Source organism: Pogona vitticeps, chromosome 1 (genome assembly GCF_051106095.1).
Source record: "Pogona vitticeps strain Pit_001003342236 chromosome 1, PviZW2.1, whole genome shotgun sequence".
NCBI classification, from domain to species: domain Eukaryota; kingdom Metazoa; phylum Chordata; class Lepidosauria; order Squamata; family Agamidae; genus Pogona; species Pogona vitticeps.
In genome coordinates this window covers 58892676-58964764 of record NC_135783.1, presented here as the reverse complement: position 1 = coordinate 58964764, position 72089 = coordinate 58892676, and the positions used below count along the sequence as shown (strand labels likewise).

Below are 72089 nucleotides of genomic sequence, written 5' to 3'. Positions count from 1 at the left end.
AGAGCTATCCAGGCTCCTTCCACTATTGATGCAATGATAACGGAGCTGATCATTGAACAGCAAACAGTGAGTGGACCGGCCAGTTCTGGGAGAAGGAATGGACCTCTGTGGCACCTGTGATGCTGCTATTCGTATTCGTATCCCTGGGGATACGAATATGAATAACCCATCTCTACTTTCACAGTGTTTAAAAAAACTTGTGAAAGAAAGTTGCTCATGAGAGGGGGCGGGGACTTGAGAATTCTTAACAGTGACATTTCTCCATAGTTAGTGGAGTCATGTAACTATGCATCTGCGATCATCACCTAAACTCAGTTTTGGTCTTTGTTCTGGTTAAACTACCCAGTATTAATCCAGGTCCAATATGATGACATACACTCCTTGGTTGAGGCTAGTTTATCTTTATAAAGGCAGCAGTGAGACATTGGTTCCCTTCTGTTCCCCTAAGCAGTTTTCAAGTCTTTGCAAGAATTAGCAGTCTGATGCAACTCCACAGTCCTTCTTGCCAAGCAGGCAAAACTACAAGGGCTGGCTTTTTGTTTGTGTTTTCTTTCAGCACGTCCAGTTCCAGCTCAATTCACAGCCCTGAAGGTGAAACATGCAAGCAGAACCAAAGAGTTTTGCCCAGTAGTCAAGAGATAGTCTTCTATTAGCCAAGTTGTTCATTTTGAGATATGGTGGCCGCTAAAATAGATTTGCCTCATCATGGTGGATACCCTGCTCAAAATGCTATGGGGAAAATGCTTGGCTTTGAAAACAAACTTTTTTCAACTTGTGTGTAATACAAGGGGTTCCCCAAAGAGGAGCTTCTGGCCTCAAATCCTTAAATGCAATGATTCTGAAAGCCCATGGAGCTCCCTCGACCAATATACAAGACAGCTGGAAAAAAGATTAAAATGTTTCCCAAGAGGACTTTCACACCAGCTCAGAAACCATGTGACCATCACTTGCCATTAAACCAAATTCAAAAACCCTGATCCATCACCCAATTTATTTCATTAATGTAACCTTGCCCTGAGACTTGATCCACTCTCTGGTCACAGGATTGGTTACATATTCAGTGGGTTTGCTAAATTTGGTCACTACTGGCTCTGACATGGTAGTTTAAGTCATTTTGCTTGTTCATGTTTTTTAATCAATAAGTGTGTGTGTGTGTGTGTGTGTGTGTGTGTGTGTGTGTGTGTGTGTGTGTGTGTGTGTGTGTGTGTGTGTGTGTGTGTGTGTGTGAGAGAGAGAGAGAGAGAGAGAGAGAGAGAGAGAGAGATTGTCATATTTTTATAAATAATATTTTACACTTCTATAAAAATCTTGTAAATCTAACTGATGGTTGTTTTTAAATTAGGAGTTCACGAAGAATCTTCTTTCTGTGAAATCTCACATTTGAAACCAAAGGAGGTAGAATTAATCTTGACCAAGCCTGTCCAATATAGCAGCTGCTTTCAGATTAGGTACTGGGAAACTCTGGAGCTCCTTGAAAGCTTATCAGATATTTCTCACTGATACTGGTAAAAAAAAAAAAAAAAAAAAAAAGACAGCTTGCCTAGAACAACTGCCCTGGCTCTGCTTTGAGCTAAAAAGGACTGGGTATGCTCAGGATCCCAAAATGTCAGGGAGAGGCATTCTGTCACATCAGTCATGAGCTGTCCTCATGTATAACTGACACAGGTTTTCTGTAGGGGCACCCCAGCTTTGAAACACCTCCCCCAGTTGTCACCAACACTGCAGTGGTTTCAGGTTTTCACTTGCCTGGACATTTCAACGTGTTTATATTGCCTCTGCCTCTTTCTACATTTGGTTGTCCAACTCCTGTCTTGTTTGTAGGATGGTTGCTGTTTTTATAGTCCTGTGCTATCAGAATTTTTAAGTCTTTGTAGGAATAGACTCCAGATTCTACCTAGACAATGAGGGATGAGTGGCACTGTAGTCTCACTGGGTCTGAAGGGTACCAGTTTGGAGAAGGCTTAATTCTGTTATGTCACTTTCTTTCTCAGTGCTCTAGGATCTTGTAAACTGAAGAGTTAAAAGTAAAGCTATACTGCAGGGTAAGAGGTTTGAACTTACAGATGGGTAATGAACAAAGACAACATTTTTAGGTCGCCCTTCTTATTAAAGCCTTTCAAAATCATTATTTTAAGCCATCCTTGCCATAGAAAACTTGCAAGAGAGTAATCAGAATGGAGGTAAAACTTTTCTTGCTTGCTAACCTTTTGTTCACCAAAAAAGTATTTATGTTTGCTTTGGCATCTTCAGTTTACTGAGGACAGCATTCATTTAGACATATTTAAAACATGTTTTCCTTAATCTCATTACAAAGAGGCAGTCTTTGTAATACTTTCCAGGACTCCCTACTGCTGAGCTATTTCCTCTTGGAACCATCTCCTTGTAGTGATTTGGTGGAATTACTGGGCCCAATTAAGGTCTCATTTATGTCTCTGTAAATCTGGAATAAATATTGCAGGCTTTCCATGGTTCGTCCAGAATTTTATGTCAGATACAGAGTTGTTTCCACAGGGCTAGGTTTTCTCAAACCTATTTCAGGTTGGAAAACATGAGTCCATTTAAACATCTTTAGAACATTTTCATTCATTTTCATTCATTTCAAAAGATTACGAATGGCATGAGAAAAAGCATAGTACTATTGCCCAGCTAGCCATAAATTTACTATCAACTATGACAAACACATTTCCAGTAAATTTAAGGGGAATCTGGGGAAATTGTGTTTTCTGCTTCAACTCCCAGAATCCCCCACCATCCTCAAGGGCTGTCCTGGCTGGCACATTCTGAGAGTAACAGTCCAAAAATGTAAATTTCCCACTCTGATTTAACAATGCAAAAAATGTTTAGGATTGACTATTCTCTAATATTTTCTTGATGTTTCTTATATTTAATATGCAAAAAAACCCAACCCTTTACACTAAAGTGATCCGATACCAAAAACATTTGTGGTTGGGAAAACACAGCCCAATCCATTCAGAGGCAAAAAACAAAACTTGGATTGTCATTATGTTCTTGAGCATCATTACAGCCTTGGATTTTTGTGCTTCTCCTCCTCGCATGCATGGCTGGACAGCTGCTAACCTTCCAGCATGAATTGCTACAATCTATTTCCTGTTTTGTCCAAATATGAAAAACTGTGGCCGTGCAAACCTTTACATCATCTCAAGCTAAGCTATCCAGCCAGGATCTGTGAAGGCGAAGAAAGAAGAAGTTGACCACTCAGTCCCTGAACTCATCACAGTTCAATGTCTATAACAACAAACCATGGTTTCTTGTTATATCTGAGCCAAGCCTCTGTGTAGCTTTGTCAGATGTAATGAAACAGTGTGTGACTTCAGTTTTCTCTTATGTCTGTTCCCAAACATATTCAGCGTTGTGCATCAATCCCATAATTGAAGATAGCCTTCTTCTGCCATGCCGCTCTTCTAATATTGGGGGGGGGGGGGAGGTCACTTTTTTAAAAAAGTCTGGCAAAGGACATTTCACTACTTGAAGCGAAGTACAAGATGGCACCCTCTCTGTTCCATGTACTGAAGCCAGCTGGGCCTATTTCCCCAATTCTCAAGGGTAGCAGGATACTCACATTATGCCAGCAGGACATGTACCACACACAGCTGTGTCCCTTAAGACGGGAACGGCTGGAGGATTTTGTTGGAACATCCAAAGAGGAGCTGCAGCTGCAACTGTTGGAACTGGTCCCCAGTATTTGGTGTCAAAGATACTTGTATCACTTTACTTAATGGTAGGGCTGGCTCTGCTTTTTGCTTCATTGCCATTAGGTATCTCTAGGACTAGACCAATAGGCAAAGGTAATTATATATAATCAAGACTATGGAATGCCCTTGTAGAAGAGCTCTGTCCAGCTCCATTCTGGTTTGTGTTCTGCAAGATAGTATGAAATCTATACCAACAGTTTGTTGATCAAATTAGTGGTGCCTCGCTAGATGATGATAATCCGTTCCACTGAAATCGCTGTTTAGTGAAATCATTGTCTAGCGAAAAGCATTTCCCCATTGGAATGTATTGAAACCTGTTTAATGTGTTCCAATAGGGAAGAATCGTCGTTGTCTAGCGAAGATCGGCCATAGGAAAGCTGCTTTACGAACCGCTGATCAGCTGTTTAAATCGCTGTCTTGCGAAGCTTTGGTCCTGAAAACACCAGTTTGCGACTGCGGGGGGAGCTGTCAAAATCGTCATCTAGCGAAAATCGGTTTGCAAAGCAGGTACCAAACATTGTCCAGCGAAATTCTCCCATAGGAATCACTGTTTTGTGAATCGCTATAGCGATTGCAAAAAGCCAATGTCTAGTGAAAAAACTGTCATGCAGGGTAACTGTTTAGTGAGGCACCACTGTAATTAGATTGCTTCTGAGCAAATTCCATGCTGCTATTTTTAATGCTGCTGATTGTTTATGTATGATGACTTATAACACCATTAATACCAATCCACTAAAAAGCAAGATTTTACCTGGAGATAAATTGCTTGTCAGAAGGAGGTTTGGCTGCAACATCATGGTCAATGTACTGGACACGCTGATTCCAATTCTTAATTTAGAAGAAGACAATACCATGTTACTTAGTCTTTGATTTTGGTCTTAAGTATGAATAGCAAATCTTGATGTAGACTATGAATGCATCATGTTTTAAAGGTCTCACTTATTCCCTGGCCTTCAGTGTGAATGCTGAGAAATAACCAAGGGCCACAAGAATTCACCTAGACCTCCCAGTGTTTGTTGTCATTGAATGGCCCAGATCTGCAAACACTAATTCTGTTGTTGCCAGCTAGTCTTGGTTTAGGATGCCTAGGTCATGGCCTACTTCTGGTCCCGCTTCTCATGGTGGGCGGATGTCCTTTCAAAACAGAAGACCCTTGAGTGCCCTCTGCTGCTCAGCAAAAGAATTTGAGTGACAGCTTCTGCAGATCAGGCACATGTCATGTAGTGATGGTGCAGGTGTTTAAACAAGTTAAGGAAAATAGCTCTTTAATTTCAGCTATTTTTGAAAAGTTTGGGGGAATGGGAAAAGTCACTTGGGAGACACAAGTCAGTAGGGAAATAAATGCTGTTTTCAGCTTTTTGAAAGGGCATTGCTAACACAAAGAGACAGAAGGAGAGAAAAAGCCTCACTCCAGAATTGTTCCTGATTGAGCCCTTTTGAGACGAGATAACGGTGTTTTTCTCTTGCTGTTATGTGAATTTTCACTTCACCTTTGTCCAGCTGGGTTTAGAGATTGAGGTCTGGGTACGCAATTGTATGTTTGTTTCACCAGATATTGAAGTGTTTACTCCGAACAATGTGACTTTGTTCCTTTATTTAAAGAAATTGAGAGAGATTGAGAGAGGGAGAGAGAGAGGCAGAATGCTTGTAGTGTAGTAGCTGGTTGCTTAAGGGTAAAAAATAGAACCAACCTCATTAGGAAATTAATAAAAGTGAAAACCAGTTCTCTTTCACAGAGTGAGAAACATAAAGAGGAAGACAACATGTGTGGCTTGCCTAACATCATTTTAAGAAGAAGCTTAACAACAGAGAGGCACACCAAGTGCAAAAATTCAAGATTACAAACTGCCTGTTTATTTTGTTACAAGCCCACTGTGCCAAAGACAAACTTCATTGTATTACTAAGTGTGCTGTTGCAGTGAAGCTGCACAAGAAGTCTATTTCTGAAAACTTAACCTGGCACAAATATGGTCTAGTGCCATTTTAGACTTTCTTCAGACTACTAATAAACAGTATGTCTGCACAGGCCACGTTTGTGGGATCACATGCAATTCTTTAGCACAACCAGTTCCCATAAGCTACACCAATCATCACTGCATGCTGTTTTTCTGTCCTACTTTCCCAGGTACTTGTGTGCATGTGTCACATGGGGTGCAATCTGTATGTCCAACAGGCAGAACCTAGATACAAATTCTGCCATTATTTACAGAGACCATAATAGGTCTGTCAAGGTAAGTGAGATACAGTGGTGCCTCGACTTACAAACTTAATTGGTTCTAGAACTCCGGTCATAACTCAAAATGGTCGTAAGTTGAAGCACCATTTTCCACAGGAATGCATTGAAATGCAATTAATCTGTTCTGGCCGAAGAACAAAATCACAAAGAAAGAAAGAAAGAAAGAAAGAAAGAAAGAAAGAAAGAAAGAAAGAAAGAAAGAAAGAAAGAAAGAAAGAAAGAAAGAAAGAAAGAAAGAAAAACTACTGCAAGATCCATTGGAAACGTAATTAATCCATTTTGGCTGAAGGGGGGGGGGGAAGCAAACAAACTGTGCAAGACCATTCATAAATGCAAAAAAACCCAAAGCAGAAAGCAAACAAACCATGCAAGACGCATCGGAAATGCAAAAAAGCAAAGCAAAAAGCAAACAAACCTTGCAAGACCCATCAGAAATGGGGGGGGAACCCCCAAAAGCAAACAAAACCCACAAGACCCATTGGAAATGGGGGGGAACCAATAAACAAACCCTGCAAGACCCATCACAGCATAGAAACATAATCCCACCACCCAGCCCAAAACCACACTGCAAAACCCACCCAGAACTGTAAAAAGCAGCACCTTACCTTACCAGGCAGTCCAAAGCCTCATCTGATCGCACTCACTCTAATCGTTGGGACAAAAGAATTACAAAGAAGCAGCCTCTTCACCACCAACGGTTAGCAATTTGAATTCCCCACCTTTTCCCCTGCCTTTTTCTAATCGTAACTGGAAGCTCCAGCCGCAAGTTGAAGCAAAATTTTGCAGCCGGAGCTGGTCGTAACTCAAAATGGTCGTATGTCGGGGCATTCGTACGTCGAGGCACCACTTTATTTAAGGAGTGGTTTTATCAGTGCCAAATCCCCAGTGAATTAACATGGCTGAATGGGACTCTGATAGACATCGGATATTTGTATCCCTTTGGATACGGATTTGAATATCAGCATTACAGGTACCTGAGGAAGTCGGACCCTCTCCCCCAGAACCAGTTGGTCCACTATGCGGCACACATAGCCGTTGGCAGCCACATAGTGCCAATCGTGGAATTAGCCCAGCCAGCACTTCCCCACCTCTCCACATAGCTGACCTCTCAGGTGAGGAGGCCGGTTGAGCAATCTCCCTGCTCAGTTGCTGAGAGGTCAGCTGTGTGGAGAGGTGAGGAAGTGCTGGCCGGGCTAATTCCATGATTGGCACTATGTGGCTGCCAATGGCTGTGTGTGCTGTGTGAAGAGCTGTAAGTGCACCAGCTGGTTCTGGGGGGAGGGTCCGGTTTCCACAGGCACCTGTGGTGCCAATATTCATATTCATATCCTGAGGGATATGAATACAAATATCCCATGTCTCATTAGAAATATTTCAAATAATTAAGTAAATATATAAGTACCTGATCTAATATTCTGCCAACAAAAAAAAATGTTCACACATTACATTCAGACAAATGCAAGTTGTTTTTTTTTGGGGGGGGCAGATATAAACCATGTCTAATACCACACAATTCTGCCTTTCAGAGCAATCATTCTTTGGGATATTCTACATTTGTCCATATCTGTGATTTTGCAGCTGTGGTATCAGAGACCCCATGCACACCTTCTTATGGGACCCCTGCCTGTCCACACAAAAATCAGGGTTGCTCCATTCATCTCTCTGACAGATGCAGTCCTGCATAGTCATTCCTTTGCTGTGTGCTGATTTTTGCCATTCTTTCGAATTTGAAGGGAAGCTTTTGGGCTCCACATTAGAAAGCACAGAGGGCCTTGTGTCAGAAGAACCCCTTTTTTTAAGAGGGAAGAGAGTGCAAAACTTCTGAAAAATTCATTTTTCTCAATGAACTTCACAATCGAAAGTATACAAAAGTAAATCTGTTTGCAAATAAAGCAGGCAGGCTTTTAGAAAGAGGCTATAGGCACGAATCAAAAATACCTGAGGGCTGATGAAGGGAAAGTTTCAAAGATCTCTCTTTCCAAGGTCACTGGATGGTATCACTTTCTACCAGTTCATGGAGTTTGCTCAGTGCCTGTTAAACAGCATTTTTACCCGCACAAGAGATGTTATTGCTGATTTGGCCTCTCCTTCTCTGCAGCTTGCAGGTGGCGTTATCTGTGCTGCTCTGCAAAAGCCTGTGGGCCCGTCTTGCCCTTCAGATATGTGGGAGTCAGGAGGAGCTTCATATAATTATTCAAGGACAGACTCTGGCCCAGTGCCCAGACCCTGAGGCATTTTGTATCCTCTCAGAATGATAACACTCTGGCAAGACACGAAAATACATTCTCAAGGTAACATTGACAACCCTTATTCCCAAGGCTTTGGTTGTCTAGAATGATAACTCTAAGGTCCTTGGAGAGGCTTTCTCTGTTATGCTGACCAGAGCCTAGGTTTATCTGAGACTTGCCCCTCACACAAACATTTCAAGCATTCAGGCAAATCCCCAGGCACCCTGGGACAGGACAGGAAGGCTTGACGGTTTTTCAGCACCCCAGAGAAGGATCAGCTTATAGGCAATGAAGAGAAACAAGATAATGTACATGCCAGGTTTGGAAGGCTTAAAATGTTGACAGTGTCTGATGTGAACCTTTTGTCTGCATTCATCACACACTGCCATTAATCTTCAAGGCCTCAGCAAACCAGTGGAAGCCCTCGTAGTAAAGGCGGCTTTAAAATGTCATGATAGGAAACTGGATCCCATTAAACGATCTGGCTTAGATCCCATACAGGCTCTTGATGGAGGAAGGAGGGGTGCAGTTTGGGCGTGTGGTGGAGCCTGGGGTTGCATTGGGAAGGGGAAATGGTTCAATAAATCCAAAGCACTTCTTTTCCTTCCCTTTTCCATCAGCAGACATGTTATGTGAGTAAACTCCACTTAACAGGACCTCAGGATCTCATCTTCTATATATATTTCAGTAAGAACTGTTCAGGAAAGTTGAAAGCCACCTCAGAAATGCATATTTTAGTTTAAAAGCACTGTTGATCCATAGTCTAAACAGGGAACGTTGCTCATGCTGCAGTGGCAATATCACAAAGCGGTGCCATGCCATTTGGACCCTGGACTATTGGTTGTCAAAAGGTGAACCAGAAGATTTAAAATGAATAACAGAAGAGATTAATAAAACACACACCCTTAAATATGTTTATATGGAAGGAAGTCCAAATGATTTCTGTTAAACTTCTGGGTACATGTGTTCAGGACTATAGACTTTGTTACTGTTCTATTGAAAACATAAAAATCATACATCCACCAGATCACATGGCTGTATGATGAGAGTTTTTTTGTCTATATTAATGTGGAATATTTTTTTATATTTTTTTTATTTTTTATTTTTTGCAAATCTCTGAGCTACCAAACAAGAACAAACCATGAGGGACAACACTACTTGAAGTTGTGCTTTGACACAGACAAAGAACAAAGAAAGCTCTCCCAATTATCTGTATGTGCTGAAAAAGGAAGCTTCTATATATTCTATAGAAGTCTTCAAGTTCATTGCCTGGTATCTAGTTATGGAGTACCAGAACAGAAAATACCTGTCTACCTGTATGAAGAGTTTGACTCAGTGGAAGGTAGTCAGTTTCATTACGTTTAACATAGAACTTGAAAGAGACCAGTTACAAAGAACTTTTGTTACTTGTTGAAAGCTTTCCCCCAGTTATGACACATAAGGCACATTTCGAAAGTAACTCAATAGGTGGAGATAAATTTACTTTATTGTCTTGATGAGTAGCCGTTTGTAGATTTGTGCAAATGTTACTTTTTGTGGACATTTTTAGAGGGATTTCAGAATTTCTTTAAGGTTTTATGCCCTTTTATTAATTGTAATGATTTTTGGTTTTGCAAAACAAAAGCAACAAGTTATGTTTTTTTAAACATTTTAGGAGTAAACAACAAATTACTTTTGAACACTATAGTAAGTAATGGGAATGAATTGTTTTGTAAATTATTTTGCCAAACTCTGACTGAATATTTATTTATTTATTTATAAATAAAATACGTATGTGTGTCCCATGTGGAGAGGGGGGTGCTAAATTAAAGTTAGTCTTGTCATGAATCAATCAAGACTTAGAGATTAATCCAGAAGTGTTCTCTGTCCTTTCTCACTAAATCTCATAACTCTTATTTTTAATCAGCTAGACTTTACTCATCTTCCATATGCACCAAAATCTACTGTATAAATTTTAAAACTTTGACTCAACAAGTGTGTGTGTGTGTGGGGAACCCAACACTACTGGGATTTTTTGAGTAGACAGGCTGTTTGAAAACTTTGGAAAATAAAGCGTTAGCACTTAATTCATCCTCTGCCCTTCAAGAGGTTTTTGTAAAATCTTAGGCCAATATTTCCTTTGCCAGTTTCACATGAGATGCTTTGGACACATTTCAGTTCAGACTGAGAGAACACAGCGACTGGCTAAACCTTTCAGCTTGGTTGCTTCTGAATTTGGGCACAGAACAGAAGTCATGGAAAAAGGCTAGAGCTCTGTGTGCAGTCACAGATGGTGAGAAAGCCGTGATAGTGCCAGAAAGGTGCTTATCCTCATGTTCCCTTTAAGTCCATCAGCACTGTTGCAATAAGCAAGACCCGGAAGCATGCTGTCTGCCATTTTGTATCATGCTGAGAGGTGGTGTACAGAGGGAAAAAAGTGACTGGCTCCACTTTACAGGGCTCGTTATTATAATTAACAATAAAAGTAATTAGTAACATCTCCTGGAAGTTCTTGGCAACACAAGAGTTCTTGGCACTTAAAAATAACATAATGATTTACAAAAGCAGGAACACCACGGCTCCCAAAAGACAAAGAAAAGACCAGCAATTAGGCAAAAGAGTGAAGTCAAGGAATGAAGCATCTGTGACCCTGATCCCCAACCTTGCCAGCAACCACATGAAGAGAAAGTGCTTCCCAGAGAAAAGGCCCAGCAATCCTGAGAGATGGGGTGGATGACCAGTCACTCACTCCAAGGAACCTCAGTCTGCCTAGTCATAGAATAATCTTCACTGGGCAATTCAGTAGAATGGAGTGGGTTGTACAGTGGAAGATTAGATACAAGTACCTCCATGTAGCCCCAATTATGAAGGCTGACATATTCAGTCTTCTGAAATGTCTTTAAAGATGAAAAGACTACACGCCTGTTTCTCCCAAATGTATCATCTAGTTACAATGTCTATTTTACACAATGTGAAACACTACTGTAGACGCCAGATTGACATTGCTCATGTCTCCATCCCAAGAAATCAACTCTTACTCTTTTATTTCACAGATTTTTACACTGTGGTTTTGCAAAGCAATCAAACAAAAACTACTTGCACCTTAAGTCTTAAGCTGATTGCCCAATACTAACTGCAGTTCTTTGTGATAAAACACCCCGGATTTTAAGGCTTGCAATTAATCCTTGTGGAATATTATCTGCTGTGTTTCAAATGTACAATAATGAAATGTACAAGCAGATTGATATCAATCTTCAGGCTCTTGGCCTCTAGTCCCATCTGAAATATGGGAACAATATTACTGCTATATCTTAAAGGTGTAATGTAAAGTGCCAGTCTTAATGTTCATACATGGTTTGATACCTATCTCTGTGGCGTTCTGCTATTTTAACATTTTATTATTAACAACAGGCAATTTTAAGTTATTGCTTATAGTTGTTAGCCATTCTGGAAACCATATACTGGGATATAGTTGTATTTCTGACACAGAAGTGAGCAAAACATGGCCATAAGTTCTCCTTAGTTGGCCACTGCATAAAAAAACCCTTCAAAGCAGAAATTAGATGTACACAAGATGCAAAACCTAATTTTAAAGTAGATAATTGTTCATAGAAGCTTCTGAAAGTGCAAACTTAAAAGCTTCCAGGGACATGATTCAACTTATAAACAAAGTATACATCCTCCTGCGCACCTCAAATAAAAGAACTAGTTTTGATGGCCATGTGGCAGATTTTGTATCAAAGGCAAGGCAGAATGCAACCTTCAGAATGTTCCAATATGGCTCATCAATCCCTTCTCTAAATAAATACAGAAAAAACAAATTACATGGGCTGAATTAAGCTAGAATTATAACATATACCTATTCTACTTTATAGAACAAATTGTTACTTGTGGAAGTATAAAGGGGATATTAAACGACTTCCAGAGAGTGGACTATCACAATTAAACTTCTGGTGTTATTTTAAACATGAAGCAGCTGAGAGTTTTTCTTTCTCTTTCTGCTCTATTTTTAAACAGACAATTAAAAGTGTGCTGCTTATATATCAACCCATAGCGCTTAAAGCACTCTCTGGGTGGTTTATAATTTAATTATGCAGGGTACACATTGCTCCTCCCCAGGCAAACTGGCTATTCAGTTTCCTCACCTCGGAAGGATGGAAGACTGACTGAACCTCAAGCCAGTTACCTGGGATTGAACCAGAGTTTGGGCTGCAGGACTGCACTTTAACCACTGCACCATGAGGCTCCTTTAAGGCTCCACTTAGGAGACCAACAGCCAGCTTTACCTTCACTTCCCATCATCCTTTTGATTCCAGGAAATGAAAGGAAACAATTTGATTTATTTCAAGGAAGAAACTTGTTGCCTGAAACTATGACAAGGCTTTTGTTCATTTGTTCAAGTGAAGGGAAGGAAGAGAAAAATCCAATACATCCCCATATTTAAGCTAACGCCAACATTTCAATTACACTCACTTGATACCTAGAATTAATGCTCCAAAGGATAGAGTTTGATTTTGTCCCACTCCAAAGCCTATGAAACAGGGTTGTTGGCAAGTCTTTGGGTCCAAGTCCCAAGTCCGAGTCTTTGGTACCAAGTCATAAGCCACAAGTCCCAGCCCTTATTAAAAACAAGCTTTTTTTCTCCAGAAAGAGGGAGGGGTGGGTAGATTCCAAGTCGTGAGCTGAGTCCCAGTCATTGGGGGAAAAAACCCTGAATCAAGTCCAAGTCGAATCACCGGTGCAATTTTAGTTTGACTTGACAACGGGTCTTGCAACTTGAGTCCTCATCCCTGCTATGGAATATGGCTGCCAAAACTATGGAGGAGCACTTTGTAAAATGCCTTGAATATTTTTAGTGTGGTGTATAAACAATGAACAAGTCTATCAAGTTTGTTGGAAGGGGAGGAGTTTGAGAATTCCAAATCCAAGCCAGAATATTGTCCTCTATTTACTTATCCCCTCAAACACTTGGATGCCACACTAGCTACTCTTGCTAAGGTGATCAATAAATGTGCAAACTATACCATCAAGGCATCAGGTTGCATAGAATCTTTGAATGCAACATCAAACAACAAATTTTCAAGTACAGTGGTGCCCCGCATAGCGACAATAATCCGTTCCGGATAAATCGTTGCTATCTGGAATTGTCGCTATACGGGGCAAAAAACCCCATAAGAATGCACTGAAACCCCTTCAATGCATTCCTATGGGGGATAAACTCACCGCTATGCGGAAATCCTCCATATGGCTGCCATTTTCGCCACCTCGGTAAGCAAGGAACCCATGTGAAAACGCTGCGGGAGGCCATTTTTTCTTCCGGCGGCCATTTTGGAACAGCTGAGCAGCTGTTTTAAAACATCGCAATGCGAAGATCGGTAAACGAAACACTTACCAATCATCACAATGCCATGTTTACCCATTAAAAACATCGCAATGCGATCACTTTTGAGATCGCAAAATCCGCATCGCTATATGGATTCATCATTAAACAGGGTGCTCATTATGCGAGGCACCACTGTAGTAGATAACATGATGGGGATGCTTAAACAGAGGCCCCAGCCTCTGGTCCTGCTCTAACTCCTAGGTTTGCCATATTCTAGTGTTCTCAATGGTTTAGATATCTGACTGCAGAACTAGAGCTTGGCAGTTCACTTGCTCACGGTTCTTCCTTGTTTGTCCATGGCTATAGCCTGTGTAGCCATGGGCAAACTGCGCAATCCCAGGATGTCCCCAGAAGAAGAGAATAGTAAACCACTACTGACTATTATCTGCCTAGAAAACCCTGGAAAGCATCACTATAAGTGAGAATGTCTTAATGGTGTCCAATTATTACCTGTTTTCCCAAAAATAAGACCTAACCTGAAAATAAGCCCTAGTATGATTTTTCAGGATCCTCATAATATAAGACTTATCCCCAAAATAATCCCTATTTGAGTGAAACCCCGCCCTCCACCATTGTGCAGCAACAAGAAGATGGCATGACTGTATCTGAATAAATATAGATTGTTGTAGTTGAAAAAAATAAAACATTCCCTGAAAATAAGCCCTAATGCGTTTTTTGGAGCAAAAATTAATATAAGACCCTATCTTATTTTTGGGGAAACACAGTATTAATGTGCCCATTATGGAAACTAGCATATTGTACAAATCAGATGTGTTTTTTGTTTTTGTTTGTTTGTTTGTTTGTTTGTTTGTTTGCTGGTCAATGACCATAATAAAGCATTTATTTTTTTATTTTGATTTTGTAATTTTTCCCCTTAAACTACAGCATAAACATAAACATAAAACACATAAACCAAAATATAAATCGACTGTATTTGTATGTTCCCCACCACCATAACTGCGACCTCTTGCAGTAATCATTTTCTTCTTCTATTATCTTTATTCTTTTTCTTCCTTTATTGTCCTTTTCTCCAGAACTGCATTGATTCCTGGTTTGGAGCTCTCCCTTTTCCTCTTGCTAGCACATATTCAAGAAATTTGCCCCATATATCATAGAAATTATTCTTTTTCATCTCTCCTTTCTTAACCTTTAAGTTACAAGTTAACTTATCATTTATAGCAATGTTCCATATTTCATTATTCCATTCGAAATTCAGACTTTGATTTCTAATTCCTAGCTATTATTAATCTGGCTGCTGTTAATAAATTGGTAATCAATTCTCTAGTCATCTTATCATATTCCACATTCTCAAATATTGATAACAGAGCTATCTCAGGATTACATTTTATATCTTTTTCAAATATGTCATTTAGTTCTTTAAAGTTTAATTTCCAAAATCTTTGTACTTTTTCACATTCCCACCACTTATGAAAGTATGTACCAATTTCCTTCTCACATTTCCAACAGACATTCAGATAACCAGCATTAATTTTATTCAATTTTGTCGGTGTCAAATACCATCTTAAACCCAATTCAATTTTTTTCCCTTATTCTCACCAACGTAAATCATAAAACCCTCATCTTCCACATCTTCCTCCATTCTTCACCATTTATTCTTTTTTCCTAAGCCTTGTTCCCACACTAAGTTCAATCCTTCTTTCTCAGTCTCTTCTTCTTCTGGATCAAGCAGGAATCTATAAATTTTACTCGCTGCACCCTTTACTGAATCCGTTATCTGAATATCTTCATATGATAATAGAAATTGTTCACACTTTGTATATTCTCTACCTTTATTATACAGTGGTGCCCCACATAGCGACGATAATCCGTACAGCGAAAATCGTCGCTATACGGATTCATCGCTATGCGAAATAAAAAAGCCCATAGGGATGCATTAAAACCCATTTAATGCGTTCCTATGGGCAAAAAACTCACCTTAATGCGAAAATCCTCCATACTGCTGCCATTTTCACTGCCCAGTAAGTGAGGAATGGGCGTGAAAACATAGCGGGTGGCCATTTTTTTTACCCGGCGGCCATTTTGGAACCGCCGATCAGCTGTTGGGAAAACATCATTATGTGAAAATCGGTAAGCGAAACAGCTTACCTGTTACGCTTCTGGCGCAGAGTAAATGAAGACACTTTACCAGCTCTTCTTTGATGGTTATATTTACATATATGTACACTTATATACAGGCAGGTCTCTACAGCACATCTAGAAGTCTTCACACAGTCCGACAGCATGCGTGGCAGAAAATCACATCAGAAGAAGAGAACATATCACAGACACAGTCCATATTTATACATAATCTTGTCTCTGTCCAGTCCAGTCGGGTTCCAGGTGACCTCATCTCTGCACCTGGGCTCTTTCTGGTTTCACCTCATTGCATCAGCTTAGGATGATTCAGCTTTTCTCTCATCTGCACATAATGGCAGCTCGTTAATGAAACATATATGGGTTCAGGCCTATAAAATTCTATACCCTGACATTACCGATCATCGCAATGCAATATTTTCCCATTAGAAACATCATTATGTGATCGCAAAAACGATTGCAAAAAATCCGTCGCTATGCAGATTCGTTGTTAAACGAGGCGCCCGTTAAGCGAAGTACCACTGTACTTCTTTACACAATCATTAGTGCATTCATTAGATTATTTGTACATTTGGAATTGTTTTTCTACAAATATGTTTTGTCCTTCACACTGTGTCTCTAGTAATCATTAATCTGAGAGAACCAGGATGTTGCAAGTGAAAGATCCAACTGATTTCTGCTCATTTACAAAGGTTACATGGTTTTCTTAGGCAAGTCTGTATATTTTAGCCAAACCTACCTTACAGGGTTGTTGTGGGGATAAATGTGGGAGGTGACCCATGTAAAATTCCTTTATATATTGCTGGTGCATATAAATAACTAAATAAAGGCATTTATTCTGTATGTGTAGACGCTTCTGGTGATATTTTTGTCAGATCATTGTCATTCTTTGCCATCAGTTTCTACTGGAAAATATTATAGTTTAACTTTATTTATTTGAGTAGACTTTTCATTGCAAATGTATTGATCATGCACGCTAGGGTGCCTGTACTAGCAAACAACTACTATGTTTAAAGGTAATGATGGAAGTTTGTATTTTTTGCATTACTGTGCCTTATTACCCCATTGAATTCCTACTCACAGGCAAACATGTATCTAATAAATGAGTCAATGCTCCATACAACCTAACGGAAGTGGGCTGCAGTTCAGTGACACTTTTGACCAAAAAAACCTTGACGGTCTTTAAGGTGCAACAAAATTCTCTGTTGTTTTTTATACAACAGACTTCCTCACTAATTGCCTGACTACAGTGACATTTGTCCCACTGTTTCATCTGCTCAAGGACTGGCTGGTTCATTCCTTTTGCTGGCAACAACATTCCCCTCCAAAAGAGAGTGGCAAGGAAAATGTAAAGTGAAAACTTCCCATTTCGCAAGATTATTGGGAAGCTTTCCCTTAACATCTTTTTTACCTTTGGAGGGAAATGGAGACAAAAGTTTTGCAAATTTTTTAAATGGTTGATAAGTGACACAGTGAATCAGTGATGTATTGATAGGACTTTTAAAAAAACCCTTTCAAATCATCCCTCATATGTTAGCAACAATGTAAAAAGAAATGCAAGACTTCTCTCCTACAGTTTCCAATTTATCGGCTTCTCAAAGAAGGACAGCTTTAATAATCTTGAGAAATCTTCCCCAAAGAATCTTGATTGGTCTAAACAAGATCACTTGAGGTACAGTGTGGTTTTCTGACCCCAAACAACTCAATCTTTGCATGTGAATGCAAGGATCGCACCATGTACCTCTGTCTGACCATACAAAGCCCTATTTAGCCCAATCCTGCCTGGTCCACTTTTACCATCTAAACAGGACCAAAATCGCATAACGACGAAGTTTTTGTGATCGCAAAAGCGATCGCAAAATGATGTTTCCTATGGGTTTTTTTCACTTTGCGATGATCACTTCCCTGCTTTGCTAATTGATTATCACAAAACGACGATTTCCGCACAGCTGATCAGCTGTTTCAAAATGGCCGCCGGGTAAAAAAATGGCTGCCCGCTGTTTTCTTGTATGGATTCCTCGCTGCACGGGCAGTGAAAATGGCCGTGCTATGGACGATCTTCGCTGGACAGTGAGTTTCAAGCCCATAGGAACGCATTAATCGAGTTTTAATGCGTTTCTATGGGCTTTTAAAAATCGCTTTACAATGTTTTTGTTCTACACGATTTCACTGGAACGAATTAGCATCGTAATGCGAGGCACCACTGTATCTGGTTAAGCACTTAAAAGGCCCATATCATACTCCCCAAACAAGTGAAATTCTAAAAGAACGTTATTATTTTCTCGTTATGATCTGAAACCTTTCTCCAGAAAGCTAAGATTCACAGCAGGCATAAGTTCAATATGTTTCTGGCTGGAATCCTATTATTGTTTGTATAAAGTTTACATTACTTGCTGCTGTTAATTGAGGCTAGCTGATCTGACACTGAGATGCATCTCAGTTCCACAGTTGGGTTCATGGCCAGGTGTACAGCTTGGATGGAGAGTTTGCTGCGGGTGCTCGATTGTGTAGTGAACAAAGAAATGATTCAAGGGCACCCTGAAGACAACTGAAGATATGTTGACCATGTCCATTGGAAAGCTCTCACTTAAGACTGAAATGTCTGGCAAAAGGTTGTCACACAAGGGGCTGAAATATTTGAAATAGAAAGAATCAAGAAAGCACAAAGGAAGAGAAAAATGAGAAAGCAAGGATGTGACACCCTGACTGTCCAATAAATTCAGGAATAGCTAATCTGCCCCCCTTGCTCCAGTATCTCCTGAGCTCTTGTTGAGCTAGTTAGTCACCTACATATTTAGCAGTGTTCAACTGTTGACCTTCTTTCCCCCCAGAAGTCTGCTATGATACATAATATCCAAGCTCAAAAGCTTTCCTTGTTTAGACCACATCTCCCAGCTTCTGAGAAACAAGGTATAATGAGACTTTCCCCCAAATTGCAACCCTTGCCCAGAAATTAAGAGATTACTTTAAAACCCGCACCAAGAAATGCTTCATTTGTCAAGAATGGCTGGGCAGAACAGTAGCTGGATATTTTACATTCTCTCTGGTTTTGTAAAAGCTAGAGACTAGTATTTGGGGTTTTTTTTTTAAATGAAAGCTAAGAATCTAGGCCAAGGGTCAATCCAAAAACTCCAGTTAGGATGGCTAGAACATGGGCACAATCCAGCCCACCAGGTAATGTGGCAACCTACTCACGCCCAAGTGGAGATGTAGGCTTCTCCTTTATGATGACAGTCAGTCATTGATGAGGCCTTTGCTGGGGGGCAGAGTAAAGGCTGACAATGGTAATTTTCACCCGTTTTTCCTTTTGCTGTGCCTTGATCACATCCTCTAGGCCTTGAGAAGAAGGTAAGGTATATTTTGCTCTCATCTCCTTAGCACCTTGTCATCCAACCATTGTGGTGTATTCCACAGAGTGACCGCCTAGGACTCAAGAGATCTGGGTTCAAATCCCCACTCGGCCCTGGAAACTCATAGGGAGATGGCAGTGATAAAACCACTCCTTAATTGTCTCACATATCTTGAAAGCTCTATTAGGGTCTCCACAAGTGAGATGTTCAATTGACATAGCATAAGAAACAAACATCCAGGTCTAGGGTTTGGGATAACATGAAGCTTTCAATTCTTGCTCTTTTAGTGTAGATCTTCTTTTCACCATTACCTGCCTCCCAGCACCATTTACTCTTCTGGCTTTCGTCTTATTCTACCAGAAATGCTGGGAGTGTAAACGGATTCAGAAATTTTGGAAACTGATTTTTAAGGAAATGTGTGATATATTTGGAATAGATATTGAATTCAATTCTAAAATTGCTTTGTTGTCAATTTTTGATAAGATAGAACTTGACTATTGTTCGAAGGAATTGATTTCCAATTTTATGACAAGTGCTAGAATATTAATAGCTAGATTTTGGAAAGACAAAAGTGACATTAAATTAGAAGATTGGTTTAATGAAGTATGGGGCATTGTATTAAATGATGAATTAACTACTGAACTTAAGATCAAAAGAGGGAAAATAAGTTCAAATATTTTTATGCTATTTGGGGTAGATTTGTTGAATTTGTACTAGTGAAAGGAAAGGGGAAAGCCTCTAAACAACAATCAATACATTTTTGGAAAGGAAGATCATATTAAAAGTATTTTCTAAGGGGTCCCATGGGTATGTGGTGCACAGTAGTTTAGATTGTGTAGTAAGGTTGTTGTTTTTTTGCACTTTTGTATTTGTTTTTGTTCTGAATTTTTTTAAAAAAAATATTCTACCAGAAATGCAGGGATTTTTGGTCCAACAACTAATTTTTCCACTGGTTCTTCATGCTCTGGTCTCTCTAAGGATCAATTCATAGTTTAGTAGCATGGACATCTCTCCAGAATTTTGAAATGAGGTGCCACCCAGCCAGGGCCCTGCACTGCTCATTAATTCCCCTGCAAGCCCTTTCAGTGACTGAATATTTTTTAAAATCAGACATTTGGCTCTCAAGTATAACTAGTAAGAACTTAGAAGATGTTTGCATACACTATAAAGACCAAAAAGACATACAAGTAGATTCTGGATTAAAGTGTGGCTGAACTCTCTCTGCAAGCAAAAAAAAAAAAAACAACACTGAAAAAAGGTCATCATATATTTGGTGGCACATTGTGAGAAAACAAAACTTCTGGAAAGAACAACAATGATGGACAAAGTTGAAGGCAGCAAAAAAAAAGAGGAAGACCAAATACAGTGGGGTCTCTACTTAAGAACTTAATCCGTATTGGAAGGTGGTTCTCAAGTTGAAAAGTTCTTATGTTGAATCTGCATTTCCCATAGGAATGCATTGAAAACCATTTAATCCGTATCTGCTCTTTTCCGTCCATAGAAACTACAGTGGAACCTCTACTTAAGAACTTAATCCGTTTTGGAATGGTGTTCTTAAGTTGAAACGTTCTTAAGTTGAAGCAAAATTTCCCATAGGAATGGACTGAAAACCAATTAATCCGTTCTGGCTGTTTTTTTGTTATGTAGAGGTGCGTTCGTACATTGAAGCATTAGTTCCCATAGGAACTAATGCAAAGCTGGTTAATACGTACTCTACCACTAGGGGGAGAATTTTTTTTAACCTAAGGTGACCTAAGGTTAAAAAAAGAGCAGGAAAGGTTTTATTTTCCTGTTCTTATCTTGGATTTCTGTTCTCAAGTAGAAGCAAAATTTAGCAAATGGAGCTGTTCTTAAGTTGGATTGTTCTTAAGTAGGGACGTTCTTAAGTAGAGACCCCACTGTATGAGATGGATTGACTAAATAAAGGCAACCATGGGCTTGAGTTTGCAGGAGCTGAGCAGGGCTGTGGAGGACAGGATATTTTGGAGATTACATATACATGGCGTCACCATGACTCAGAAACTATTTGATGGCACATAACCACAATAATTAAGAATGCTGCATGCAAAATACAGTGTCGCAACCTTTTCTCCAGAGCTGAGATGTATCATCCAAGTAGCAAAGCTACCTGTAATACTTCACTTTTAAGGGAAGAGGCTGTAGCATTGTTTCTTTTGCAAAACAACCATAATAACTGGTAACATTGTTATTCCTTTCAACAGTCTCTTCATTAATATGTTGATAATGCTTGAAGGCAATTTAATGAGGCTTTTTAATTGAGCCTTTTTCTAGATGCATTTTTCTTTCTTTCAAAAAGTAACAAAAAGTAATAGAAAGCAATGGTTAATGTAGCTAATGATGGGGACAATTGGGTGACTAGCAACATCATGAGTAACAAGAGAAAAATGTGTTTTAACACTGAAGATTCCTTTTAAAAGGTAATTTTTAAAGCTCTGCTTTTGTCACCTGGACAGAGTTGTTATGCTTAATTTATAACACATTGTCCAAGAAGTTGGAATCTGCAAGGATACTATATTAAAAATATGACGACCATATTTGCTTCTGACATATTCTGTATTTCTTTTGTGGTTTGCCTGCATTACATTCTCAGAAAGAGGAAGAACGGGTTATAAAAGGAGTGGCTCGTTCACATCTGTTTCTGTGTCATGAACACAGAGTTCTCTGAGGGCATGGGAGCAAAACTCAAGTCGTTTTAAAGATAACTTTTGTATTAACCCCAGGGAAGTATTTCAGTTACAATTTTAATTCAGTAAGGTCTGGGGGAAAAATGCTGTTAAACTCCTTTTTCCTCTCTGTGTCCTGTAAGAGGCACTTTTCTCTCTTTCAAACTGGTACCACATTGTGTGGCTCTGAGGGTGAGATAAAAACATGGGAAGAGGCAAAAGTTAAGAATTTGGAAGTGGCTGTTTAAGGCTTTCCCCCACCCCTCTTGTTCCCCCTTTCCCCTTTAACACACAGAACTTCCAGCCACTCCAGAGTCTAGGGGGGGAAATCCTAAATTTTTTCAGGAGCTGCCCCATTGGCACTAGAGCTCATTCCTGGGGTTATTGTGTCCCAAACATTGAGCAGCCAAACCATGGCTTGGAGGACATGGCAAGGTAATTATTCAAGTTTTGTTTCCTTGCTGCTGTCTTAGCTTTTTGTGAAAGAAAAGGGGGGATTTGGCCATTTTGTTTTTAAAGGGGGCAGGACTACAGTTTTCTACAGAGGAATGGTCCCATGAATCAGTGTGGGTTATTTGATCCAATCTTTTTTAAAAAAAACAAAACCTCCAGTTCTGTTCAGTTTCCCTTCTTTCTTTCTCCATTTCATAATACCTTCTTCTTCTTCTCTCTCCCACAATAGATTTGCTTTTTCTCCCTGCTCCCCATATCTACATCTTCCATTTGCTCTAGAGTTCCTGTTTCCCCAGCCCCTTTGTATAGCAGGATAGCGCAGGAAGTTGGAGTGCCTGGCTGCAGAGCTAAGGATGGGGAGTTTGGTCCCAATGTGACTCCCAGGAGAAGAGTCAGGCTATGTAGTTTTGGACAGGCTACACTGTCTAAGATTGCTACCAGAAGAAAGGAATGATATATCACATCTGAGTACTTTATTCCTAGGATACACCTGTAAGGATTGCTAGAGGTTGGAATCCACTGAAACATTACTGAAAATTACTGAAATAGTGACATCTGTGCTGGCTTGGGCATGTTGTGAGAATGGCTGACGGGTGGATTCCAAAAGATCTCCTGTATGGAGAATTAGTGCAGGGAAAGAGCCCCAGAGGGTGACCACAGCTGCAATACAAGGACATCTGCAAGTGGGATCTGAAGGCCTTAGGAATCGACCTCAATAGATGGGAAACCTTGACATCTGAGGGTTCAGCCTGGAGGCAGGTGGTGCAGCATCTCCCATTTTGAAGAGACCCTTGTCCAGCAAGCCGAGGCAAAGAGGCACTCCCGAAACCAGCAAAATCAGGGAGCTGAACAGGGGACAGATTGTGTTTGTCTTCAGTGTGGAAGGGATTGTCACTCTCGAATTGGCCTCCTCAGCCACACTAGACGCTGTTCCAAAACTTCTATTCAGAGCAGGTTACCATAGTCTCTCGAGACTGAAGGATGCCTACATTGACATTGGAATCCACTTGATAGTACTTATTTATTATTATAGAATAATGAAGTTGGAAGGGGCCTACAAGGCCATCAAGTCCAACCCCCTGCTCAATGCAGGAATACAAATCAAAGGATACCTTTATAGCCACAGTTTTCAGCCTCTCCTTTTTCCATCTGCACTCAACTACCAGTCCCATATTCACCCTGCTTTCTCAGTTTTACTGTCTGACACTCGCCCCATGGCAGCACTGCCTTTCTTTTGCCATTGTTTCTTTTGCTATCCCCTCTTTCTGTCTTCATCCCATTTCTTGTTTCTCCCCTTTCATCCATCAGTACCTATTTTTGTTTGTTTTTTCCCCCACCCAACTTGTCTCTCTGTGTATCCATTGCCTAGTTTAGCAGCAGCAATAGGGCTGTGCTCCTCCAGCAATCAGCTGAGCTTAGAAGTAACTTTTCACAAATAACATAATTACCAGCCATTATTTACTTTGGGCTAACAAGTAATTCAACTACTAGTTACAATGTTAGTTTTATGTGTAGTGAGTAACATCCATGTTGCTCAAATATAAGAAACAATGCCTCGTTACTTTCAAAAGTTATTTTAAAGCCGTTTTAAGACATTCTTAGGGGGATTTTCAAAGGGATTTTTCATATTTTGCCCAGATATCTTGCCAGTCCTGACAAGGAAAATAGTATTTAGTCTTGTCTTACATATTTTTTTAAAAAAATATTTTTGAGGTGTGATATCAGAATTAACTGCTAGAGCAAACCAGACAGTATTTCTCTTTATGTTTGGCCTGTCAGTGCAATAAAGAGTAATGTGACTAATTATTTCTGCAGCTTGGTTGCTGAGAAAAATGAAAGTCATGAAGAAGTCTTTCACAGTATGTTTCTAGAAAATATTTTTTGAGATATCTGGTGTTTTTTTTTAATGATATCGTTTTTATAAGGAAGCTAAAATAAAGATAATGAAACAGAATAGAAGAAGGAATGAGAGTAACAACAAGAGAAACCACTATACCACACTGGATTTCTACATACTTAAATATTTTCAGTAACTGATAAAATGTATTTTGAAGACTCACCCTGAAATAAATCTGTTGGTCTTTAAACTACCACAGCATTTTGTTTTTCCCACATACATCTTTATATTTGCCAGCATCAAAAAGTTATGTTCTTACTCGTATGATATGGCTACACATTACAACTGTATTTGTTTTAGCAGTTAATACTTATGGCTGCCCCAAGGAAGCCTGATAAATATCATCTGGTGAGGGAGCTAACGTTTGTGGTTCACAGATGCTAAACAATTCCGTTCCCCGGGTTGCCTGAAAAGCAAGGATCCTGACTCTTGCACCATTACAAGACAGTAGTGCTGATTCACCCTTACTCGTCTCCATCCTCAGCCGTTAGTTGCTGCTCTAAAAATAAACTGCAGTGGACCTGAGGTCAGTTCTTCTTCCAGACCCCATCTTAGGCAACCATTAGAGTATTTCAGTAAGAAAAGTAGTTGCAGGAGATGAAAACAGATCTTGCTAGCCAGCGCTTTGGCACTAATTGCTGGAATACAGCCTAAGGATATTGACTATCCTGGCAGCGCACAATCTTGCTTGGAAGATGTGTATAATAGTACTGTTTATTTCCTAACCCTCTTCTGTGTCAGACTGCACGTAGAAGAGCTTCACCTCTGTAGAATGTGTGGAATCAGGTTTTCTCTTTCTGAAATGTCACCTTGATTTTGAACATTTGGAAATGGCCAGTCACACGACCTTGTTGGTTCCAGTAAGACAGAAAAGGACTGAGCTGTGCCTTGAAACAACGTGGCCTGCCATCGCTCCAGGGCTACAGTGGAGGCAGCACAGATCAGTTTGTGCATAGCTTTTAATACAGCGAAGTAATATTTAGGTGAAAAATACTGTGAGGAACATTATGCAACAATGTCCTTCAATGGAATTCAGAATTACTAGAGTTGCATTTGTAAATCTGATTTTCAGATAAAAACCACAACATTATCTGTGGATCAATAAGCTGAAGTCTAGATAAACTTGTTGAGGTGGTTTTAAGGACCAGTTTTGCACCCAAATGCTTTATTATGATCATTTACTAGGAAAGGACAGTGTACGCTATCTAATATCAAAACATAGACAACCACTAGGTACAATTCTTATATTTTAAAGAAAAAAATGTAAAAAGACTTTCAATGAAAATGTCACATCCTCAGGCCTTCTAAAACAGTGCACCAAATAGACTGTCAAAAATAAGAGGTCTCCCTCCTCACTGCAATCTGAAGATAATAGTAGTGCTCCTACCCAAGAAAGGTACATACACAGAAAACACAGTCCTTTTGGTGGCCACTTCAAATGGACTCTCACAACCCTCTCTGCACATTTTTTTAAGAACCAAGATTTCTTTAGCTCTTGGTAATGTCCAAATATAAGGTAGGTTTTAACATTGCTGTCCTGTTCCACAAAAGCCTGGCTTCCAAAGGTGAGGTACAAGCAGGCAGAAATACCAAATAAGCCCAGGCAGGGAAACCAAAATTCGGGATTAAAGCAGTGCAAGCATTGGCAAGTAGACGTCTACCCCAAATCCAAAGGTAATGCCAACAGACAGTCCAGGGTCAAGGCAGTCCAGGTGCGTTGTAGGCAAGCAAGGAGACTCCATGAGACATAGTCCAGCAGTCCAATGGTTGTACATGGTGAGAAGTCAGCAAGAGCGCGGTCAGGTATAAGGCAACCCAAGTACAGAGCAAAGCAAACTGTTGTTTCTAAATGAGGGTTCTTATAGCTATGATGTTGGGGCACTACCTAGCACTCAACTGCACGCCCTTGGCTTACTGAAGGAGGGGTTCAGAGTGTGGCCCGTCAATCTCCTCAGGAGGCACAGATTTTCTCCTAGAAGATTCTGAGGAGGCTCTTTTTCCTAAAAAGTCTTTCCCCGCAGCCTGACAATTTGCCTGGTAGCTTCCCTCAAGGCTTGTATCTCCAGCCTTCTCTGTTTTCATGGGCAGGGTGACAGTCCTCCTGAGATTCAGACCCTGTGCCTGGTCAGCCTTCTGGTTCCCCAATATCCAATTCTGGCACCTCTGGCTCATTCTAACTAGCAGAGTCCTTGCAGGTGGGCATGTACACTGGCGTCTTTGGTTTGGTCAAACTAGGGTTGTCCCCATAACTGCCTTGACAATTCTGGGAGTTGCAGTCCAAAAACACAAATCTGAACATGTCTAACACAGACTGTAAGGCAACTCAGAATCTTGGATTGTGGATTCCATCAGCTTTTCACTGATTGAACAGAGTATATAACAAAATCAACTGCACAGAAAGGGGAAAGGTTCAGACTGAAGAGGAATTTGTCCTGGAGACCCATATAATAGATAGTTCCAGGTATGCAGCCTGAGTAAACAGAGCCATGCAGAATTGGGTTGAGCTGCCCTTCTCAACCAGGCACTAGTTGGAGACAAGATGGTGAGATCCAGACAACAGAGATGTGGAAAGTGCCTTGAGTAGAGATAGGAGGTGAAATAATTCCACCCCACATGATTTTTCAAGATGCTCATAATATAAGCCCTACCCCAAAAATAAGCCCTAGTTAAAGCACGTCCTCCACCACTGTGCAGCAACCTGAAGATGACATGACTGTAAAATAAAACATCCCTTGAAAATAAGCCCTAATGTGTTTTTTTGGAGCAAAAATTAATATAAGACCCTGTCTTATTTTCAGGGAAATGTGGTAGATTACACTCTTTAACCTTACATGTCTGTGGACTCTCAACAGCTTGTGCTGGGAGACCTGTCCTGGTCAGATAAGCAAAAATTTGAACCCAGATCTCCCCACAAGCCAAACACTGTATTGATTATGCCACGGTGGCTTTTCCATGATGCCTCTGTTACGTCACTTTGGATGATACCACAAAGGATTACTTAGAAGGAGCTGGTCAACCACAGCTCTTTGAAGGACACAGCAAATTAGCAGCACCATCGGAGCCTGAGTCAAAGTATTCACAGGCCTCTCCACTCTATTAACCAACTCTTTTGTTGGAAGTAATTAAATCCTGGTGAACAGACTGTCCAGATTTATTTTCCTTTTTTTTTTTATTTGTCTCTCCCCCCCCCCTGCAAATCCACACACTGTGTCATTGTTCTGTGTCTTGTTAGAATTCTAGGGCACGGAGGGGTTCTCGCTCTCTGAGCTTGGAATAATATTTCCCACCCCCTGCCTGGAGAGCCTAAAAATAGATCAGCGAATCCAATGAATGGCTGGAGTGAAAAGCCTTATTAAGAAAGAAGTTTTTCAGTGAGGAGGTCTAGCTCAGGCCAAAAAAGCACATGCACGCACGCACGCACACACACACACACACACACACAGAGAGAGAGAGAGAGAGATGCACAGAGAGAGAGAGATGCACACACACACACACACACACACACACACACACACACACACACACACACACACACACACACACACACACACACACACACACACACACACACACACACACACACACACCTCCAACGCTGGGCAAGTTTCTATGTAGCTTCCTGCCAATGTGCCTCTAGCGTAACCCCAGAGGGACCATCCTGGAGTGAGTTCATCTTCCATATTCATTCATGTTGTTGGCAGTCTGTTGAAACTGCCAGGAGAAGTGCCAATCAGGTGGTAGGGTGGCGGCGGGAAAGGATTCTTCTTCTCCTTTTTTTTTTTAAAGAAGTGTGGTGAGGAAGCAGTTGCATCACTGAAGAACTCAGTGACAGATGTAACTAAACAGCGTGAACCGATTTTAAGAAGGAGATGAGCTGTTTATGAATCATAATCTTCTGAGAACAGTTTCAAGGCCCTGTCCTGTAAAACAGCTCCAAGTGCACGTGGGTGGAGTTTGAAGCTTTTCATCACTGAAGCCCCAAGTTCCTGTTTACTAAGACTGTTTGCTTTTTATATATTCACAAATAAATAGAGCACTAGATAGAAGGGCAGGTGGGGCGGTTCCAAATGCCAGCCTTTGCATTTTGAAACAAAAATTCCTTGCTTCGCTTTTTCTGCATGCATAAAACTGACAAACTCTTCTCAGTCAAAGAGACCAAACAGACCCAGGAAGAGGGAGGATGTCTCTGAGCTTTTAGGGAGGGAGGAAGAAAGGCTCTAAATCTGAGTGGCACATTGTCATTGTGTTTCACATCTCTCCACTCAGTCAAAAGTTAGCCTTGGACACTTTTGTGTGACAGCTTACCGCATCTCCATGTTTCAGTATTGTGTGTAGTAATGGAACAACTGTTGTACAGAATGCAAGGCCCTAAGCTACTGTTCCATTACAGGCTTAGGTTACCACTAGCCATCACACCCCTGCCAGCTTCCTTACTAGAGGCCGAATATCTCTGTATTTGTGAATGCTTTTGTGTGATGATTACTGTTCTCTCTCTGTGGTGTGTGTGTGTGTTTGTGTGTCTGTGTGTTTGTCTGAGTGTCTTTAGATTGTATGTATGTATGTATGTATGTGTGTATGTATGTATGTATGTATGTATGTATGTATGTATGTATGTATGTATGTATGTATGTATGTATGTATGTATGTATGTATGTATGTATGAGAGAGAGAGAGAGAGAGGGTTGGAGGGGTTTCCCATTCAGAGTGCTGCATGCATCCACTTGCTAAGGGCTATGAACACTAAAATGTGTGGTACTTCAACATGCTTTAGCACTGCACACTACAGAATTGGCAGCCTCAAGGTCTAGTCTTTTCTAGACAATAAAAACTCACTTTCACTTCTATCCAACACCGGGAGTTTATAGTTCATTTTTGGTTAACTTCTACACCTTGGAGGTGTGTTGCTAGATGGATAGAAAGCCCAGGATCCTGTATACCACTTCATATATATAAGCTGTCACACAAAAGTGTCCAAGGCACAGTACCCCATATATATGGGGTACTGTGGTTCACTACTAGTCAGAGTAGGTACAAGGTGTTGATATATATATATAGAACTTCCCTTTAAAGCAAAAGCGAAAGCAAAGTGTGCTGCTTATATACCGCCCCATAGTGCTTCAAGCACTCTCTGGGCGGTTTACAAGTTAATTATGCAGGCTACACATTGCCCCACCCCAAAGCAAGCTGGGTACTCATTTTACCCACCTCGGAAGGATAGAAGGCTGATATATATATGCATTAAGGGAACTGAACAACCCGTGATAATAAGTCTTGCTTTTTATATCTCACACATTTATATATATAAACACATAAACATTTTTAAAGGGAAGTTCTATAAGGTGGTGCACTCCTGTGATTGGAATGAAGCATGCACTGTTCAATAACATCCAAGAATCACAGAATCTAGCACTTGGGGGACTACAGTTCCCCAAATTCCAGCACATGCACCAGCCACACTGGCTGAGGGTTCTGGAAACTGTAGTCACAAAAAGTAGCTTTTTCAAGCACTGCAGTTGCAGCCCTCTGCCACAAAGCATGCTGCTTATATACCACCCCATATCACTTCAAGCACAAGGTACACTTTGCACCACCCCCACCCCCACCCCCACCAGTGAGCTGGGTTCTCATTTTTTTGACCTCAGAAGGATAGAAGGCTGAGTCAACCTTGAGCCGGCTACCTGGCATTGAATCCCGGGTCGTGAGCACAGTTTTGCCTGCAGTACAGCAGTTTAACTATTGCACCATGAGGCTCTTGCCACAGATCATTTTTGCCATTAAAATGGATGTGCTAGCCAGATTAGGGGCATTGATGAGGGAGAGGATTGGTACAAAATGATCAAAGATATCAAGAATCTCTTGCATACGTTATAATTACTGCATAATAAAATAAACATAAGCCATGGTTAATAAGCAGTAAAAGGAGAACAGGATGTAAGAAAGCCTGACTATCAAGGACATTGTGTGTCTTAGCATGCTGGATTGCATCCCACAAAATCATACTCCATTATGTGTTCAGTGTTGTGGTTTCTCTTTCTTGAGAGTGGTTTTATATAGGCGCCACATCTGATTTTTAAACCTGATTAGCTTTGCTCTTCTTTCGTGTAAGAAAGTAATACCTCCTAATGTTTGATTTGATAGCAGGTCATTGTGTGGCTGACTTTCTGCAAGCAGAAAAGCAAGCCATCTTGTTTTCTCTACTGCGACAAAGTACTTGCTTTGCTACGTGATGCCATGAAACACATCTCCAGAGGGGGACATTTTGGAGCTGTGCAGCTAAGAGAGGCTGTTTACGCAAGTTTCTCACAAGCCACATGAGCAGCGGGAGAAGGAGAGTTACTAAGGCAGCCAGCTGTTTCATCTCCAGTGGTTCCCATTCCTCAAAGCTCAAATTCCTATTTTTAAAACACCCTTTTTATGTTGTTAAAAGTATCTTAACTCTTTCTTGCTCTGTTTGGAGTCTAGATCTTCCCCCCAAGCCAGAAACAATGTTTATGTTAAATTTCTGGAGTTCTGTGCAAATTTTATGCAGAAGCAAATGTGGTATAGTGCAACATTGCTTAGAGACCTCGGTTCAAAGCCATTTTCAGACATGAAGTTGGAAAATATAACCTGTAACCATCACACTTTATGGTCTTGATTATCCTTTTTAGATGGTAAAGTGATGAGGAGAACCAGATATGCCAGGTTGCGTTCATAGGAGGAACAGCAGGACATAAATGTGACAGACAGATGGATAGACAGACACATGAAAAGTAATTTTCAGGCATCAGAAGCTTTGAATGTGTGGGGAATATATGGCTGGATGGCAATTCTTCTTAGCCCTAGCTAACAATGCTATAGCTAGCAATGTTTTCATTGTTTTAGCAGGACTTTGATCAATAACAAATTGTTATGCTACCATTTATGTGATGAAGCTTTATGTGGTAATGTATATTGGACAAAATTGGTGGATATTAGGTTGCTAAGTTTTATTTGAAATTTTACTATTTATGCAAAGTGCTTTTAATACTTGCACGCTGTTTGTTACATGTGTAATGGCTGTCTGTAGTGTGGGTGTGCACCACTCCGAGTGTCTCCAGACAGAAGAATGGTATATACATGAATCTGAGAAATGAATAAATAAAACAGCCAGCATAACCAATAGTGAGGCATCATGGGAACTGTAGTCCAGCTCTGTCAGGTAAGCCTCACATTCTCCATCACTGTTATAGAAAAACAGCTAGTCATGTGCTAATAAAACTATTTCTGGACAAAAGATAAGCATGCCTGTTATTTTGCCTTGTCTCTGGACAATTCCTTTCCTATGTATGACAGTGTACTTCATGAAGGAGTGAGTGTTCACCTGTGCACCATCCCCACCTGCCAGGTGAATTATAGCGGGAATAGCTTTGCTGCCTTATGAATTTTCTTGTTTAGAGAGCCTGAGGAGAAAAGAAAGGTGCAGAGGCATGGTGTGTAGATGCTTGTGCAGAAACTATAAAACAAGTCATTAACCAGCAGTAATTCATGCTTCTCAAGGCACAAGGTAAAGCTGCGTTTAATCTGAGTGATGCCTCAAAATGGTTTTGGTACAAGATAGCTACAGAGAAAATGTGGCGGATGCAGCAGGAACATTACTCTTTTAACCTGAACTGTTTATGAAGCATATCTCAACCACAATTCTAGGGAAACTCTTCTCAGAATGAGAAGTGGGTCTCCCTATGGGGGGGGTGGGGGGCAAAAGCATTTGGCAGGGAAGCACACACACACCCCTGAGGATCGTGAAGGACAGAAACAAGGACTAGCAAAGCTAAGGAATGGAGGAACTAAATAGGGATAACATGAAGTGAAAAGTAATAACAAGGGCACTTGTTTAAGAGTTAGGGTTTTTTTTTAAAGAAAAACATTAGAACCCTTGGGACTTACATAGATTTCACTTTGGACAGTTGAATAAAAATCTAAAGAAAATGATTTGTGAAAGAGATATTCAGACAAAGGAATCTATGTGTGAGGTCTAATTCTGGATCAAACTAAAATGACACATGTGGGTTTCTAAATAAATAAATAAATAAATAAATAAATAAATAAATAAATAAATAAATAAATAAATAAATAAATAAATAAATAAATAAATAAATAAATAAAAGGGGGTAAAGGTAAAGGTTCCCCTTGATAAGTAAGTCCAGTCATGTTCGACTCTAGGGGCCCAGTGCTCATCCCCATTTGTAAGTCAAAAAGCTGGGGTTTGTCCATAGATGCTTTCCGTGGTCACGTGGCCGGAATGAGTAGAACAGAACACCATTACCTTCCCCCTATTCGCCTACTTGTATTTGCATGCTTTCAAACTGCTAGGTTGGCAGGACGTGGGTCCAGCAACGGGAGCTCACCCTATTGTACAGATTCAGATTTCTGACCTTTTGATCAACAGCCCAGTGGCTCAGTGGTTTAACCCACAGCGCCACCCACATCCTTCATAAAAGGGGGTAGCAGGTGGCAATTGCAGTAAAAGGAAATATAAACCTTTCTCCTTGTTCTGTGGTCTTGAGGAAAATTCCTCCTCCAATATTTGACCTGGGAACAAAGTTCTCTTGGTGGTAATGGGGGATTTTGCACCAGAGCACTTACTCTGAAAGAACTAAAGAACAAGATGCCTGGCATTGGGGCACTTGGTGAGTTCCTACATGGAGTGCCTCATGCATGGTTGTGAAGACACCAATTTTCCAGAGGTGTTTGGTCCCTCGGATACAAGTGAAGATGTTTGTGGAGGATTCCACCTCCACCTTGGCAGACTTTGATTTGGATCAGGAACATGTTCCAGCAATTGAGCCAGCAGTTCAACAAGTTCTTCCTTCTCCTCCTGGATGTTTGAGGCCTGGGAAATAACAAAGAGCAACAGTACAAGAGTGGTTTTCAACAAAACCTGGAAATGTTGGTGGTCAACTCTCCCAAACCAGTCACAATATCAGGTAAGCTAATTTGAAAGACAGAGGAGATGAGAAGAGCGCCAGCTGTGACTATCATATACCTTCTAATGATGGGTGGTTATCTGTAATGTATATTTCAGCCCTTACCCATAGAAGAACTTAAATAGCAGGGCTGATGTTTTTTTTAAAAAATGTAAGGGACATAACCTTTATTCTTCTAAAATTATTTCAAGGCCAAACTTAGAGGACTTCTCCAAGGCACTGATGTAAAAGCCACTGTTCCTGGACATCTCAATAGGGACCAACTATTGTAAATATAAACTGCAGTTATCATAGTCAACTCTTGGACATTAAATCTAACATTACCACACTGCTTAATATAAGATTCCAGGGTGCAAGAAACATTTCCACTAAACTCCTGAGAAAACTATTTAATTTTTCTCTCAGGCAAGGGTGAAGAAGAGGAGCCTTAAGCCAGCCCTGGCCCATCATCTGTTTTTTTGTGCTCCTGTGTGACAACACTTCCCTCTCCCCATACCCGGCACCCTGTGGGACCTGAACCCACTTATTGTATGTATGTATGTATGTATGTATGTATGTATGTATGTATGTATGTATGTATGTATGTATGTATGTATGTATGTATGTATGTATGTATGTATGTATGTATGTATGTATGTATGTATGAAGCACGTTTGTTTTGTCTGGAATAAGTTTCAATTTATTCACCCTCATCCAGTCCATTACTGAGACCAAACACTGATCTAGAGCTAGGAAGTAGCTTCCTCAGATTTAGGTAGCAAGGAGAGGTAGAGTTGGGTATCATCTGCATATTGGTGACACCGAACCCCAAAATTCCGGATAATCTCTCCCAGTGGTTTCATGTAGATGTTAAATAACATAGCAGACAAAACAGAACCCCAGAGGGACCCCACAGCTCAGCGGCCAGGGCAGCGGTGAAGAAAATACACAAAGGCATCGCCAAGCCACTGCATGGCAAAACTGACAGTGGGCAGAACAAAGGCAGTTTTTGGCTTGGCATGCATTCATAGCTATTTAATCAAAGCCACTACAAACACTCCCGTTCTTTGTCTCCTTTTAATTATGGCTGAAGTGCAGAGTACACAAGGATGTAACAGATCTGGCTAATCCCAGAAGCAGGTGAGGGAGCATTGTGTAATCATTGCTACTCCTACATGGGGGCAGGGTAGGGGGGGTGGGAGGAAGGAAGGAAGGAAGATGCATGGCTTTGTCCCACTACTCTGTTGAAGCATGTTTGCTTTAAGCCCATTCCAGGATAGGAAATGTGCGGGTTTTACAGGCAAAAACCTGGCTGTCTAAGGAGCAAATGAGTTCTGCAGAGGCTCGGACCTTTTTCTCTTGATGTGAAATATTCACAGATATTCCCTCCTCCTCCTCCGCCCCTTGCCATCTAGTATGCTGCACATCCACCGTGACACTGCAAAGCGAGACGTCTCAGGAGGCCCTTGATGCCTGCTGCAGAGAGAGAAAGAGGGAGAGAGAAAGAGAAGAGTTATTAGCATTTCGTGCAGATCTGACTTGCTGTGACAAATGCCAGAATATCTTGCAACCTGTAAATTATGAAAACGGGTTTCTGGAAATCATGAATATTTCTTGCCTGCCTAAACTTACTTTGGTCAAAATTTAATATTAAAATTCTGTTCTAGCATTTTTACCTTTAGAGGCCAAGGCAGGGTTTAGCACAGAGGCACTCTATTTTATCTCTTTTTATTACCCCTGGGCAAAGGATTTCCATTCTGTGACCTCCCCTTCAGGTTTCTGTTTTAACTCTTTAGTGATGCATACTGTATATATGTATCTATGGCTAGAAATTCTGAAGCCTGTCATTTCAGAATGTGTTTCACAGCACTATTTTTAAAAATTCAAAATCTCTTGGAAGTCGTGGAACACTTCTGCTTTTTCATACTAGCATCTCCTAAATCTCATTTGAAGTTTCACATTTGTAGCCATTGTGAGAACAGAAATGAGTATTAAAAATAATAGCTCATGTGCTGGGAAATGACACTGGGAAATAAGCAAGTCATTTTTTATTTCTTGAAATGTATAATTTAAAATTTGTGTATTTAAAGTATTGATTTGTCACTTTTATTCCTTTCAGGGCTCCACAAGTGATATACATCAAAATAGGCAAAAACATTCCCTAAACAAGAGGGATAGCTGCGTTGGCCCTTTGCCTCAAAATTTACATCAGGCTGAGCATGACTATACAACATAAAACTGGACATTGGGAAGTCCACTTTTGTATTGGGTTTTTGGGGGAACAGAGAATTGTCCTCTTTCTTTTTCTTTTTTCGGTTCAGCCAGCAGGGGTGGTTTAAATTTGTTGCAGTTGGTTTTGACCAATAAAATGTTGCAGAGTTTTGGATTTCTGGTCAAACTCTCTTTTGCTATGCAGTAGAAGTACAGTGACCCACAGAGAAGAATAGCTACAAGCTCCCTAGAGTCCACCCCTTTCTCATTAACTGGCACTTAAAGTATCAGTAGCTTACTGTGAGACATTTGAAGGAGAAATAATTTAAAAATATTTTCTTTATTATTTATTATTTTTGGAATGTTTCGTTATCGATGCTGCTAATGGATTTATATTATTTTAACTGTATATATGTTTGTTGGTAGCCGCCCAGAGTGGTAGAATATACCAGATGGGCGGGATATAAAAAATAAATAAATCATCATAGGCATCCTTCAGTCTCGAGAGACTATGGAAACATGCTCTGAATTGAGGCGTGTCCTCTCCAGAGCATGAAGCCTACTTACAGTTGCTTGAAATTACAGACTTGCATATACTGCTTTGTTTACTGCACACATATTAGCAACCAGCTAAACAGATCAACAGCAGTAAAACAACTACCACTAACCAATGAAAGAGAAGAATAGAACACTCAGCAGAGAGGCAGGGTTCTCTTTGAATTTAAAGGCTGAAAGGAACAATTGTTTAGTGCTGAATAGACAGACAATCATGCCAGCCCAGAACATTCCCTCCCAGTCACTCAAACTACAGATAGCAGGTAAAGGTGTAAATAAAACTCCAACATAAAAGAAAGGGGAGGGGTTAGAAATTTCCAATCAGCATTTGTTAGCAGCTTGTTAAGGCAACTTCTGATCTTAGGGCTCAGTGTAAATTGAGTTCTCTGCTGACTTCTGCAAATCTGGATGTCTACAGCAAATTCACTTGGGGAAATCTGATTTCACAGGGGCAAATCACAGTGGATCAACTCATATTCCCCCCCCCCCACTGTAGAGTTGCACCCTAAAAGCATCCTTTTAAAAGCCAACATTCTTTGGAAGCTGATATTGGGAAAGCAGGTGGGAGATGAGCTTATAAAATAACTTACATATAGACATATGTACATATATAGAGAGAGGCAAAAGCATGAGTAGTTTGCCTTGAACAATAATTTACTAGAGAAAATAATGAGAGGCAAAGGGAGTAGAGCAACGCTCACCAGGCTCGTGAACCAAATTCTAACCACACTGTTGCAAGAACAAACAGCAAAAGCTCTGGGTGGGATCTCTTGTCTTTGGGTGGGACCTCCCTGAGTCTTGACCTGGAATACAACACCCCCCTTCCTTCTTCTCCAGAAGTGCTGAAGGGAACTTATGTAGAGGTGTAACTTAGCGGGATGCCAAAGCTTGCCTATGGTCCCAGTTCTCGACGCCTAGAAAATAAGGCCAGGAAGAACCATGCACATACCTGAGAAAGGTGTGAAAACTGTGTAAACCCATCAGAACAACAGGCAGAGCGATTTCCTTGTAATCCTGTCCCACTCAGCAGACATGACTCTTGGAAGGTTCCCCTTGACAATTTATCCAGTTGTGTCCAACTCTAGGGGGCGGTGCTCATCTCCGTTTCCAACCCACAGAGCTAGCGTTTGTCCAAAGACAATCTTCCGTGGTCACGTGGCCAGCGCGACTAGACATGGAACGGCGTTACCTTCCCACTGTGGTGGTACCTATTTATCTACTCGCATTTTACATTTTGCATGCTTTCAAACTGCTAGGTCGGCGGGAGCTGGGACAAGTGATGGCGGCCCACTCCGTCACGTGGATTCGATCTTACAACTGCTGGTCTTTTGACCTTGCAGCACAGAGGCTTCCACGTGCTCTTGGAAATGGTGTGAAGATTTTATAGGGCTGGACCTGCCATGACGCAAAGTGATACCACTATTAACATTCCCTTTCCTCCTCCACACTACAATATAGTACAGAGTTCAAGGGGAGTTATTTGTGTATGTGAAGTAATAGTACAAGCATATAGTAAAGTAGTTCCCACCAGACCCCTTTGGAAAGTATGAGTAAGGTTAAATGTCTTTTTCTACTAAACTGAAGCTACATTCACTTTAATATATGGAAGAAGCAGATGGAAGCAACATAAACTGCAACATAAACATAAATTGCAAAATGCAGATTATATAAATATATGATAGATAAATATGATTTACAAAAGAGGGTGTCACTAATACTACCATCGTTTAGTCATTTAGTCATGTCCGACTCTTCGTGACCCCATGGACCAGAGCATGCCAGGCCCTCCTATCTTCCACTGCCTCCCGTAGTTGTGTCAATTTCATGTTGGTTGCTTCGCAGACACTGTCCAGCCATCTCATCCTCAGTTGTCCCCTTCTCCTCTTGCCGTCACACCAAGGAGTCTTCTCTTCCATGAGATGGCCAAAGTACTGGAGCTTCAGCTTCAGGATCTCTCCTTCCAGTGAGCACTCAGGGTTGATTTTCTTAAGAATTGATAGGTTTGTTCTCCTTGCAGTCCAGGGAACTCTCAAGAGCCTCCTCCAGCACCACAGTTCAAAGGCATCAATTCTTTGGCGGTCTGCTTTCTTTATGGTCCAGCTCTCACATCCATACATCACGAAAGGAAAAACCATAGCTTTGACTATTCGGACTTTTGTTGGCAAGGTGATGTCTCTGCTTTTTAAGATGCTGTCAAGTTTTGTCATCGCTTTCCTCCCAAGAAGCAGGTGTCTTTTAATTTCGGGGCTGCTGTCTCCATCTGCAGTGACCATGGAGCCCAAGAAAGCAAAATCTGTCACTGCCTCCATATCTTCCCCTTCAATTTCCCAGGAGGTGATGGGACCAGTGGCCATGATCTTAGTTTTTTTTAAAATTTATTTATTTATTTTAAAATTTGACAAGAAAGCAAAAAGAGAGAGAGAAAAGAAAAAAAAGAGACTAACCCCTAAAACTAACCCCACCCCCCTTTGGAGTCTGGGACTCCAGCTTCGTTAACCTATCTGCTCCCCCAATTTCATTTCCAGTATGTGCTAAGTGAGTATCTATACATCATAAACTTTACCCTACACTCCTATCTTCTTTTGGGCCCAAGAATATATTAGTTGCCATGATCTTAGTTTTTTTGATGTTGAGTTTTAGGCTGTTTTTTTTTTTTTTTTTTTTTTTTTTGCACTCTCCTCTTTTACCCTCATTACAAGGTTCTTTAATTCCTCCTCACTTTCTGCCATCAGAGTGGTATCATCTGCATATCGGAGGTTGTTGATATTTCTTCCAGCAATCTTAATTCCGGTTTGGGATTCCTCCAGTCCAGCCTTCCGCATGATGTATTCTGCTTATAAGTTAAATAAGCCGGGGGACAATATACAGCCTTGTCGTACTTCTTTCCCAATTTTGAACCAATCAGTTGTTCCATATCCAGTTCTAACTGTTGCTTCCTGTCCCACGTATGGGTTTCTCAGGAGATAGACAAGGTGGTCAGGCACTCCCATTTCTTTAAGGACTTGCCATAGTTTGCTGTGGTCCACACAGTTCAAGGCTTTTGCGTAGTCAATGAAGCAGAAGTAGATATTTTTCTGGAACTCTCTGTCTTTCTCCATAATCCAGCACATGTTAGCAATTTGGTCTCTAGTTCCTCTGCCCCTTTGAAATCCAGCTTGTACTTCTGGGAGTTCTCGGTCCACATACCGCTGAAGCCTACCTTGGAGGATTTTGAGCATAACCTTGCTAGCGTGTGAAATGAGTGCAATTGTACAGTAGTTGGAGCATTCTTTGGCACTGCCTTTCTTTGGGATTGGGATGTAGACTGATCTTTTCCAATCCTCTGGCCACTGTTGAGTTTTCCAAACTTGCTGGCATATTGAATGTAGCACCTTAACAGCATCATCTTTTAAGATTTTAAATAGTTCCACTGGGATGCCATCACCTCCACTGGCCTTGTTGTTAACCTGGCTTTCTAAAGCCCACTTGACTTCACTCTCCAGGATGTCTGGCTCAGGGTCAGCAACTACATTGTCTGGGTTGCCCAGGATATCCAAATCTTTCTGATATAATTCCTCTGTGTATTCTTGCCACCTCTTCTTGATGTCTTCTGCTTCTGTTAGGTCCCTCGCATTTTTGTCCTTTATCATGTCCATCTTTGCACAAAATGTTCCTCTAATATCTCCAATTTTCCTGAACAGATCTCTAGTTTTTCCTTTTCTGTTATTTTCCTCTATTTCTTTGCATTGTTCATTTAAGAAGGCCCTCTTGTCTCCCCTTGCTATTCTTTGGAAGTCTGCATTCAATTTTCTGTAGCTTTCCCTATCTCCCTCGCATTTTGTTTCCCTTTTTCTCTCTGCTATTTCTAAGGCCTTGTTGGACATCCACTTTGCTTTCTTGCATTTCCTTTTCTTTGGGATGGTTTTTGTTGCTGCCTCCTGTACAATGTTACGAGCCTCTATCCAAAGTTCTTCAGGCACTCTGTCCACCAAATCGAGTTCCTTAAATCTGTTCTTTACTTCCACTGTGTATTCATAAGGAATTTGGTTTAGATTATACCTGACTAGCCCAGTGGTTTTTCCTACTCTCTTCAGTTTAAGCTTGAATTTTGCTATGAGATGCTGATGATCAAGGGCCGCAGTCAGCTCCAGGTCTTGTTTTTGCTGACTGTATAGAGTTACTCCATCTTTGGCTGCAGAGAATATAATCAATCTGATTTCCATATTGCTCATCCTCTTGTGTTGTTGGAAAAGAGTGTTTGTGATGACCAGCTTGTTCTCTTGACAAAACTCTATTAGCCTTTGCCCTGCTTCGTTCTGAACTCCAAGGCCAAACTTCCCTGTTGTTCCTTTTATCACTTGGCTCCCTACTTTAGCATTCCAGTCCCCTAGAATGAGAAGAACATCTTTCTTTGGTGTCAGTTCTAGAAGGTGTTGTAAGTCTTCATAAAATTGTTCAATTTCAGTCTCCTCAGCAATGCTGGTTGGTGCATAAACTTGGATTATTATGATGTTGAAAGGTCTGACTTGGAATCATATTGACAGCATTCTGTCATTTTTGAGATGGTATCCCATTACAGCTTTTCCCACTCTTTTGTTGACTATGAAGGCTACTCCATTCCTTCTATGGGATTCTTGCCCACAATAGTAGATATGATAATCATCTGAACTCAATTCACCAATTCCTGTCCATTTTAGTTCACTGACGCCCAGGATGTCATTTATTCTTGCCATCTCCTGTTTGACCACCTCTACCTTCCCCAGGTCCATAGATCTTACATTCCAGGTTCCTATGCAGTATTTTTCTTTGCAGCATTGGATTTTCCTTTCACTTCCAGGCACGTCCACAGCTGAGCGTCCTTTCGGCTTTGGCCCAACCACTTCATTAGCTCTGGAGCTACTTGTACTTGTCCTCCACTCTTCCTCAGTAGCATGTTGGACGCCTTCCGACCTGAGGGTCCCATCTTCCAGCGTCATATCTTTTAGCCTTTTGTTTCTGATCATGAGGCGTTCTTGGCAAAGATACTGGAGTGGCATTGCCATTTCCTACTCCAGGTGGATTGCGTTTAGTCGGAACTCTCCACTATGTCCTGTCCGTCTTGGGTGTCCCTGCACGGCATAGCCCATAGCTTCTCTGAGTTACTCAAGCCCCTTCGCCACAACAAGGCAGCAATCCATGAAGGGGACTAATACACCAGTTTCCTCCAAATCTGTTTGAGGCCATTTCGTTGAATCTAAAATGTCTCTGACTGTATTACAATTTTAGAAAGTACCTTCTGTATCAAACACATAAAAGGACTGACTCTTCTGACTGGGTTTACACATAAATTCAGAGCCAAACTAGCCATAACACTGATTGCAGCATTGCTTCACATATGTCTGAATGTAAAATCACATGGAAAACACAAGTGCGGCATGTTTTGGAACTGAAAAAAAACTGGCTTTCTTTTGGCTCAGATTGCTGAGATGCACATCACAAAAGCAACAGCATCACTGCAGAGAAGACACTGTAGGAAGAGAAAATGCTCATTCCCAGAACATTTGTCTTAATCCTCAGACTGTAAAAAGCAGCAGTAGCAGCCTATTATTTTATTTTATTCCTATCTTGCTCCTCATAGCAAGTGATCGCAAAGTGGGTCAAAACAAGAGCAACAATTACAATTTTTTTAAAAAAAGCAGAAATGTATTATTATTACTGTCAAATAACATATTCTTAACATTCTAAAAGTTGCACATACTTTTGATGAATGGAGCATTTCCCAAACACTACATCCAGGTGGCTAGGAAAATGCAGTCTCCCTGAGAGTGTAGCTGACTGCTCCCCTATTGTCAAGGTTTCCTGAGCACCCTTCTGTCTGTTTCATTTGTCATACCAGTTTCTTTTGGTGACAGATGAAGAAAGAAGGGGAATGAGGAAGCAAGGTAAAAAGTAAAATCAATTTGTTTTGCAATGATTTTTGGCTTCATGCCTAGCCACTTGGAATTATAACTGGATGTATACTCAACATTGTTTTTAAAGCTACTAAATTATTATTTATTTGTCTTTATTTCAATTTCACCTACCCACACAAAAGCCATCCAGGGAGACAAATAAGTAATAGTGGGGTCTAAATATTCCTATGGTGTTTACACTATCCAGGAATTGTAATACAACAGTGAGATATGATCCAATGTTACTTTTGGCCTCATAAAATGTTTTTATGAGCTATAAAATGCTAATAAAAATTGAAATCAAATACAAATAAAGAAAAATATTTATAATACAATATAGGCACTGGCATTGTCACAACTGCCAATATATAGTTCTGATTCTTTGGTTGCAGATTATTTAAAAAAAAACTCACTGATCCTATGGAAACACATTATGACATCCTGAGTAACCAGTTCTTAGAATAATTGTGCTTATTCAAATAGAGTATAATACTAGTGCACTCCTATGCATGCCTACTCAGACATCCCACTGTGTTCAGTCAGACATACAGTACTCCCAACTGAGTATGCATTGAAATACAGGACAAGATATAAATCCTTGCTTGTTTCTTTCCCACATTTGCTGGAATGTTGTTGCACAAACAGTGCACTCTGTACGAAGCTACATTGGCTATTCCTTTGCTACATGAACTTCTAAAATGAGATGTGTCTGATGGGTTGTCACTATGGTTTGATTAACCAGCTTATCCTTCTGTGCTTTGCCCATGTCAGTGCATGTGCATACGTGTTTGCGCATTTTGCTCCAGACACAAAAGACAGTACAGTAGTTTTGCACAGAGTCGTTTTATTGAAATTTCAAAAAATCCAAACGAACCCCTCCCAGCAGCTTCTTGTCTTGTTCTAACACTGGAATTGAGAACTTTTTTGATGTGTCAACAAGACTCACAATTTCAACAAGGACATATAATTTTGAAAATATTCTTCATATGGCCACATTGCAGCCTGAAAGAGGAAGAAAAACAACCGCATAGAAGTCATCCTTAACAACCATATGGAAGAAAAACACAGAAGTAAAAAAGATTTATGAGAAAGGTTGGTCTAGAGAGCTTGGTCAAATCACTTCCCTGCAACCAACACCTTCATTCTACGTACATGTTTTGTGCTGGCCTCAAGTATGATTAGCTGGCTGGATAGCTTAGTAGATTAGGACAGTCCCAGGGTCCTCCCAGATGGGAATGGTAAACCATTTCTGAATACTCTTTACCTGGAAAACCCTGAAAATGGTCACCATAAGTTAGAATTGATTTGACAGCACTTTATGATTAAGTGTGACTAAGGCTTAGCTTTTGTGAAATAGCTTTTTGTCTCCAAGGTGAACCACTGAGCTGTCCAGCCAGGTAAAGTGAACTACAAAGCCTTACAAGAACATATTTTTTTAAAAAAAATCTGAATGATTTCTACAGTGAGAAGGATGAAAAACTTGATGGGGGGCAGTGAGTTGTCAAAATCCAAGTCAAGCTTTTGCTTAGTCAAGATGGAACCAGGCCAGGCTCCATAATCTGCAATGAGTTATAATGTTTTTAAAAATACATTAGTAAATATTGCATAAATAACTCATTTAAACAAGGAAGATGCCTAAATCCTGTTTTCTGAAGAAGTCTTCCTGTGCTGTACAGCTTTTATTGCACCTTCCACCCATCTTTTTCATTTTTAAGACACTTGCAGACAGACAGGTTTCTGTTTATCGGTTGTGTTGAGCTACCATATCTTATACGTACAGTCAGCTGTGAGACCTGTATGGGTGGTTCCTGCAAGCCAATTGAGCAGAATACAGTAACAACAAAGAAGGAAAAACAACAAAGTGAAACAAAATAATATAGCAGCAAAGCACACACACACACACACACACACACACACACACACAAACACACACACTCTCTCTCTGTCTCTCTCCTAAACAGTAAGAGAAACATTTTCTTTGGTAATAGCTCCATAATTTTTCTGAATGTTTTTAATTGGTGTTGCATTATTTAAATCTATCTTTAATTCTTATGATTTTTTAAATCATGACTTTTTTTAAGTCTGTATCCTGAAGCACCTTTAAGGGAAGTCCGTAAGGGAAGGCTTGTAGTCTAGTGAAGCATTTTGACTACAGAATGAAGAGACAGTTTTTGACCATGTTTTGGTGAGGAAACAAGAAAAGAGACAATCTTTAGGAGAAACCAGGCAGGAGTTGGATCTCTCTGTGCAGTACTGTAATCACAAACTGTTTTCAGAGTACTTTCGATCATGCACAGCTTCTTCTGGTTTTTCCCTGCTACTTCCTGTGTTTCTCAGAGTTTTTTCATGTTGCATAAAATGCACCAAACCAATCTTTGTCCAGATGTTTCTGCCAGCATTCACTTATGCATATGAACCTGCTACCTTATTTCGCTGCATGTGATGTAATGACACGACTGAAGATGTAACCCTCCTTGCTGACCCACTCCCATTTCTTCTCTTTCCCCAATCTTTCCCTATTCCTTATAGCTGGATTCCCTATGGCCATCACATTGTGTATTTTTTTAGAGAGGGAATGAAGTTCACAAATATGATTTATACAGTCTGTAAACAACACCCATCCCTTGTGTATACCAAGCTATGTTGCCCCTTTTCATTTGCCTTTTTCCCATCCCATAATCCTCCAAGAAAATCATTGTAGGATGACATTCACCTCAAAAATGGTATGTTATGTTTCTCTCTCTCTCCTCAGAATCCCAGGGCCTGCAGAGTCCACAATTCTCTGCAGTGTGAAGAAGTCTCTGTTATATCATACAGAGATGGAAAAACTTAAAAATCCCAGAACCCTACTCCTACCAAAATAGGTGGCCACGTTGGGTGGAGTATTCTGTGGGTTGCAGTAGAAAAGAGCTACATTTCCAATCTCTTCATTATTGACAAAAGACCACAAACATATTAAAGTGTAGAAAAATGTTTTGTTTTGTTTTTTATCATTGGTCAAAATCCTGCTGGGTGGATCCTGCCTCTGCAGTGGGAATGAGGTCATTGTCAGTGGCAGCTGGCCATGATTTAAGACTTTTGTTTTCAGTTGTTATGTGGACAGAGTTTCATCTCATTACATGCAAGGAATGCACAGCCTGAAACACGTCCTTATGGCCTCTGAATTAAATCACTATAAAACATTGTTGCATACTAAATGTGTATCTGTCAGTCTTAAGCCAAAGAATTTAGGAAGCAATATAATTTAGAGACTTTTTTGTCATGAACTAAAGTCTCTTGCCACCTCAGGCAAATAGTTTGTTTGCATAAATCAGGCTGTGCTGGGAGACAGCATACTGTCATTATCTTTACCTTTCTAGCTTTTAACTGACCTCAGCCTCTCCACAGATGAACGGGTATGTTTGTTTTCTCACAGGTGCAGTCCCCACAGCTAATGAAAGAAATTTGTTCACGGTGGAATCACTGGTTCTTCTAGAAGTGAACTCTATCCACTAGACAGTATTTGCATATGAAGTCCAAGAATGCTCTCCTGGTACATTTTCATTCGGATCTGGTATCAGTCAACAAAATGAAATCTGACATAGGTTTCGGCTTACAAAATTCCATTTGATACCAGGCCAGGAAGTTTAGAAAATTTAAAAAGAAGTATTTGGTATACAAATAAAAATAAATAATTGCTTTTTAAAAATATGCTGTCATCTTGTTCTCCAGTTATGGTGATTCTGATAGTTTCAAGGTACATGAGACATTCAAAAATTGGTTCACCATGGCATAGACACACCCTTAGTGAGCTTCTGTGATTGAGGAGGGATTAGAACCCTGGCCTCCTGAATTCAAGTCTAACACTCTTATCAACTATACCATACTGGCTCTAAATAAAGAATACAAAATATTTTGTTGATGCAGGACTAACTGGCTTTTTATGAACAAAACAAGGAGAAGAATCTTAGGTCATGTAGAATTAGGAATATGCTGTATTAATTGTTGGAATTAAACCTAATCCTCTCTGCCCCATCCACTGTGACACATTGGGTGTCTACGAGAAAGGGTCTTTAGCAGTGCATTCCTTCCCCATAGAGGTGGACATTTTATTTTCTCTGGGATACCAGGTAAATGCCTTGTATTTTCCCAGGCCCTTTTGGAGATTAGATTATATTGTGCTTTAGTATGGTGACATAGCCCAGTGATTTTTTTTTCTTTCTCTTTACTGTAGAGTGAGCTGTCTTGTCCTGCCCTTCGTCACTGTCAAAACACCCAGATGTGTGTAGCTTGCTAGGACAAGTCTGAAACTCCCCAATCTATTCTTCCAGCTTCTGTCTCCTGATCACATTGGGCCCATAAGCTCATTTCCTTCAAGAAAAAAACCAAGGCTGCTAGCAGGTCATTGCCAGTCTTAAAAGTGTATTGCTCCTTGCTATGACTCTCTAGTGATCAAGCAAACCCACTCGTTATATCATGATCAAACACAAGGATTCCTAGACTTGGATCTCCAAATGTGATTGAAGTACAGTTCTCACTATTCCTAACAAGATAGGTCTTCTGGGAGTTCAAGTTCACAATATCTGGCTATCCAATGTACTAATCCCAAGAACTAAAAGAAAAACTAATTTTGCAGAGAGGTAGTTGTGTTAGTATGTTCCATCATGTATACTAAAAGGAGAACACAAATAAAATAAATACAAAAATGTTGTAACACTTCCCACAATATTTCCACAATACCTTTGGTTTAGTGGGACGTGGTGGCACTGCAAGTTAAACCGTAGAAGCCTCTGTGCTGCAGGGTCAGAAGACCAGCACTCATAAGATCAAATCCATGTGAATGTAGCTTCAGTTTAGTAGAAAAAGACATTTAACCTTACTCATACTTTCCAAATGGGTCTGGTGGGAACTACTTTACTATATGCTTGTACTATTACTTCACATACACAAATAACTCCCCTTGAACTCTGTACTATATTGTAGTGTGGAGGAGGAAAGGGAATGTTAATAGTGGTATCACTTTGCGTCATGGCAGGTCCAGCCCTATAAAATCTTCACACCATTTCCAAGAGCACGTGGAAGCCTCTGTGCTGCAAGGTCAGAAGACCTGCAGTTGTAAGATCAAATCCACGTGACGGAGTAAGCTCCCGTCACTTGTCACAGTTCCTGCCAACCTAGCAGTTCAAAAGCATGTAAATGCAGGTAGATAAATAGGTACCACTTCACTGGGAAGGTAATGGCGTTCTGTGTCTAGTCACGCTGGCCATGTGACCACGGAAACTGTCTTCAGACAAACGCTGGCTCTATGGCTTGGAAACAGGGATGAGCACCGTGCCCTAGAATCGGACACGACTGGACTAAATGTCAAGGGGGGCCTTTACTTTTACCTTACCTTTGGTTTTATTTTTGTATTCTTTTTCATTCTTCTGCAGTTTGTTTGTTTTACTACAGTGGCTAAAGTCCTGTTACTGAATGCCATACACGTAAGGGGAATAAACTCAAGCAGTTTTGATATTTTCTGGCCATTTGTTGCATGCCTTGGCACAAGACTAAAAGCATAGCCAAGTGTGTGACTGGGTATATCCGAGCAGATCACAGCCAACACTATTGTGCACACTAGTTACACACATATGTGTGTGTGTGTAAGTTGTGTGCGTTTATATACATATTGGTTTGCACTGCATAATTGCAATAGGATACTGGCCAATGATATTTTCTTTTGCTATGTTAACAGATTAACTTACTGTACAATTGCACGTCAGTTTATGCAGAATTAAGTCCCACTGTGCACAGGGAGTCTTCCTCCCCAGCACACATGCTTAGGACTTCAGTTCCAGATAAGTGAATTTACCAGTCCTAATTGAAGAAATTCTATTGTCTGTACTTTATTCTATGCTAATTACATTGTCTTCCCAATCAGTTTCCATAGCCAAACCCAAGCTTTCTGAGTCTTAGTTTTGTACTCCACCTGGTAAACCACATTAGCCCTCAAGATACTTCAGTTGTCCCCAAATAATCCAGGTAAGACATTACAATATAGGTTTCAAGTGAAAAGGAGAGGAAAGCTATATAACAAGTGAATCAACCATGCACAAAGTAGTAAAATGAAAACTCTCAGCATCCTTTTAATGCTAGCTTGCACAAAACTGTTGAATTTTTCTGGTTCTCTACAGGTTGTATAGATACAAGCTGCTGCTTGCTACTGGAAGTCCCCTTTTTCTTGGTCTGACTGAAGCATGTGAAGAATCAAGGGAACTTTTGCAATCCAAAATTTGTCTCACTGAAACCTGGTCTGCTTTGTGCTGGAAAGTAGGCTTCTGTGATCAGAGACACATCATGCCACAAGCTTCAAGCATTTGATGCAGAAACGACCCCTTATCATACTTTTTCTAATCATTCGGTGTATCTTGTCTATGTAGTTAGATTTCTAGTTACAACTTTGGAATCCACCACGTTGATTCTAATGCTATGGATTCCATTGTGTTATAAGAATGATTTACATTCACAAGCTCTTTGGTGAGAGATCTGGGATGTCTCTCTTCACCCTGTATGAAATGGTTCCAACTGAGAGCAGTTCTCCAATATTTCAATTAGAATTTCTTCTGTACCACTGCCAACTGAGATACTTGTTAACACAAGGGCCTGGACCTGTGAGTTTACCTGAACCTTCTAAATTATGGCTGTTTTAACTATCTTCATTCAGGACACATTAAACTGGTTTTGGTGAGGTCAAAATTACACTCGTTACTGCTTCACTACTGATAAAGCTTAATAATAAAGCTCTCATTGCGGTGTCCACACTTTACTTTCTCTCCCCCCACCCCCAGCTTCCGTTACCTCAGTTCAGAAGTCTGAACATAAGGATTTGGTTTGTTTTCCTTTTTGGCAACAAAACACAGCCTTGTTCTCTGTTTTCAATGCCGTAATTTCATTTCCAATCTCAATTACCGGCTTTTATATAAGAAAGGTAAGGCATTCTCCACAGGAATGGTTGGCTACCATGTTTTGACAGTTTGGCTGCAGTTAAAGTATAATTAAACTTCTCAAAAACACAGGTTTGGAAACTCAATCACATTGTTTGCACTTGGGAAAGAAACCCTTCTCTTTGTACTCTCAGAAGGAGAATTAATTTGTCCTTCACTTTCTGTAGTGAAAGCAAACAGTTGGATTAAGAATTCTACTATTATAAGCAATGCATAGCTAACAGTGGGGGGAAAAATAACATCTGAAACAGGATAAGCTTTGATCATACTTCTGTGTGATAGACAGGATTTCTTTTTAAGAAACACCCTGAGTGAGTCACTTGAATTCTGCACATACCTCCCCTCCCCTACATACAACAGCAGGAAGTGTGGGCATGTGTTGTATATATAAAACCCTCAGGCATAAAGTTTTAAAGTACATTCAAATGGCACTCCTCCCCTCCCCCATACCACATCCCATTCTAATTATGGTGCAGAATGCAGCATCTGTGCCTAAGAGCTGTTTGTCTGGCTTACATCAAAAGCATTGTTTTGAACGGGGGGGGGGGGTTTCATAGTAACTTTGGGCTTCGTTGCACCCAGAGAAGCATGCATCTTGAAAACATAAGAATGATCAAACACAATGTAATCCAAAGAATGGGCACAATGTGGCTTGGTATCTATCAAGCTAGTCCAGAGCAGCAGTAGCTCATGTCTCCAGAGGAGCAAGATGGATCCTGCAAGGTTTTCTGTGTTAAAGGTAATGAGTAATCAACTGTTATTTAGAATGAAGAAAGATAGTAGCAGAGCTTTTGATGGGTGTGAGCAAGAGAGACTCGAAAATTCAATGAGTTTACAATGTGACAAGAAACAAAGGACATTTCGTGAAACAAACCTGCTAACACGAGCCAAGGAGGGTATAAAATCTTCCTAACCTTGTTTGGTTATAATCTGAAGAAGGAATGCTCTGTTGTAGTCATTAAGTCTGAGGTGGATGCCAATGAACAAAAATAGGGGCAGGAATCTGTTGTAGTAAATGAAAGACACAAAGCTACAACATGAATGAGAGTGATGTGGAAGAATTTGACCAGGTCATCTCTGCTTTATGCTTTAGTAAGCATATGGGGAACAGATTACCTCTCCTCTGTCAAAATAATGCTACCACTACATTATGAACATTGTGCCTTTCCCCATAGAAAACAATTTCTGCTCTTGGTTCTTTCAACTCTCCATCCCTTTCTCGTGTCACGATTCAACTTTTTAATATTGTTTAATTTTGTCCTCCTTAGGGAAAATAGACAAGTGCAGGCTTGTTGTGGCATCTACAGCCACATCACCACTGATAAAATAAATCATCATATGATGAAGTCATCTCACAGTGTACAAAACCAACGAAGTGGTGCAGGATGACTCCAGGTCAGTGGTTCATGATATAATATATGGTTGCTGCTCCCAGACTCTGGAACTCCCTCCCACAGGAAATCAGGCTGGCCCCATCATTGGTGTCCTTCTGCAAGCAGGCAAAGACCTTTGAAAAGCTGTAATTTCTTTAGTCCAGGAAGTCCCTTCATTAGTCCAGATTGCAACTTTTTGCAACCATTGTTGCAGCTGTAGTGAGAAATTCATCATCTGGTGGCCAGACTTCTGGTGATACCTTCTGTACTTAGGTGTTAGATTACAAATATGCAGTCCACCACTGACTCCTTAGTGGAGATCATACCAGCTTTGTAGAATTTACTTAATCCAGACAAGACAGAGGTGCTCCTGGTCAGTCAAAAGACATATCAAGGAACAGGGATGCAGCCTGTGCTAGATGGAGTTATGCTTCCTCTGAAAACACAGGTGTGCAGCTTGGGGGTGCTCCTGGATTCATCTCCAAGCCTGGATGCCAAGGTTTTGGTGGTGGCCAGGAGTGCATTTCCACAATTAAAACTAGAGTGCCAGCTGTGTCCATTCTGGGAGAGGTCTGATCTGCCCATGGTGACACATGCCTTAGTTACATCTTAGCTGGATTAATATGTTCTAGGTGGGTTTGCCTCTGAAAAGGGTTTGTAAACTTCAGCAGCAGCCAGATTCCTAACTGGGGCTGGTTACAGGGATCCCATAACCCCCGCTGTCACAGTAGTTCCTTAGGCTGCTGATCCATTTCCAGGCACAGTTCAAAGTGCTGTTCCTAATTTGTAAAGCTCTAAACAGCTGGGGTCCAAGCTACAGTATCTCTTGCATTGTGAGCATGCTTGAGTGTTAAGATTATCAGGAGATGCCTTTCTCTTGATCCCGCCACCTTCATAAGTATATTCAGCGGGGATATGGGAGAGGGCTTGCTCTGTTGCTGCCCGCAGAACTCCTGTGGGAACCCCTACCTACAGGAGGCCATGCTCGCCCTATCTTTACTGTCCTTCCACAAGCAAGCAAAGACCTTTCTCATCAGGCAAGCTTTCCCTTAAGGATTGACTGAATCAGTGGGTCTGCTCTAGTTGCAACTTCCCACACTAAGCAAACGGTTTTCAGCCACAATGTCCTAGTGAGATGTCCCTAAATTGCTTCAAAACAATGTTGCTTAAGCCCATTTCCTGTCAAACTTCTGCAAGTATGTCTCTGAACTTTATCCATTTTGAATGCCTCCCTGGCAGTATATAATGGACAGTTACTTTAAATGTTCCCTTTGTTTACCTAGATCATAAAACAAAGACTTAATATGGATTGCCATTTTGCTTCATCTCTGAACACTGAAACCACTTACAGCACAGTGGTAATGAAAAAGATGGACAGATTGCCACGCACTGACGGAGCCTTCATGGATTTTTCTAGGGGTTGTTGCCATTGGCATCAATGTTGCAAGACTGTCTCTGCAGATAATGATTGTCTTCTAGCCCAGCCAAGTGACCCAGACGGCACTTAGAGACTCTCAGATAATACTGCAGTAGAAATCACAGCATAGACACATAGAAGAAAGGTAAACAAGGGATGCTTGAGAAATCTTTACTGCTGAAAGACATTTATCCTATTTGCAAATTCTCTAACATCAACTCATGCAAAAGGCTGAACTGGAGGACTCCCAAGCCAGAATTAAGATTGCTGGAAGGAATACCAACAACCTCCGATATGCAGATGATACCACTCTGATGGCAAAAAGTGGGGAGGAATTAAAGAACCTCTTAATGAGGGTGAAAGAGGAGAGTGCAAAAAATGGTCTGAAGCTCAACATAAAAAAAAAACTGAGATCATGGCCACTGGTCCCATCACCTCCTGACAAATACAAGGGGTAAATATGGAGGCGGTGACAGATTTTACTTTCTTGGGCTCCATGATCACTGCAGATGATGACAGCAGCCATGAAATTCAAAGATGCCTGCTTCTTGGGAGGAAAGCAATGACAAACCTCAACAGCATCTTAAGAAGCAGAGACATCACCTTGCCAACAAAGGTCTGCATAGTCAAAGCTATGGTTTTTCCAGTAGCAATGTGTGGAAGTGAGAGCTGGAACATAAAGAAGGCTGACCACCGAAGAATTGATACTTTTGAACTGTGGTGCTGGAGGAGGCTCTTGAGAGTCCCCTGGACTGCAAGGAGAACATACCTATCCATTTTGAAAGAAATCAACCCTGAGTGCTCACTGGAATGACAGATCCTGAAGCTGAGGCTCCAATCTCATGAGAAGACTCCCTGGAACAGCCCCTGATGTTGGGAAAGTGTGAAGGGAAGAGGAGAAGAGGATGACAGAGGACAAGATGGTGGACAGTGTCATGAAAGCTACCAACATGACTTTGACCAAACTCTGGGAGGCAGTGGAAGACAGGAGGGCCTGGCGTGCTTTGGTCCATGGTTTAATAACTAAACAACAACAACAACAACTGACATCAACTAAATATACAGAGATAGAGAATGAGAGAGTGAGAGAAGAAAAATAGGGATGGATAAGGTTTTCTTGCTTTTTTAAAAAAGACCTTGTATAAAAAAATGGACCCAAAGAATATTCCCCATAAGATACTGTAACTTACACACTTCTCTTATGAAACATAGTCATGTCTGGCTAATAATTCAGTTAAGTATGTTTCCTAGACTAGAATCTAGTCCAAATCTGGACTAGAACTCACAATGGTCCACACATTAAACCTTTTCCAAAATCCTCTCACCCATCCCGGTTTGTAGCTGGCCTTTGGAAGCTACCTTTAAGCTCTTAGCTGAGGGTCAGTTTCAGTGCTGTCTTTATTTTTGATTATAATTGTTTTGATTTGATTTGTTTTCATTAGCTGCTATAAAGTTTAGGTTAGATTATGCTACAAAGGGCTACAAACTTAATCCTCAAGTACAACCAGCACACTTGTAAAAGCTGCATGACTAGGAGAAATTCAGCAGGTTGAGTTGTCCGTACATGCCAAACAGTAGTGCTGGCAGAGAAAGGAAGTCTCAGGACCAAACTACGCAATACAGGTAACAAATAATTAAACTGTAATCCTTAAATTTATGTGGTTACTCTAACATGAGTTTTGCCCTTGGTGAATTAACTTGCTTTTGCTTCATAATGTGTCAGTTAGGACGCCTGACGTTTTCATGCCTGATGTCACAAGTAGGGATGTGCACTAGCACCAAAATTTAGGTTCAGAATTTGGAACTACAACCCTTTGGATGTGGAATTTGAAAATTCAGAATTTCTGGATAGCTCAACCTCTGTCCTCTGATCTCAGCCCCGCTGATCATACGGGTGTTATAAACACAAGAGCCCTCCTACAAGGAAAAGTTGGGTAGAAGTCCAAGTAAATAGATAAAACACTAAAACCAATCCGATAACCAGGGATTAAGCACATGCTGGGGGGTAGGAATCATAGCCAGGGAAAACACCAGGTCGCTTCTAGTTCTTAAAGAAGACTTACAATTAAATATTTAATTCTGCTTGAGAATCATGAAGCACAATATTGTAAATAAGCAGACAGTGGGGTTTATGTGTGCCCCATTATATTTCTACTTATTTCAGCTTCATGACAAATGCAAACATTGTATCAAGTATGGCTTTGCCATCGTGTATTGCATAGAATCACTCTCACTAAGTTCATTGGAGGTTGGCAATGTCTTTGAGGCCCACTGAACTCCTTAAGTGGCTCTAGTTTAAAGTGTACTTTAGCCATGATATTGCAAAATGTGTTGAGGGGCTGTGGTGGGGAAATGGGAATAAGAGATGGTTTTAGGCCAGCCACTGTATTTCAGCTTTAATCCCGACCCCATCTTTAAGGCCAAAACAATAACAATATAGATTTATCTTACAGGATAGATGTATTACTCAAATAATGGCAATTTTTTCAGGTGGTTTTAATCTGTGCTTTGAGCCCTCAGAGAAAATCGATTATAAGTGGTAACAATAAGTGGTAGCAAGTGGTCCAATGCAGTCAGATCAGAGAGGGGACACATTGAACTCCCAAAGTGGCTCTAGTTTAAAGATCAGGAAAGTTTAGTCCCATAGGACTGCCCCCTATGTATTATTTATGAAAGGAAACATGGTACAGAAATATTATTTATCTGGCTAATTCTGAGAGAGTGCTTTGAAGATGGGTGCTGAAGGGAGAGAAAGACACAGAGAGAGAGAGTGTCCTGAATAAATGTCCTTACCAGCTGTTTTTGTGAGGTTTTATTATTTACAAACCCATAGGCCACACAAAAAAAGCACTGCTTCTCAGAATGACCCATTTACTTCATGCCTGTATTTTTCTTGTTTAGTGGATCATCCTTTGCTCTTGCCAAACAGAGTCAAAGTCACCACTGTACGTCCAGGTTTTTTCCGCCCTTGTTTCTTGGAAAGCACCACTTAATACCATGTCAAGAAAAACAAACGGAGCAGGTTTGCTTGCGTTCTATTTAAGGCAAAGCACCAGTGGCAGTTCCAATAACAAACCCACATGAATATTGATGCCTACTGGGGCTACTGTGGGGAGGGGAGGAGGGGAGACGGAATATAGCACTCTTTTCATTCCTTTGGGCATTGCTTCCTGCCCCATATGAAATAAAGATAGGGAATGAGAACCTAAGACTATGCAAGCAATTCTCAAGCAGTGTTCCTCGGGAACAATAGTATAGGGCGGGGGAGCATGTTAAAATTCAGCATGGAACAACGCGTGGAATATTGTAGCTGCATGTGATGATTTCCACTGGACATCTGTTTAAAATAAAGGGCAGAATCCTACTATCTATGTATGCTGGAAGGACAGATCCTGGAAGGACAGATCGCTGGAAGGACAGATCCTGAAGCTGAGGCTCCAGTACTTTGGCCATCTCATGAGAAGAAAAGACTCCTTGGAAAAGACCTTGATGTTAGGAAAGTGTGACGGCAAGAAGAGAAGGGGACGACCGAGGCTGAGATGGCTGGACAGTGTCTGCGAAGTAACCAACATCAATTTGACACAACTCCGGGAGGCAGTGGAAGATAGGAGGGCCTGGCGTGCTCTGGTCCATGGGGTCATGAAGAGTCAGACATGACTAAACGACTAAACGAAACGAAACAAATGTATGCTGGTATAAGTCAAGCAGTTTATGGCAGCATATTGGAGGAGAAGGAGGATTCTGGCCCTTCAGGCTTTTATACTATCTTGAAAGAGCCTGGTCAGCTATAGAGCACATGGTTTGTATAAAATGCCCCAGCTTCAGCTGACTTGGATAGGCCATGCCTGGTATTGTGGGAAATTGTTGACACTCACTGAAGAAAGTACAGGGATAGACACAGCACCAGCTCCTGGTTTGAGGGGACCACTGGCAAACAGCCCTTCTCTTCTTTAATTTGAATTTTTTTTATTTTAAAAGTAGCTTGTCCTTCCTTAGTATTTAACTATGGAATTTAGCATGCTATGTGATGTTCCCAACTGATAATTATTAAGTCATCAATGGCAGCATTATTTTTTAAAAATGAAAGTGGCAAAAAAAACCACAGCTCTAACAGCCCATTCTCCCCAGAAGTAACAGTCTTGCAATAATGAGTAAATGGTTACATATATTTACAAATTTTATATTTGCCTCATTTTCATTGTAACACTGAAAGATAACAATGTTAGCTCTCATTATTCAGTTCTGTTATCAGTTCGTTATTCAATACTTCAGGAGCTGCGTCACATACAGTATAGTGGAGCTGATACCATTAACCATAAGGATGACATCATCATTATCATCTTAGAACTTCACTGGCTTCTTCTCTCTTGCCGCTGCTCCCACCACCATCACCCACAAGGAAGACTTTGTTGGTTTCACTGGTCAGGGTACTTCTTAGAAATCTAATACCATGAGCCATCAGCTTTTCTACAGCTCATGTGAGGATAGCTTTGCCAGTTATACTACTACTGAGATAGTCTCCCAGAGGGAGTTGTCGAGGAATCCACCAAGGAGTAACCTTATTTACCTACCTCACTCTACTGCTGCTAGTACAAAAAAGAAAGCAACATCATCACTAATTCTCCCCAAGCCAGGAAGAAAAAAAAAGTGATAAAGCAAAATGTGCATGTGCATTGTGGGGGTGCCATTCCCAAGATTGCTAAACTGCTGGCTTCATCTACAGTAGAAGGCAAACCCTCCTCCTGGATGACATCACAGCTGCTTCTGAGAGGCATGACTGCCCACCATTCTTCTTCTTTCTCATAGATGCTAGAGGGCTTGCATAGAGCCTTTCCTTAGGCCAGTCCTAAAGGCATGATGTAACCATTGTCCTATCTGAACTCTGTAACCTATCTGTATACTGTCCACTATCTGTGAGCTTGTAAAGTTAATAAAAGCACAGTCCTCCTGGGGAACAAGGCAGAATTCATTGGGAACCAATTCGGTGTTCTTCTGCCTCTTCTACTAGTCGCCCACCAGAAGCACTGCTGACAGACATCCCTGTGTGTGTGGCTCACTTCTTTAACTTCTATCTCTAAGAGACTATTTGCTATCCTAATTATCTGGTGATCATCACAAAGCCCATCAGCCTTCTCATTTCGTGACTCCAACAGTGCATGTCTAGGTAGATATGATTTTTATGATATATGTACAGCTGTCATTCTAATATTGGTCTGAGCTGTACAGAACAATTTTTCTGCATTGGCTTTTGGAAGTCCATGCAAATAGACAGAAGAGGTAGACTCTCCTCCCATTTCTGAGGATTTCCGGAGAGTGCCCTGAAGGCATGTGGCCCAAGTTATGATCCACAAGTCCAGGACTTTCACTAAGGCGGGATGACAAGGGCACCTGCCTCAGTCAAGCATAACCTGGATGGGACTGCATAAAGAGTTTCAAAAGTCATACTCAGAGAAGGCTAAATGCAATTGACAGAATGCTCTTGGTTACTTACAACTGGTGTAAGGGCAATGGTCGAAAGTAAGGTGATGATGTGCCCCTAGGTAACAAGTAGCTGCTTGTATCACTTCTTGCATACTAGTCACATGGGATCCTGCCAACAACTAGTTGTGTGTGTTTAGTCGTTTAGTCGTGTCCGACTCTTCGTGACCCCATGGACCAGAGCACGCCAGGCCCTCCTGTCTTCTACTGCCTCCCGGAGTTGTGTCAGGTTCATGTTGGTTGCTTCGCAGACACTGTCCAGCCATCTCATCCTCGGTCGTCCCCTTCTCCTCTTGCCATCACACCTTCCTAACATCAAGGTTTTTTCCAAGGACTCTTTTCTTCTCATGAGATGGCCAAAGTACTGGAGCCTCAGCTTCAGGATCTGTCCTTCAAGTGAGCATTCAGGTTTGATTTCCTTTAGAACTGATAGGTTTGTTCTTCTTGCAGTCCAGGGGATTCTCAAGAGCCTCCTCCAGCACCACAATTCAAAGGCATCAATTCTTCGGCGGTCTGCTTTCTTTATGGTCCAGCTCTCACTTCCATACATCATGACAGGAAAAACCATAGCTTTGACTATTCGGACTTTTGTTGGCAAGGTGATGTCTCTGCTTTTCAAGATGCTGTCAAGATTTGTCATCGCTTTCCTCCCAAGAAGAAGGCGCCTTTTAATTTCAGGGCTGCTGTCTCCATCTGCAGTGATCATGGAGCCCAGGAAGATAAAATTTGACACTGCCTCCATATCTTCCCCTTCTATTTCCCAGGAGGTGATGGGACCAGTGGCCATGATCTTAGTTTTTTTGATGTTGAGTTTCAGACCGTTTTTTGCACTCTCCTCTTTCACTCTCATTACAAGGTTCTTTAATTCCTCCTCACTTTCTGCCATCAGAGTGGTATCATCTGCATATCGGAGGTTGTTGATATTTCTTCCGGCAATCTTAATTCCGGCTTGGGTTTCTTCCAGTCCAGCCTTCCGCATGATGTATTCTGCATATAAGTTAAATAAGCTGGGGGACAATATACAGCCTTGCCGTACTCCTTTCCCAATTTTGAACCACTCAGTTGTTCCATGACCAGTTCTAACTGTTGCTTCCTGTCCCACATATAGGTTTCTCAGGAGACAGATAAAGTGGTCAGGCACTCCCATTTCTTTAAGAACTTGCCATAGTTTGCTGTGGTCCACACAGTCAAAGGCTTTCGCATAGTCAATGAAGCAGAAGTAGATATTTTTCTGGAACTCTCTGGCTTTCTCCATAATCCAGCGCAAGTTAGCAATTTGGTCTCGAGTTCCTCTGCCTCTTCGGAATCCAGCTTGTACTTCTGGGAGTTCTCGGTCCACATACTGCTGAAGCCTACCTTGTAGGATTTTGAGCATAACCTTGCTAGCGTGTGAAATGAGTGCAATTGTACGGTAGTTGGAGCATTCTTTGGCACTGCCTTTCTTTGGGATTGGGATGTAGACTGATCTTTTCCAATCCTCTGGCCACTGTTGAGTTTTCCAAACTTGCTGGCATATTGAATGTAGCACCTTAACAGCATCATCTTTCAAGATTTTAAATAGTTCAACTGGAATGCCATCACCTCCACTGGCCTTGTTGTTAGCCAGGCTTTCTAAGGCCCACTTGACTTCGCTCTCCAGGATGTCTGGCTCAAGGTCAGCAACTACATTGTCTGGGTTGACCGGGATATCCAAATCTTTCTGATATAATTCCTCTGTGTATTCTTGCCACCTCTTCTTGACGTCTTCTGCTTCTGTTAGGTCCCTCCCATTTTTGTCTTTTATCATGTTCATCTTTGCGCAAAATGTTCCTCTAATATGTCCAATTTTCCTGAACAGATCTCTGGTCTTTCCTTTTCTGTTATCTTCCTCTATTTCTTTGCATTGTTCATTTAAGAAGGCCCTCTTGTCTCTCCTTGCTATTCTTTGGAAGTCTGCATTCAAGTTTCTGTAACTTTCCCTATCTCCCTTGCATTTTGCTTCCCTTCTCCTCTCTGCTATTTCTAAGGCCTTGTTGGACAGCCACTTTGCTTTCTTGCATTTCCTTTTCTTTGGGATGGTTTTCGTTGCTGCCTCCTGGACAATGTTACGAGCCTCTATCCAAAGTTCTTCAGGCACTCTGTCCACCAAATCTAGTTCCTTAAATCTGTTCTTTACTTCCACTGTGTATTCATAAGGGATTTGGTTTAGATTATACCTGAGTGGCCCAGTGGTTTTTCCTAATCTCTTCAGTTTAAGCTTGAATTTTGCTATGAGAAGCTGATGATCAGAACCGCAGTCAGCTCCAGGTCTTGTTTTTGCTGACTGTATAGAGCTTCTCCATCTTTGGCTGCAGAGAATATAATCAATCTGATTTCGATATTGCCCATCTGGTGATTTCCATGTATAGAGTCGCCTCTTGTGTTGTTGGAAAAGAGTGTTTGTGATGACCAGCTTATTCTCTTGACAAAACTCTATTAGCCTTTGTCCTGCTTCGTTCTGAACTCCAAGGCCAAACTTCCCTGTTGTTCCTTTTATCTCTTGTTAACTACGTTAACTAAGTTAACTAGTTAACTACGTGAAATTCGCTACTGTAGTTTATGTCACTGCATTTCTACTGGCATAACTAATCCATCGGGTTCTGACCAGTGTTTTCAATAAATACTTTAATGTGCTTTCCAATTGGTAGATGAAAAGCCAGATATGATCTTCATCAGAAACATATCAGATGTCAGAAAGCCTTGCTTCTGGACTACGCTTTCTCACCTGCTCTGTGTTGACTATTAAGACAGCACAGGACATTCAGATACTATATATTATCACTAAGGAGTTGGGATTGCAGGGGAGATGAAAATCAGAATCCTCAACAATGGAAATATTTTTGCACCTCTGTTTTTGAGTTGCTCTCCAGATAGATCTCTGCCGTGCTTCTACAATAATCTGCATTTCTTAAGAAGCTGAAGAATAGTAACACTTCGTTCACTAACTGGCCAAATGCTTCAGATGATGAATGATCCTTCCATATAGGTGAAGGCACTATACAACCAGCAGCCATATTATTCTTGTTGGAAAAATTTTCTAGAATGTCACCTCTTTGTTGCTTCTCTACCCATGGGTGCCATTCTGGAAGTAAGACTGGGCTATAACTATTCTTTTAATTGGCTTTATATTGTCCTTCTGGAAGAGCTAAACATTCACCACTTCTATCTCCTCCTCTGATACCGGCGTGGTGGTGCTGTGGGCTAAACCGCAGAAGCCTGTGCTGCAAGGTCAGAAGACCAAGCAGTCGTAAGATCGAATCCACACGACGGAGTGAGCGCCCGTCGCTTGTCCCAGCTCCCACCAACCTAGTGGTTCGAAAGCATGCAAATGCGAGTAGATCAATAGGGACCACCTTGGTGGGAAGGTAACAGCGTTCCGTGTCTAAGTTGCACTGGCCATGTGACCACGGAAGATTGTCTTCGGACAAAACGTTGGCTCTATGGCTTGGAAACGGGGATGAGCACCGCCCCCTAGAGTCGAACACGACTGGACAAAAATTGTCAAGGGGAACCTTTACCTTTACCTTTTTATCTCCTCCTCTAATCCTTTCAAACCCTCCAAGTGTTAACATCTTAATTGAGAGTGAGTGGGCTAAATCTCTCTTCACTGGGCCATATGTTGATGCCTTGAGACACAGTCTTCCGTCTAGTTTAAGACAGGCTTCTCTGTCAAATGCTTCTAAATAAACCTAGTAACCTTTGTTTAAGTGTAACTTTCTGCCTGGCTTATTGCTCCAGAGAATAGAAAAATAAGGTGAACACTTTTGCTGTTTACTTTGCTAATGAAGAGATCTCCTAAAAGAGCTTCTCACAGCCTGAATCAAAATTTGCAGCAATTCTGACAATAGAGTTGTGAGTCTGGTAACAGCAAATAGTTAAAAAAAAAAAAAAGTTCCAGACAGGTCTTCTTAGTCCAGGATTTTTTTTAACTTCCTCTCCAGTGCTAGCCCTTTTTCATCTGGGGAAAAAACATGGCTTTTACATAGAAGCCTCAGAACTCTTATTATTTCCAAAATTCTTCTCAGCTGTCAAGTAGCTTTGGAAGTTGGCTGTACAACTAGCCAGCTAATCCAGCCTGAAATCTGCCAACATGTAAAATCAGGTCATTGAGTTTTGTTTCTCTTTTCAGTAGCAACAGCAGCAAAAATCAGGCCTGGAGACCAGCAGGTTGGAGTGGAAAGCTTACACAAACAGATCATCACATAATTCACTGGGATACATTTTGCAGGTCTCCATATTTGCCTCTCTGGTGGTACCTTGAATTTTCAAATCAAGGATGGATTTTTGCCACAAACCTCCTTTTGACAGAGCAAATAGACTTATATGAAATGTTGTTGTGGAACAGTTGGTTCTTGCATTAGGAAAGGCAGCAATGCCACTGCCATGACCACATGCTATATACTCCTTAGGGACATGTACTGATTGTACACTGGGTCCATGCCAAGTTGGGGATGGACTGTAGAGTTTTCCTAGAGGGCACAGTTGCCATCTGTTCAAAACCAAAGAGCCTTTGAAGGTGGTCTTCAAAAAATGCCTTCCACAATACCAGATTCATGTGTCAGAATTTGAGACACACTGACACAGGGCTGCAGATATTTATATGTACTAATACATAACATTGGAGCACTAGTGCTATTGACGTTAAATTAATGTTGACTGGAATTTTTAGGATGGCTTATTTGTACAGAATATTTTGGGGGGGAACAATGTCACCTTTATTGCCTTGGGACTTATTCCAGTTTCTAGTCCATTGCATCAAGCAATGTTTCTTAGCTCCACTTTTGGTAAAATGTGCCAGCTGACCATAAACTAGACTGGCCAGCTCACTCCACATTGACCACAAACCCAGTTTTTAGAGAAATCCTCACTGTGGTTAGCATGCCTAATACATGGCTCATACATTTGTGCTATTCCTCCCTCAACACTGTTATTTCAAGGAAGAATTCCACCTGCAGACACTCTTGAAAGCTTCCTGAGATCAGGGGCAGAAGGACTTTGCTGAGTTTGTTAATGAATGCCTGATGGAAACATGTTTTTATTTGGGACTATGTTTGACTTCTATGAGGGATTGCTAGTTGCAAGGATTGTTTATTGTGACATTGAATCTTAAAGCTATTAACTCAACACTTGACAGTGACCAGATTCCCTAAGAAACATCTGCCAAGGCTCAACAATACATTTCCTAATAAGTCGCGCTTGGGCTGCAATCCTAATGCACACTTACCTAGGTAAACATGTACAGAGTTTTGCAGCGCTAAATTTAAAAAAAGAAAAAGATGTATGAAGCATATTTTGAAGACATATTTTCCTTCCGTAGATAATATTGCAACTAGAGAGTGGTTTGTTATTTAGTCACCAAGCATAATGTAACATAAAGCACTGCCAGGCTTATGAATTTAAATAATAATTTAAAAATATTTCCCATTATAGAATCTCTTAGGAAGCAATTCCCTTTTACAACTGACAGCTAGTTTCTAATGAAGTCAGGAAGATTGCCATTGTACTAAGTGTGAATATAGCTTGGTTGTATACATGGCAATCTGCGTACATGTCCTGGCTATTTCAACAGTTATTTTCACAGCGTAGCTGGATTTTGGATTGCAGCTTGATTAAAAGCATGTCCTCTTTGCAAGAGGACCAATCTTCCGCAAAATTAATGTGAACTTATTCAGCTACACAGAAGTCCAGTTAAGAAATATGTCCAGTCCCATGTGTGTCCATCACATGATCCAATTTGAGAATCCAGGTTGTCCACATGGAGTCATCGTCCCCCCCCCCGCCTCCAGCTTATGCAAAGGAAATATAATCTTGCAGTTAGAATGCAGTACATAGAAACTTTGTTCACAACACATTTCAGGCAAGGGCTGGAAGCAGAACAAGCTGTGCCACCACATTATGTTTCCCAGCAACACGGAATACACCATAGATTAGCTTTAACTCACAAAGCTTGGGGTGGGGGAACAGGGACACATGCCTATTAGTCATGTTCCTAAAGGTCCAGAGAACCATATCTTTGTTGGAAAAGGCATTAGATGCTGGAACAACACCAGCCCTCTGAAACATAAGACACTCTCCCTCTTGTTCACATCGTTTATGACCTTGGATAGCTGATAAGCCAAGGGGATATGATTTCAAGCTTGGTGTTTTGCAAACCTCAGGTACCAGGTGTTATTGAAGGTCACTGTTATGGAAAAATCGTCTCTCCCACAATTAGGAGACAGCTACAGAGAATAGTTTTCATGCAGCACAGCTTGTTGATGATTAACAGTTTTAAACGAATGAAGTTAATAGTTATTCAGAGCACCCAAATACAATAAGAGTGGAGGTTGGGAAAACTGTTTATTCAATGTTAATTGCAAACGGTGTACAAAAAAATTCAAATGCACAGGATATGCAAATACAGTGAGCTATGTTTCTGAACAAAAACAAGAAAGAAGCAGAGATAATGAATGCATTGAGAGCGGAGAGGTTATTTTTGTATAATAGGTTTACCTGGCTGCTTCCTTAGTTTCCACACTTGCAACGTGTATTTTTGGACAACAAGCTGCTGTCAAGATATGTACTTGTGATTTGGACACTTCAGTCGTGTTGGTGTGTATGGTTTTGTAGACTTTGTTGTGTTTTATTTTTAAGGTTAGCTGGGCAATCAGAAACCTGCTTCCACTATAAGGCCTCCTAATGTCCTAAGAACATAAGAAGGGCCATGTTGGATCAAACTGGAACAGATTCAGAGGAGGGCAACAAGGATGGCCAGGGGACTGGAAACCATGAAATAGAAGGAAAGACTGAAGGATCTGGGTAGGCTTAGACTTCAGAAAAGAAGACTGAGGGGAGATAGGATAGCACTCTTCATATACCTGAAAGGCATTTGAAGAGTACAGAAGAGGGTCAGGATCTTTTCTCAGTCATTCCAGATTGCAGGACATTCCGTAATGGGCTCAAGTTATAGGAAGCCAGTTTTTGGCTGGGTAGCAGGAAAAACCTCCTAACTGTTAGAGCAGCATGATAATGGAACCAATTGTACCTTGTGTGGCGGTGAGCTCTCCAGCACTTGAGTCATTCAAGTGGAAGATGGACAGCCACCTTGGATTTTTGCATTCAGCAGGAGGCTGGACTCAGTGACTTACAGGCCCCTTCCAATTCCATTTTTCCATGATTCTAAGGCATTTTTCTATTTCAGCTTTTTGTGCCAACAATCAGATGTCTCTGGGAAGTCCATAAGCAGAACATAACCTCTGCAGTAGCCTTGCAGTCACGATTCTCAGAAACTGGTATTGAAAACCATATTGCTTCTGATCAGAGCTGTATCTAACTATTTTGGCACTTTTGGCAAGCAGCACGAAATGAGTCTATATATCAACCACATCTCCACTCCCCCACATGGGATAAAGGGCCCGGTCAAGTGCATACAAACAAATCAGAATTGTGTGTAATACACATGTACAGTGTGTAGATTGAAACTAAGTAGTAAGCTGCAACTGGAGTAGGCCCCACTGCATCAGTGGGGATTTGGTGAGTCATCTCCTCTGTTAAGTTCCATTGATTCAGTGAGCCTACTCTAGTTGTAATACATTCCTGGATTTCAGTCAATGCAACTGTATGTGGTTAGAGGAGGGCACAAAGCCCAAAGTGAACCAGGACATGTGGGAAATTGCAGTTCGTTGCTTCGGATCAGTTTGGGTTTGTCCAAATCAGAGAACCCAAACTTTCCAAAAGCAATTAATTTTGAGGCTCATTGGTTCATTGCCTCTGCCTGCTGCCTTCTTACTGTCTCCACCCCTTCCCACTGCCACGCCACCTCCCTACCTTCTCCTCCACCTCCTCCACTGCCACTGCCGCCATCTTTGCAAACAGCGGCCTTTTGGCAGCCTAGCTTGCCCTGTCTGCCTATGGCCCACCAATTAGCTGATCAGCGGTCCATAGGCAGGCAGGGCAGGCTAGATTGCCAAAAGGAAAGATGTCCACTGCTTCAAAAGATGGAGTAGGAGAAGGCAGCAGAGGCCGTGGTGGTGGCGGCAGTGGATGAGGACAAGATAGAGAGGCAATGGGGCAGTGGAAAGGGGCAGGGGCAGGCTGTGGGCATGGGGGGGTGTCAGCTTCTTTTTTGTCAGTTAACCAACTGGAAATTCATGGTTCATGGTTTGTCAACGTTGATGAACTACAAACCAAGATGAACCACCATTTTGGTGGTTTGTGCCCATCTCTATATATGATATATGTACTCAAGAGAGAGCTGACTTTCTATCTGTCCAGTATGGAAGTCTCATCTATTGAGCCTTGGGTAGACAGTCCTCCAAAAGGGAAGATGCTGTCTATCCACAATCCAGATAGGTTTCCCCTCTATCTGAATGCTACCATTCGTTTCTGTATTGACTTCAAAGTTTTAATGCTCACTTATAAGGCCCTAAACGGTTTGGGACCTCGATACTTGGCGGAACGTCTTCACCCACCAAGTTCTACCCGGACCACCCGCGCGACCCAGGAGGTGAGGCTGAGGAGCCTGACGCCGAGGGAGGCCCGGAGGGAGAAGACACGAAACCGGGCCTTCTCGGCGGTGGCTCCTCGCCTTTGGAACAATCTCCCTCCTGAGATTCGTGCGGCCCCTACGCTGGGTACATTCAAAACTCAACTAAAAACATGGCTCTATGTCAAGGCCTTTCCTCCTGCCAGCACCTAATTTAACTTAATTTATTTTTCTCTTCTTTATCTATTTATTATTTGCGATTATTTATGATTTTTGTCATTTTCTGTTAATTGATTTTTAATTTATTTTATTGTAATTGTATATATGTTCCTGTTAGCCGCTCAGAGTGGTATAGATTTACCAGATGAGCGGGATATAAATCAAATAAATAAATAAATAAATAAATAAATAAATAAATAAATACCACCTCCTGACCTGGACTATTGACCCTTGGCTAGACCTGCCCTCTTGTGGGGAAGGCCTCACGTCTCTATGGCCTGGTTAAACCATCTCCCCCTCTGGATGCTGCCTCCCACAGCCTGTCAGCCTGGTCTACTGAGGCTTTCTTAGGCCTGCCCTCTGATGGAGAAGGCTTTGTCTACAATATAAACAGCCCCGCCCTCCGTGTGAACTGCTGCAGCACTATCCAGATCAGAGGCTGGGTCTACTGTGCTTAAGGTTGATGTTCCCTATTGACTATCCACAAACAATAGGTCTAAAATCTGCCACAGCAGCCTGGTTTTCTTTTCCTATAGTGGTAGAAAGGACCACAGGTCCACTTCCAGATGCTTTCACTGTGGGTAGCTGGGGAAAGGGCATGCCTGCTATATTTGGTGTCCTGGGCAAAGCCCTGGATGCTCCACCTTAGTTACAGCCTTGTCTCTGATCCTGGGAGTAATGTACAATCAGGGAGAATACTCACCATTGATTGTAGCCATGTCGATACAGTACTGATGAGAAATACCCAACCAACCTACACTGTCCCCAGGGAAATTTTTGCATGATTTATGGCCCCCTGCATGACAGTGCTGGGAAACATACATAGAAATGAACCTCCTTCTTTGCTGTCATTGATGTGAACTAGTTTAACTGTTCTGTCCTTGTGTTTGCTCTGCTTTGCCTTTTAGTGTTTCCCCCCTCCCTTCTTCACCTGAATAAAACGAGGAGTTATGTACCAAGCAAGCGCTGTTATACTTCATTTGTTTCTGCAGAAGGAAGGAGAAGGGATTAGGCAACAGAGGACAAGACCCATATAAAACAGACCACAATTTTCCACTGGGCAGTTTCCAAGAATTGGCAAATCATGGAGAGGAGCAGTGGCGCCCATCCTAGGTTGATCAGCTGATCAGTTGCTTAGAAAAGGACATTTCAGCCTGTGAAGCTTTTAATGCAAGCTATTCCTGCTGATATTCCTTCTGCCACATAAATATTAAAGGTACAGGAACTCTATGCTCTTTTTCAGCTAGTCGCCCTATACCCTGCCTGTTCAAAATGGTCTGCCTCTCTGCTGGGCCAAATTGTAAAACAGTGACTAAACCTGTACAATAGCATAGACCTTCTGTACCCTTCTGTGATCATCAATCAGAAATGAGCTCCACAGGAGCACATGTCTCCTAAATAGGATTGCCCAGTCTCAGGGTGTGAGCTAGAAATAGAGGGCATTCCTAAGTTTTTCCAGGTGTTCAAACAGAGAGGCAAATCTCCGGATGATTGGATCTGGAGGAGGAGAACATTTTATTTGATCATGTATGGTGGCATTAATAAACAAGCACAGCCACTGGCTCAACACAAAGCTATTTATATGCATGTTGTGCACATGAAATTTGTTGGTACATAATACAAGAAATCCATGTTGTCTGACATATCGCAGTTGGTATGGCTGCTGGCCACACTGGTTGGTCAACTGTATCCCCCAAGTAAAATTTCCAAGCTAGACTGGGCAGGGACCATATTCTGGAGGCACACAAAAGTGATCTCCTTGTGCACAACCAGGGAGGCCTCCCCAATGGACCCTGGGAAAAGGTTTCCAAGTCAGCGGCTTCCTATTAGTTGAGACTAGGATTGGGCCCTCCTGAAGTCAGAAGAAGTAGATCCTTGTGTAATTATTGCAAAATAATATGTATACCTATGGATGTGCCCATAATATAGTAAGAAAGAGTTGTGCCCCCTCCATAGTAAAAATTTGAGGCTCTGTGTTCCTGCCAATAACCAAGCTAATTATGACAATGTAAAGCAAAAGAACATGGCAACACAGAACACTAAGCCAGTTGTAGCAACAAAGAATGAGTGTCAGAGCACAAAGAAGAAAAATCCCCAAGCAACTGTTTGCTGTGGAGAGGGTTTACAAGGAAACAAAAGCATTCCCAGACTTGCTAAACAGTGAGCCAGGCAGAATCCCTTCCTTTCAACATCATGAAAGTCAACAAAAAACTACAGCAGACCAGAAAGCAGTAAGCAGAGGTAGCCCAAAATAAAACTATTAGAACAGATGGGGAAGGGACCGATCCCTATCCAAGGAGTCTGCTCTGGATTATCTGGAGAGAATAAATGGCATAGATGAGAAATTTGCACTAGATGAGCAAACAGGATGCTGAAAATGTGGCACCCCATCCACCTTCACGGCCTCACCCCATCCATGCCAGATGCAAAGACACTCCAGGCAAATGGCAGGGAGCCCAGTTTATTGTAGTGAAGTTTCACTGACATTGTGGTGTTGATACTATTGCTGATTCTGTGTGATGCCGTGTTTCTGGGCAGAAATATTTTATGAAAAAACAAAAGATAAATATCTGCTAGATTTCCAGAAAATAATGTTTTTGAAAAAATGATCATTATTTGGAAATGGAAGAAGATTAAAGAAAACATTGACAATGGCCTGGGGCAGGGTTTTTGTTTGTCTGATTTTGGCACACAATAATCCATTGTTGCATAAATATAATGTTTACTTACAGTTAAATCACATGATCCTTTTACTGGGACAAGGTGTGACTGAACAAATACTAAATGAGCTGTTGATTTACATCTCCCAGGCCTAGATATAAGAAGCTAATTAGGACGAACCAATCAAATATCAGTCTTGTCCACCGTAGGACATAAAAGAAGTCAATGTATGACCATTCCTATGGATTAATGCTAACATGAAAGCATCTAACTGGCAGGAGGCTTTTAAATACAAGTCCCATAACTTTAACTTGTGGAAAACATATGTCTCTGAACCATATTTTTAGTCAATATATTTTCACATTGTGCTATTTTTTCACAGAGCTTGGAGAAGTTTTTTTATTAGAGTACAACTCCCAAACTCTACACACTAGCATTGTATGCTGAGTGAGAGATTGTGAGAGTTGTAATTACAAAAGGATCTTTTCTAAGCTTTGTTATTTCATAATATTTGTGTGTGTGTGCATGGATCTTTTAATGTTGAACAAAAGTATACAAAAGTCTTTTAAAAAATAAATTAACAATGCACATTTTATTGCTATTTCACAACAAAATCAAGAAATATCCAAAGCAATTTTAACATAATTTATCAAAATACCTTGGTATCCAGTACAGTGTGGTGGACAGAGTAATGGGCTAGGACTCAGGCAGGATACCTGAGTTTGATTTCCCCCCCCCCCCAGCTCTGCCATGGAAACTCACTGTGGGGTAGAACTGATAAAACCCCTCCTTCACTTACCTTGAAAACCCCATTATGGTCCCTATAATTGAGTTCTGACTTGATGGCATGTAACAACAAATGAAAATACATTAAATAATTGTACTGCAAAGCAAAAGACCATGCCAAGTCCTGGAGGACACACAGACAATATAAGAAAAATGTCCAGCAAATGTACTAAAAGATACCACTCAGCTAGTGACTATGCATAAACAAGTAGCAAGCTTTCTCTCAGTTATCATTACATACTTCATCATCAATGACTTGCCTCCATTACATGTCAAGTTCCAGTATTAGCCCCAAAAGATTAAAGCATGGGTAGCTAAAGGGCATCACACATCACAGTATAATGTGGCTATACCATTTCCAACTCTGACAAAGGAGCAAAAGCAGAAATCGAGCCATCACCAATCTTGAAGACAACAGCTTTATTCCCCTTAAAAGCTGACCATCAAAGGGAACATTATATTAAAAAATTAGATCACAGCAGATGCATACAAAAAGAGCACAGCAGCTTTACCCTTTCAAATTAAAAACTATGGTCATTTTTACGAGACTTCCCATGTTTTTCTTTGATAATCTAAACTCTCATGTAGCCTTAATAGTGCCTTCATTGAAATCAAGCCACATTTTAAATATAAGACCCCTCAGGACATGGTTGTAAAATCAGCAGCATCTCATTCCTCAGATTTCGGCGGCCAAAGTGCTTTGTGATGTCATAGGGAGGATCCTTGTGATGTCAAGGGAGAAGTCCATGTGAGGTCACAGTGGTCAAGCAGGCACATTTTGAGAAGCAAGCAACAAGCACAACACAACGTAGACACCTTTGCCCTGTCCCACTGAGCTCTGGTGCCTGCTGAGAATTGACTGAGCTGAGTACCCAGGCATGAGAGAAATCTCATGTTCAAAAAAATAAACCATTTCCTCATCCACCACTGCTCACCCTTAGACCCATTTCCATACCTGGAGACCCCAGAAAGCAAAGCAATTTCCTGAGATTTCAACCAGCATCCTCGGATCTGGCAACTCTACCTATGGAATGTAGTTTGTAACCGGAATTTCTGAATAATTAAAAATAGCCATGGCTATTGTAATTGGTTATTAGCAATTATGTCTCTGTAATATATCCAATATGCCTGTATGTGTGAGTTGATGAGAAAGAAAAAACACACAAGGAGGGGGCTATTGCACCCATGTCCCGCTATAAACATCTGGCTGGTCACTATGGAAATGGAACATTAGACTAGACAGGCTTTTAGCTTGTCATCTTTTGATCTTACCATGAGTTTGAAAAATGAGTACACACATATATATTCCTTCTTTCTCTTTAAGTAGACATACAGTATATCAATAAAACCCTGCATTGGCTTTCAATCTGCATAAATGAGAGACATACTGTGCACATGAAATCTGCAGGTGTGTGGCAGTGGCATTATTTATTTCTTCATGAATTCATGCCCCATTCAGTCTTTCTAGTGCTGCTATCCTATATTTTTGAACTTTAAAATTGTTCCAAAGCAGCTACATCGGTTTAAAAGCCAGATCTACCTACTCATCCCCAAAGATCACAACCAAATTTTCCAGTTCAGAATACAGCATTCTTCCAACCAGAATCATAGAACAGCAGAATGTAGAAATGAACCAAATGAATCATGTTTTGTCCTTAAGGGAAATGCTGCTGCATCACGACAAGTAGCTTCTAACAAACTGCTAGTCAAAAGAATATGTGCAACTATTCTGCTTTTCCCTCTTTCATGGGTTTTTTAAGACTGGTGAAAAGATGGTGCAAGTAGTAGGCAAAGAGAGGTGACTTCCACAAAGCGGAAACCAATGACATCTGGAGCCCCAGAAAATTCCAAGTATGAGGAAGACAAATGCACAAGAAAAGCCTCCTCTAGATACAAATAAAAGTCAAGCATCAGTTGTATTTGACCCTCAACACAACCATTAAACATTTGCATTCATGAAGTCTCCAGGAGGACAATACATACTCAAGAGAAAAAGAGAGCAAAGGTAACCAGCTGCTGTCTTTGGTGGCATGGTGAGTACTACTGGGCATGCAAACAAACAACCTGTACTTGTCAGTAAGCTGGCAAATAAGAAATCAAATCCTTTTTAAAAACACCTGCTAATCCAGGTGCAAAACACTGCATGAGCCCTTTGTGGGCCCATTAGAGAGGAAAATGCAAAATCACAATTGAGAAATATGTTTTTCTCCCCTCTTTGTTCTCCCTTTTTCACAGAGGTCTGACATCTCTCTGTCATCTGTACTGCAGTAGTGTGCTCCCCAACTCCTGCTATATATATAAAATAAATACAAACCTCAAATTGTCCAATAAATTGAAAGTACATGTAAGTTGTTTTATATAATGTATGCAATATATATACTGTATGAAACAACTTACATGGACTTTCAATTTCTTGGACAATATATATATATTTATTTTTATATCTATTACACACACACACACACACACACACACACACATAATTTCCTGGAAAACTTGAGATTTATATTTATTTTTTAAATACACAAGAGTGGTTTCTGTTCTGAAAAAAATTTTCCTAGGACAAGAGACAGAAAACACATATGTATTTCATCTCCTCCTGAAAACGTTAAGGGGGGTGGTTTAATTAGTTGTCTTAAATGCCCCTTGTGGAAAAGAGATTTCTGATAGCAGATGGCTCTTCGATTTAGCTGACAAATATGTAACTAGATGCAGTGGACAGGAGCCAAAATAAACAAATGCATACTTGGTGCATGGTGTCTAACAATTAACTGTCAGGGTAATAACCTACCAAGGGATACGACAGATCTTTCCTATGTTCAAACACACTAAAAATTGATATTGAAGGGACAAACTATTCAGCTCAATTAAACTTCCTGTCTCAGCAAAGAAGTACAGTAGCTGTTATGAGAAATTACGGGTACAGTGTAACGGATTTGAGAATATACCTCCACCATGCTGCCTCTCAATGACCTCCAGTCCTTCAGGCTGAGTACCCCAACATAAACAAAGAAGAAAAACTCAAAACCTTGTCAAGAGTCATTGATCCTCAATGAAAGGCATGTGGGCAGCATATGCTGTGACAATCATCAGAT

At 40.9% G+C, this 72089-nt stretch overlaps 1 long non-coding RNA gene across 1 annotated transcript; it reads right to left on the bottom strand.

Annotated features, from left to right (window-relative positions):
* Nucleotides 1-35238: 35238 nt before the first annotated feature.
* LOC144585884 (uncharacterized) lies at nt 35239-46195 on the bottom strand. The gene is made up of 2 exons (XR_013540483.1): nt 41424-46195; nt 35239-37102 (listed from the first exon to the last, which is right to left on the bottom strand). It is a non-coding gene; the product is annotated as an uncharacterized LOC144585884 (long non-coding RNA).
* Nucleotides 46196-72089: the final 25894 nt, after the last annotated feature.